The sequence below is a fragment of the Trichoplax adhaerens genome, genomic scaffold (genome assembly GCF_000150275.1).
Source record: "Trichoplax adhaerens TRIADscaffold_2 genomic scaffold, whole genome shotgun sequence".
Classification (NCBI taxonomy): Eukaryota; Metazoa; Placozoa; class Uniplacotomia; order Trichoplacea; family Trichoplacidae; genus Trichoplax; species Trichoplax adhaerens.
The window spans coordinates 7410699-7463552 of NW_002060944.1; the positions used below are offsets into that span (position 1 = coordinate 7410699).

A 52854-nucleotide genomic window follows, 5' to 3' on the forward strand; every position below is an offset into this window, starting at 1 on the left:
AGATTATTTGGTAGTAAATAAAAAAATTGTCATCTTTATAACGTGCAGAGTCGATTTTGCCGTCTTGATCGTTTTTATTATTCTTAACTTGAAAAAGAATATCAGCGGTAGTACCAAGTAACTAATAAATACTGATCTAAGTTGAATTATAAATGGTAATTAGAAAATTGCTGTAACATTTACACGTTTTACCGATCCATCCATCCATGTCTTAAAATATTCTTGAAAAGGGAATTTAAAATATTTATCGTTACTTTTTACTCAAATATCACGTCGTGATGACACGATTTTAAAGTGGTAACATCTATCTCCATCGATTGGCTATATAAGGATAATAGCGGACTCCAATGATTTTAATTATACAGCGCAGCCATAAGGTTAATTTTAATTTAATAGCCAGTAATAAGCAGCGTCTGTAATTCACTTAATTCAATTATAACCACTCCTAAGATTACGTCAACTGTATTCGCCTAAACCTACGATAATACGATAATAATTATAAGAATTTCAAACTGAATTCACTTAAACTAATAATAATTAATTCAGACGGTATTATCGTTAGCAACTGTATCATTTCTATTGGGCTTCATAAAGGCAAAATCGTTCTTAAATCTTTACTCAAAATTCAAGCAGATACCCCAAATTGGATAAAGGGATAGAATATTCCTTATTTTCAAAAGGGAAAAAAAGAATTGAATAGATTTACAACAGTTAGCTTGCCTGCGCCGGTAATATCAATGTAAGATAGGAATCTTATTATTACCACATACGGTAACTTATCACTTTTTTCAGTTCACATCATCAGATGATAGTTTTAGTAACTCTTTCGTATGCTGAGTCAATCAGTATGCAATACGATATAATAAATTAAATTGATAAATGAAATAGAATTCAATTGAAATCTAGCTCAGGTAGTGAATGTTAAAAAATTATATTATCTGATATTGAAACTCTATTACACCAAGAACCTAACTGCTCTATTTTAAATCGACTTAGAATCTCACAAAATAAGTGATAGTTTAAATTTATCGTCATTGTAATGTTACTCTTTACTGTTATGTCCAATTGCTATTAAGAGCTCTTTAGCCAGTGATATAGTTACAGATTTATGCTTAGTTAGTCAACGAACCCCTTATTGGGTTGGCTTTACCTATTTATACAAGCGCAACTGTAGGTACTTCCTTTGCAGAGACTGTATTGAATGTATTCTACTCGGTGCTATATTTATTATATTTATTATTTATGTATCGTGTGCATATCAGTATCATGAATGTGCAAATTCGAGCTACAATACCATGCTATATAGAACACGAACTTACCCTATCAGTATTTCAGTCATCAATATTGTCTAGCGAACATTTTATACTCTTTCGTGATATTTTCGCCATCACGTTGATCCTAAAGACTAGGCATTCATCTAATTGAAATAAGTCTAAGTTCTCTTTTTATCCTAGATCAAATAGACGAATATGACGATTGACATGATAAATCTAGAATACATATATATGTGCTTGTATGTTATATAACATAACTGATTGGATTTTTTAAGTAGCGACAAGGAATTAGAATGCATATTATCGGAAGAGTTACTAGATATTCATATCGAAATATTTATTTCCATTAATACTATTAATATCCGTTGACTCATTTAAATTACAATCTAGCATCACAAATTGGCTCTTTATGTCTAAACATAATCTAAGCAAATATATATGTGTAAGTCTGCTAAACTATCATTTCAATGAAGTTAAAGTAGCTAATATGCGCATATTAGTCAGAAACTATGGCTGTCCCTATAGTAAAATAGACCCATTTTACTCTCTACGTCTATTGCATCGTACGCGATAGTCCGATCGATGTGGTAAAGAAGCTATTAGGAACATAAAATAATTGTAATTGCTCCAATTATGCCAATATCATTGATACAACCTAAAATAGTAATATGCTGTCCATTACAGTATCGTTTTTTGTTATTATGATTAGCTAATATCATCACCTACTAGGCCATAAATGGCAAAACGAAAAGTGATTTTGATATTGTTATCGAATCAACAATTGATTTTAATTCCTTATAATGGATTGATTAATTCAGCTCTAACTGTATAATAAACTTTTAGACTGAATTTTAGTTGAAGAAAAGACGGATTTAACCTCTGGGATTTAGAATTTGATCATGGTAAAATATGATACTCACAAGTATTTTTTAATTTCAGAGTATATCTAACTTGAATATATCTTTAAATTTGTAACGGATAGCTTTGATAAAGTGCAAATCGATTATAAATTAACGATAGATTGATGTCATATCTAGACGTCATTATTTATCGAATTTTACTATACAGGAAAGGTAGTATCATATTAGATCATGAACAGACTCGTAACACTTTCAATTTTGTTATATTTTTTAAAATTAGATAATTATTCGAGATAGTAGTTAAAATTTCAGCAATCTTTCGAAGAGTCTCTACAAGTAACTTATACTAGAAAAATAAATAACTATATAAGATATTTAGCCCGTGTATTAAATGATAGATAAAGCAGATTCTCAAAGCACAAGTAGATCAAGAAGATATCTTTGATATATCAGCTAATGTTAGGCTACATTGTTTTGCCAAAAGACGACCATCTAAATCCCAAATATTTGTAACAGCAGTTCGATTTACTTGACATCTATATATTGTCTCGCATCAGAGATTGATCATTTTTTTGGCTGCTTTATTTTCTATTCAGGTTTATCTATCCTATGTTTCCAATTACTTGACTATAATACTTTGGATAACCGGTAAACTTTTAAATTTACGCCTATACAAATCTGATCCATTTTGTGAATCTATCACGTAATTGACAAAGTTGCATTAGTAACAGCTTATCGAATTAATCGTGATATTATTACCATATATCAACACTAAGATTAAGAAATTTAGTAGGAATAAATAATTTTACTGCAGTAACTATTCTGTGTTGAGGATTTATTTTTTAAGAGGATAATCAACTTAGAAATATTTATTTGAAAGTTAATTTTTCTTCATGCTAGTAATTCAGTCTACCCTGTATTGGCAAACTGTTACTCCTGAAACATCTCTCGTGCTGGAAGAACTTGAATCTGTCGAAGCAACAGGTACATCGGAAATTTCTTCAAGCGGTAAGAAGGTATAGCAAGTTAGCATTTAATTTAATAAACTTATTCGCTAGTTCATGTTGTTCTTCTCTAGAAATAAATCTGCTTTCATACTTTACCCTAATGTATAATTTAATATTCTAATGTGATATATGAGTATACCAAGCCCGTTATCTGATTAAAGATTTGCAGTATATCGTAAATTCATAATATCTCAAAGAGTTACTGTATTGATTATAAACAGACTTATTCTGATATTCAACTGATTTAGCTATTCTTATATCTAAATGCATCCTTACTCATATAAAATTTGCTTTTACTTACGGATACCGTCGAATTTCAATTGAAATGATTAACTAATAACATCCAACCTAATCAACCACACTTAAAATTGTTAAAATAGTAAATGATAGTGTCTTATAAGTATACTGAACTATTCTTACACTTTTTTTAGTACTTTCCCTATTATGTTTAAGCTAAACTAATTTTATCATGAAAATACGGAGTCCTTAGCAGGGGCTAAATTTTCGCTACTACAACTACCGTAAAGCCTTAAACCACTTCAAATTTCATGATATAGAGCAGACATAATACCTATATATCAATTTATAATTCGATACTATTTCTATACTTTTAAACTTTCCTCATTATCACATTAAAGTTAAACTAATTCCTTGTCTAAATACCTTCAGCATACTAGTGTAAATTTTTATATGACTGAGCACAGTGATTAGTTTACGATTAGTAAGATATTCATATAATATCTATCTACCTAATCTATAACTAGGGCTTAAAAGTTGTCATGAACCTAAATTAAAGCAGGAGCTGACTGAGTCTGTATATTACATAACTGAAAATAATTTAGCGTTGTTTGATCTTAAAACTAACTATCATCGTATATTTCATAGCAAATTAGACGTTCACCATTTCTATCCCAATCTGAGTATAGTGATTAGTTCGCAGTTAGGTAATCTATATCTAGCTAATGTACAACTAGGGCTTAAAAGTTGACATAGAGTCTGTGCATTACATGACTGAAAATAATTTGGCCTTGTTTGACCTTAAAAAATTATCATCTTGCACTGTGATTCACAGTAAATTAATTGTTTACCATTTTCTATCTCAATCTATACTGAAATTTCTACTATTAATGCATGCAGTAGATTCTTCTTTGACAAATTAAATAGCAGATCAATTTTTCGATTTACCTTTGTCTTCGTCTGTGGCTGATCTTTTGCAATATTATTGAGTAATAAAATAAAGTTGTACCATAACTTATAAGTAACAAATGTTTATTGACTTTCTTTTTCCAATATCTTTGCATGTGGTTACTAACATTTATATAATTATCTCGACAGATGATACTACCAAGTTTACGTTAATCGAGAGCTTTCAAGCATCCAGAGTACTCATGTCATCTACTTCAGAATTGATAAATGTTCTGATGAAAACCTCTGTATCCACTGATGATCTACTAATAGGTCATTTAAAATTAAATAGTGGCTTATTTTGTTTCGAGTGTAAAAGAGTTACGGGCATTTACCTTTCCATCTGATTATAATAATATTTTAATATATAGGTAATACTCCTGCAACTCAGAGCGCAAGCAAGTTATCAACTATGGTACCTGGCTCTATAATGGCTACTGATTCTTCTCTAGGAACTATGGCACCTAGTTCTCCATTGGCTATTGATTCTTCTTTAGGAACTATGGTATCTGGCTTCACAATGGCTACTAATTCTTCTGTAGGAACTATAGTACCTGGCTCTACAATGGCTACTAATTCTTCTTTAGGTTACTTAATGTTGATATTAAGGTATACTATATTGTAAAGCAGCAGTCGATCTCTAAATTTTTATTTATTATAGTCTTGAACAGCTCACAAGAAACAGTCTTGTCGTCGACAGTGACAAAAATACCAACCCCTGTACAAGCTACAAATCCTCCTTCAGGTTCTCTAATATTCAAGAAATCTTATGGATGTTAGAATATCTATGTATTCTATGTGATGTATTACTGTTAAGATGATTTATCATATTTAAACTGATATAATCACTATACTATGGTATACTATATTGTAAAGCAGCAGTCGATCTCTAAATTTATATTTATTATAGTCTTGACCAGCTCACAAGAAACAGTCTTGTCGTCGACAGTGACAGAAATACCAACCCCTGTACAAGCTACAAATCCTCCTTCAGGTTCTCTAATATTCAAGAAATCTTATGGACGTTAGAAAATCTATGTATTCTATGTTTTGTATTACTGTTTAGATGATTTATCATATTTAAACTAATATAATCACTAATCATTCTAACTACGATAATTCTACTATACTATAGTAACAACTAGTATGCCAATTTCGACCACTACCATGCCTCCTTCAGGTTATTTATGCATTGACTATATAACTATGATGTTCGGATCTTGTTTGGATAAAGTTGAATATATCGGTGTTCGAAAAGTAGAAATAGAGTGGATATCCTTCATTATAGTACATCGAATTACATTTAAAGTGACGCCGTCACTATTAGGAATAGCAACAATAGAGGATACATCGATTAATTATTTTACTATAAAATTAATGGCAATTTAACGTATACTCGTATAACCTAAATGACTTGTTACTAAAATCAATATCTTCCGAAATATTAGGCGATCTTTGCGTTTCCCGAGCTGATTGTAATGATCGAGGGCCATGCATAAATATTACTGACATCAATCATAAAATCTGCAGGTCATTAAGATAAATAGCGAACAAATAGCGTTAGATGCATGAAAATTATAACTGTAAAAGTAACACATATTGAATTAATTCATGACTGTTATGAAATGTATTTTTACAGAAGACTTCTAATGATTAGTCGATAAGAAAATTTCTAGTTTTACCTTTATTAACTGAATGCAATATTAAGTTCATTACTCAGGTAACTAAAAGATTGAACTGTAATGATTCTTTTACTACATTTATAGATGTGAGATTGGTTATTTTGGAAATAACTGTCAATTTCGTGACGAGCTTGCACTTCGAAAGTATTTTGAAGATAATAGTAAGCTATGGAAAGATTCATTTGTCTAATTAATTAGCAAGAAAATACTGTGGTCGATTAAAGTCTTAGAATCACTGCCAATAATGACGCCTATTTTTACTGCTGTTGTTAGACTGGAGGGCAGTGGCCTGCATTTTTATTGCAATTAGTTGCATTCTGGCTGTTATTCTTGCGGGCTTGTTAATTCACAGTTGCAGAGCTAAGCCGTAAGTTTTTGATATAACTGTTGCTCAATAAACTGACGAAATTTTATAAATAGAAATTAAATAATCCTTTATAAAACTTTCGAATAGATAGTTTATATACTGTACATAAGCTTATACCTACAGCACATCGAACTAAAATAGAAGAAAGTTTTAAATTAAAAGATATATCAATATTCTTTCTATATAGCAAAATACTCCGTAAAAAAACACTATTGCAGAAAGAATTTTAGTCGTTATCTGTTGAATGATAAGATGTAACATTTACATAATCATGACTGTCGTATATTTAGGCAATCTGCCTCAGCAGAAATAGAATTATTAACGAAGAAATATAGACGAGAAGCAGGATTAAATGATTCTCACAGTAATACACATTCTCGAGTCCGTCAAAGCGGTACCAGACAACCCAATCTACATGACGAACATGTAAGATTTTCATCGTATTCTGGCAATCACCCATTTTAAATTTACTTACAATCATGAAAATAAATAGTAATTGAAGAAAGTTGACCTCGGGAAGATTTATCGGAATGATTTATTATGTTGTATTATTTTTATTCTCTTGCATCGTCTTTATAAGATACATTCATGATTTACTTGGTATTCTCGTATATTATTAGGATCTCGGCGTTTCCAATCCAACTTATTCCGGGACTGCCGGTCACCATCATGGAAATGGAAATCAACATGCCTAACAGAAAGTGATCAACTTAAGTGAATTATTTTATTGCCAAGCGTGGCGTTGTATCTATAAGATTGATCGAATAATTTATTGAAATAGCGTTACACTAATTTGGATCGAATTATTTTCTCAAATTGCAATCCTATTATGATATGGGCAGTAGATAACGTTGAATCTTTTTATTGGAAGAATATTGTATATCAAGGACATGTCCTTGGGTACATTTCCACATGATTAGCACTAGAGTAATTCTAGTGAAAAGATTAAGTTAAATAGAGTCCACTGCACTGGTATCTTACTTTTTATATTAGCATTGATATTAATGGTCTTCTACTTCAGCTTTATCATATAAAATTACAGTGGAGTATAGTTCAATTAAAGCTAGTTGCATTCGATACGATATCTTGAATTATACTACTACTTTATAATCTTTTACAATAATTATTTTATCTGTATCCTTCATGTGATACCAGAAATTACTCAATATGAATAGAATTATCCCTTTGCTTGGGCAATTTGATCCGTCATAGCTGTTTGACCGTTAGAAATTTGAAGTCTTTAAAGTTTAAACAAGTCCCAGCGACTTATATTATCCATCTGCAATCGGCATTTTTTTATATTGTACTCGCATACTTTATGCGCCACCATAACTCCTGCTAAAAATATTTTTAAACTTAGTAAACTATATGGCAGGATATTTCTGTTTTAATTTTGAGTTTAAAAGCAATCGATTTCATTTTTCAACGTCAGTCATGATAATTTATCTGCTATTGAATAGTATGAAAAGATGATTCTATTTATCAGTCATTACATGCAAGGATAGCGATAATACCAATGTTTAAAAAATGTATTTCACGATATTTACGGATTAACTGTATTTTCAATAGTAGAAATTTCACTATTATAGATTCTTTTGGTATAGCAATTTCCTAGATGCTAATCTTGTTATTTATAGCTGATTGGACAAAATAATAGATGTTTTTGTTCGCCACTACCACATGAATTTATATCTGTCTGCTGTATTAATGTTGGAATAAATCAAATGTTCCTAAACGCCTTAAAAAAATGGAGCACATCCTATATCCTCTATGTATATACGCATATATTCAAATTGGAGTGTCCGCTTTTTGCCTAATACGTCTTCGCGATGGAAGAAATGGTTATGTAGGTTAAAATCCTGCATACACACACACACATACATGCGTATAATCTACCGTATGAAAATTTAAAGTTTTGATTAGTTAAAATAAGAACAATTTCTTCACCATACGTGTTCGCAAAGGGAATAAATACTCAACTGTACATGTCATTGACATTATCCAACCTAGCACAAGTACATTAGCTATGTTGGATAGTATCAATTACACAAAAAGTAAACAGTATTTCTCTCTCTCCTCATTTTCAACAATCAAGCTATTTTAGTTTACATAATACGGGTGAAAGTATCGTCTACCAGTGAATATTTAACCAACAAACTGAGAGATTGTTATTTATAGTTTGCAACGTAGGCACTGATAGGCGGCACAGCACACTTACCACCACTCTAACCTAATAATTCTAACACTTGGTTAGTGAGACCATTATTGCATCCATTTCAAATGCAATCATATAACGAATATTTACATCGATGATACTTACGATTGACTGCCTGTTCTACGTGATATCGACTGATACGAATATCTAGCGAATTATTGTTATAGAGAAGCAGATACTGTAATCCATTTGATTTATGATTTGTAATCACGTGAAGGAGTGATAGATTCTCATGTAAGATATTCCTGTGGAGAAATAGCAATTCCTTGCGAGTAACTTTTGTACATCCTCATAATTGGCAAACAAAATCACATTGGCTAACACGTATGTTAACTACAGCATAGAACTGCTCCAATGTCTACGAGAATGATTGACCATATTTCTAATTTACCAGCATGATAGTAATGATTCGCTATTGCATAGATCCAGTCAGCGGGCATAATACAACTGCAATTACTTTTGCGATGTTATTAGAGTAAGGAAATGTCTAATCTACTTACAATTTAGACGTATCGCCTGTGCAAGTGTGCATGTACTGTAAGTTGGAGGTAAATAATCTTTTGCCTAGATGACAACTTGATTACATCGTCGATAGGAAAGTTCATCCATATATCTGCAATTTTTGGCCTCCTTTTATTATAATACAGTATCTACCTAAGATATTACAATGCTGTCCATTTGGAAAGGTTACCAGTAGCATATCGACCAGATAATAACAAATCATAAAGCTTACGCATATTGACTAAACTCTATCGTATTCCACACACAGTACAGTAGTATAAATCTCTCTCTATCCCTACTGTACATGCGTCCAAAAAGACGAAATATTATTATGTACATCCATGAAGAAAGGTCTACTACGTCTTATAATGCATATCATTACTGCTACCTGTAGTAAATATTTTAACAACCATTCAAAGTAATAAGCAAAAAATAGAATGAAAAGGCATTACTTGCGATCGGTACCATAGCAAAAGTGCTTGGGCAAAGTTAGAGTCATGGTTTGCATGCCCAATTGCCCATGTCTAGTATGCCAAATGTAAACATTCATTTGCTTATGATAGGAACAAGGTCCTTCCTTTACTTCCAAATGTGATACGTTGGCCTTTTTTGGATGCCATCGCACGGACTCTAGCAGGAGACTTGTAACACTATGGTATGCCAGCAGATGCTTCTAGCCTATCGACACGTTGGGATAGCAAAAGCAGTAGATGTTTCATCTTAAATAGATCGGAGCTGATCTTTTCCATGTTGGTATCACTGGCTGTACTGACTGCAGAGACACTATTATCCGTGACATCGGTCTCTTGCTTGGATATAAACTGGCCTAAATGATAAATTTTCAATTTATTGAGTTTGAAAGCATATCTTGATTGAATTGGCGATTTTGACTGAAATGGTGATTGATATTTTCGACCTAAAACAGTGTTGCAATGATAGCAAGCTAAACGTTGATAGGAGCAACCTTTGCGAGAGCCTCTCTTTAATGTCACTAACTTGGTGCCAACATCGACAGCATCGGTGACTGAATCGAGAGTAATAAATTCGATGTCGTCGTTAGAATCGACAGCAGATAGAGTATCACCGACAATATTGAAGCAATTATTGCATTGGAGAACTGCTGGATTATCTTTCAATTCTTCCTCCATAATGTTAATTGACGATCTTGCACGAACCGGTGTAATATTGATTGCATCAACAAATTTGACAACAGGAAGATTGCACAGTCGAATAGAGACTTTTACAGACCGATCATTGCTATTGACGCTATCCTACACCAAAAGTAATAGTATTTCCCTACGATAGCGTGATCATTCTTGCTAATAAGGTGTTGATAAAGCTGAAATAATCAGCCTTTAACCAATTATTTTCTTGATTTAGAAGTTGAAAGTGCTGCTAGCAGTGGTGGAATAGTCGCAGTCAACTGATTTGGGCACCTTATTGTATACTTTAATATCAGTTTTTGACTACTACGGCACTTTGCCGGACGGACAGGATAGACTGAATACGATGCTGTATACTGTACGATACAGTGCATTTTATTATATACTTCTGTAGGCGTAGTCAAAAATGTCCAACGACTAGTAAGTAAAGACTTGATGTCCGCTGATTATTTATTTTTTTCCAGCTATTTATCCACTTGAATTTCTTCTACTACTACTGCAAGTGGATTTTCTTTCCTCTAGTAGTCATTAAGTTGTTGTGTAGTCCTGCTGCATGTAAGAATGATCCCTTCGAGGTCTTACTTGAGCAATGTAGAAGAATAATTGACACTCAAATTGAGTAGTGTTGGTGCATGAGAAGACTGTTGTTAGCCATGACTGCCTTCACCATGGCAGCGTAGTGTTACAAGATGGATAACTTACTTTGCAAGTTGCAACGCGTTAGTAGATGGCATTTTTTAATTACGTTTATAGCCCCTTGTACTATAAAGGCATGCAATACAGCTCCTTTTAGATATTTATAATTTGCTAGAACAATTGCAGCATTCCTATGATGTTGATGGTCTATGTTGCAGAGCTCATCAACGAATATTGCAACGCGCTAGCACAAGAATTGGCGAGAAACATAGAATTTGAACATTTTTTTATTGCGTTTATAGCCCCCTTCTAGTATTCTGACGTGTAATCGAGCTCATGTTTTTTAAACATCCATCATTGGCTACAACAATGTTAGTTAGCATTACTACTGTGTTGATGGACCATTTTGCTGCACAGCATAGCTCATGCAGGCGTTAATGCCTGCTAGCTGTTACAGGAATCCATCATAACACGTAATTTGTGAACTTTTGCGATTGCCTACATGATCCCTTTCTACGATGCAGGTATACAGCACAGTATTGTGGAGCTCATTGAAGATATTTATCCTTCAGTAGGACACAATTCTAGCATTGATATCATGTTGGGCGTCCATTCGCCTGTGCTAGATCTCTTTCTCGTAGTCCTTGCGTTGGTCCATGAGCTAGCATTGCAACGCGTTGATAGTAAAGAATTACACTGGAATAAATATGTAGGCATGGAGATAGCTCATTTTTATATAATTATTTATTATATAATTCATTATAACAATTTAGCCTTTTTTATTGGATTAATGGTCCACTCTTAATGGCTTAAGGCTTGCTCATGCAGCATAACGGATTGGGTTGCTGATAGCTTCTAGCAGATGTGAAGCCCTGTTTGCTGCAAAAGCACTATCGATAACCCTGGCCCCTAAAGTTTTGGACATGTTCAAAGGTTGTAGATGAAAGGTTTATTACCTTTAGGCTACAACTGACAGAGGGTAAATGCCAATCCAATAGCTCAGTACTTGAGTATTAAGGAAGAGTAATTAATCTATCAAAAAGAAGTCCAATGAATAATGTACGAACGGTAAAAGTTCGAAATTTGATGAAGTCATTACCTTCATGTACATCATCATCCTACAAAGTCTACGAAAGCCAATCCAATGATAAAAAGTTTGAATGAGTAAAAGTACTGTCCAAAGTAATACTCAAGATAGTCGCTAGCGCCACTAGTAAAATCCTAAATGACAGTACTGGATTATCAAGATGTCATTTAACTTGGGCTCCATTGGATGGACTACAAGTGTTATTTGTACCACAAAAAAAAACTTTTCGGTATAGGAGCTATCCCGTGGAATTGATGCATTTTGTCATGAGGAAGAATGTCGACTTTTATTACAGTAACGCACATTTTATAGACGAAAGTCACATCATGGCAGGTACCATTTCCACTACATAGAATAATGCACGTATCAATAAAGGCAATGAATGACTAACATTTAAAAAATAGGGGAAAATGATTTCCATTTTATGGAAGAAAATGATATCATGTCATAGCTCCATTTTCCATTGCATAAGATGATATCAATAAGGGTAATAATTACTCAGAATTCCAAAATAATTCAGGCATTGGCCAACTTTGACTATGTCTATAGTTCTACGCTGTAATTTATCGTCAAACTCTCATATTGGCCAGTAGCTGAATTCGACAGTACAGTAGCGATGAATTTTATCCATTTTATTGTAACAACCAATGTCCATTCTCATATTGCCTAGTGCCTGAATTCGATAGGAGTTCAGTAAAGATATAGTTTAGCTGATAGAAAGCGTTGTTTGAGTCATCAAAATTTGGCAGTTTGGCAACCATTCAATGAATTATATCCATTTCATCGTAACAACCAATGTCCGCTCCCATAAGAGCCAGTGCCTGAATTCGATGCTAGTTCAGTAAAGATATAATTGAACTGACAGGAAGCGTTGTTTAAGCCATTAAAGTTTGGCAGTCTAGCAGCCATTCCGTGAATATTATCCATTTCATTATGACAACAAATATTCATATTAACCAGTCATTCAAATTTTTAAAATGAAAGTTACACTCTAGACAGTAGTAACATTTTCCACTGCGTATCTTCTATACTCTGTGAATACAATATCGGCCATCTCAGAAGTTACTAATCCGCCGAAACAGATGTAATCTCGATCCATTTCTTTCAACTAGTCCTTCTTGCTTCATCATGTTCATTCTAACTACACTGTTGTAGCTGAAAGATTGTTCTATCCTTCCCTGTTTAACGTTGCATCTTGAATAACTACGTTGCTATCAAAGAGCAGAGGCAGCTTTCCCAAAACATCGTGGCCTTCTGTGGTTGGTTGGGTCAAATAATGACAGTAATTAATGAACTAATTAATTCATTCAAAAGTCTTTTTTATTTCCGCAAGCTTTTATACCAGCTTATATTGGCTTAACACAATTTCCACTGGTATACTAGATGGTGTATTGTACCCGTAGTCTATAGTAGTTCATATACCATCTTCTCCATATTTAACGGCATAACCAGTTAGCAATTTTTTGACTCTACTGTACACTGGCTCTCTTCAACTTTCACCATTAATTTTTAATCGTATTGTATGAGATGATCAATTACAACAACTAAACAAAAAGTATCCACAACTGTGCAGTATACTACATTGATATCAGAATCGGAAGAGTTTCTCTTTTACCTGCTAATTTTAAATTTGCAACTTTCCATCTTCATTTATCGTCCATAATTCAATCCATTCAAAAAGAAAAGCATGAATGCAATCCATTGGACTGCGTTAATCATCTTCATTTCATATCTGACATTTACTACAGCGTTTGGCCAACTAGAAGGTAACATGCTACGGATGCTTTCTACTGTCAGAGACCGTCAAAATGTTGTATCTATTATAGCTTTCATACGTACTATATCGGACAACATCGCAGGCAAACTGATAATCCTGACTAGTCTAGACCATTCCTTCTCCATACAGATCGTTGTTGCTGCATTTCGGAGAGAACGCATTTTTATAGCTGTGCATCGTTTCCTACAGTTGCTGCATTACTTTCTAGGGGTTCTTGTTTGTCATGAATAAATGCATTAAAGCATCCAACCCTGATCGTTACTGACATCCTATTATGCCTGCTTTCTACTTCGAATTACTTGGCTTACCATCGTTGTAAATCAATCATCTATAGTAACAGCACACCAAGAAAGTTAACTTGTCTAATCTTCAATATCTATTTATCACCTATTAGTAGGGGCTAGTCCATCATCATGATCATTTCATTCTGTACAATAACAAGAAAGTTGAAATATCTTTGCTGTATAAGTAGTATACAACAGTACAAAGAATGGAACTCAACGACTGTATTATTCTCTTTTCTAGGTACAAAATTATATTGTGATGGATGTAAAGCGACGGTTAAAGGTAAATGAATTTAAAAGACTAAATCTAAAAATAAGATCCTGTTACTGTAGCATTAATTACTAAAAAGATTTGAACTTGGTTATCGATCGTAGTACTCGTAGATAATTCAGATCAAATAAATAAGAAATGGTAATCTTTAAAAGACACCACAGATGCCCATCGAATGTACTTGAATAGTATTCAATTACTTTCTTGGATCCAGTACAGCCTATATAGTATACGTACTCATAGGAATGCATACTATACATTTATTTGCGATTCTTGCAACATGAAGGCAAATTTGTTTACCATGTTCTTACGAACACGGCTACCACATCATTTTAAAATAGGATTACATGCTGTCATACTTGTGTAAGTTATGGTTCTCAATACAAAATAGAGTGGCCCAATTTCATTGTTTCTCGTTGTCTGTAGTATTAATGCAGTTAGCTTTTTTCAATGTTGTTATATCGATTCATCGATATTGCATTATTTATTGTTTACTTTTCGTACGATTTAGAAATGATGGCGGTTATCCATAAAAGAAAAATGTCCGAACCACTGGATGTGGCTGTGGTAGAAGCCTTCGAAGTATGTTCATCTGTTGACCTATTTAGGAAATACGAGTATCCACCACCTGATAACTTAAAAGTCTGTAATCACCTTCTCGGTAAGTGGTTAGCATTTCCATTTATCAAATTTAAAGAGTATTAGCGATAGATGATAAAGGATAGGTTACGGATGAGGGAACAGAATGAGAACTGACTCTTACAGTAGGACGTTAGGAACAATACCTTACTTTCAAAAATACAGTAATCCTTTAAAATTTTAGTCATTCTTCTGCACTTCTTATATTCTTGTTTAGTATCATAAACTCAATGTTCTAGCATAGATTGTAGATTGGATTCTCAAAAATTAGTTTAGATCGTAATCTTGATTTTTATTGATAGATACATTATGTACGTACAGTACATGGCTGCTTAAACTTAAAATCCAATAATTAATTTCTATTAATTATTAGTTGGCTAGAAGGATAGGAAAGAATTAAATAACTAATACATGGATTTTTATTGCTGTCACCTTTATATCCTAGACAAATATGAGGAAGAAATCGAAATGCTATTAATGAAGAAAGTTGAGGATCCTGAACAAAAGATTTGCTTCGAACTTTCTAAAGCCTGCGGTGGAAATACTACTGGCAAGGACTCAAAATTAACCAGTGAAAAAAACAATGAAAATAAAGATGAATTATAATTTTCTAGGCCTTAAAACAAATTTTTAAGATATCGATGATTGTACAGCATTACTTTTAGTTTCTTGTCTAATGTTTACGGCCTGTGTTATAACTTATAAGCATAGTTAATCTCCATTTAATTTAATAATATTATCTTGGTTTAAAGCGTTTCCTTTTTCGATCTATTAAAGATAAAGTTATGCTTTACTGTAGTGAGATTATGTAGATGCATATGTGCCTGTGTTTATATCTCGATTCTTTTCTGCGTAGACTATTAGCGAAAATATTGCTATAATAGTACCTTGCTATTAGCAATCTACTTACGAAGAGTATAATGGATCCACTGGTAACAATAGCGACACAAATGCTACAAATTTATCAGATTAGCAAGAGGCTAACGTTCCTTACCTTAGTCTGATCATTAATCTTCTAAATTTATTTCCTAGGTTATCCTATCTATTTCTACTATCCACTACACTATATGAAGAGTTCTTTCAATACTATTTATTATTTAACATCGCATGTATTAATATTGAATAAATACACAACACATAATATTTAAGGTAGTAATTTACAGGATGTCATAAGACAATGTATGTTCTTAAACAATTTAAAGTTGCTAAATGTCATGTTGCTGTCAATAAGACATTAACTCAGTTGTAGTTAAGAAAGTCTTAACAATACTGTGCAACTGTGAGCTTAAATCAATGTTAAAGGGCAGCAAAACTGATAAACACTCCTAACATAGCTTCAACTAATTAACGATCTCATTTCACTTACGAATTAATTTCAAGATAAACCAGATCAATATTACAATGTTAGAAAAGTGCAGATACGGGATTACATGGCTATGCTTTACTAAAATGCGTATAGGAGAAATAGTTGATTCACAATCACAATAGCTAATGTTGTGGAGAGGGGGTACTAATAGTCACATAAAAATACGTACAAGGGCTTTTTGTTGCGTAAAAAGTATATCAGACTGTAAATAAATAATAAACTATAAAGATTAGTGCACTCCCGTAAGTCCAAGGTTTCTACGGTGAGATCGTTATTGAAACTTAAACTTATCCGGCAATGCATTATTAACAATGTCATAAAACTTACCTTATTTGTGCTGAACTGTACATGTAACTTATCACATCAGCCTCGAAACACTAATCTAAGCTAATCATCAATTTTACTCCGATCAATATACGTATCGTCACTGGACGTTTCGAAATCTATCATCTTTGAAGCGTACTAACAAATAAATAAGAGACGTGCCACTATCAGAAACAAGGCTGGTGCATAATTATCCTAACTAAACAACTTTGTACAATTTCAAAATTGATGTTCTTAAAACAACTTCAGTAACTCGGTTAAATCAATTCGAAGTCCAAATAAACAGTATTTTAGATCAAATTTTATTTTGCATCAGGTATTTACTTTTACAATTTCATCTACACTTAAGAAAATACCATAATAGTAAAATGTTCGTGTACATTATGATTCATTTGAAGAAGTCAAAAAAAATTTGTCATTTTTACCTTTTATAATATTAATAAAGGAAATTGATATAATAATAATAAAGAAATTAAACAAGACTATCGACCACATTTACGGTCAAACATCAAAAAAGAAATTGTTTATGCATAATTTTCTTCAATTACTCGAATATCATCGATCTTCAATATCATTCGTACCAGCTGAGTAGCCAAACTAATTTGTTTCTTTTTTGCAAGCAATGTTTCTATAACATGTTGCTTTTTCATATCTATAAAAAGATATATAAGTTATGCTGCATTAGATGGCTGTAACGTTTTTGCAGGATAATCAATTAAAGGAACTAACATACAAGCGGACATGTAGACGTAAAGGGAATAGGTGATAAAGTTACAAGAATAGCTTGTCCGACTTATGAAGAAAAGAAATGCTTTGTACAGTACTATACACCTAACGTACCGTTGGTGCTGTTTCGCATACAATCGATTCCAAGATAAGGATTTTTCTCAGACACCTGCCTCGATTTTACTTCAGCAAGATTCATAATCGGATGTAAACCGGAATTTTCAGCTAAAGCCATCGGAATGGCTTCTAAAGCATCGGCGAAACCTCTCATAGCATACTGTTCTATCGTTGATATCTACAAGTGTGTAACAAAGATAAAGTACAAGTTAAGTCATAATGCACTACCGCAAGAAATCCTTTCTGTAATTTATAATTATTATCACTAAAAGACTCTATAGCGCGAGTATATCTAATTGTAGCTCCTTCTTCAATATTACCTTTTCTGCTTCGTTACTAACGGCAATAGCACAAGATATTTCTGCAGCACCTCCACCATACACAATGTGACTATCTCGAACCAGGTTACGAATAACACATAAAGCATCGTGGATACTTCTTTTAGCTTCTTCAATAATCTAATAAGACATTTAAAAAGGTAGATAAATCTTGATTAGAATAATCAATTTCTTCAGAGAAATGGTTGAAATATTTTCATATACCATTTTATTGCCGCCTCGAATAAATATTGTCACAGCTTTACTGTTAAGACACTCTTCCACCACTAGCATTTTTTCCTTTGTGGTTCCAAACGATAGTTCCTTGATAACGCCTGCTTTTCCTAGTTTACTCTCGCTCAATTCGCTAAATCTTGGTACGATACGACCACCTGTAGCAATTGCAATCAGCTAGACAACAAGATTGAAGTCATTCTTTTAGGATAGCTATTCTTAACGGTATGAAATAGAATAGCGCAGTACGTTAATCAGGTTAGCTATTATCGCTACTATACCTCGATCTCAGGCCCACCAACCCATCTGACCGCAGGTAAATTATTTTGTAACAACAAATGATTAGCTTCATCATCAAATCCCCACTGACAAATAGCTACGTTAGCACCGGCTTTTTTGACATCAGCTATCATTTCTTCAAACTTTTCCATTTCATACTTTCGAAGATCTTTATAATCTTGTACTGAAGTTACATCTAAATGATGTTTTGTTTTCGGTTTTGGAGGCTCAAAAGGACAGGTTAAGATTGCAATCTTGGCGTCTCTTACAATCTATTAATTATAGTGAATTGATGTGAATATGATGCAAATAGGATCACTTGTACGATATACGAGGTTCATAATCATTACAATATTGAAAAGACGCTGGTAGTTATTACAATAGTTTATATTCATATATGACTGCATCAGTGCTGTAATCCGATAAATATTACAGATAGCAATCGTTTTCAGTCATTTATTGATATTGCATGATGTCTGGCCTCGATGATACGACAAAAGTTATCATAAAGGAATCCTGTTTCATGCATCTTTACCCTACTGCTATAACAGTAAACAATTCAATCAACGTATTGACGATTTCCATGCTTACCTTGGGCATTTGTGGATGGCTAAAATCTTTGTCAATTACGACGCCTTTCACAAGTCTACTATCGTCTAATTTACCACCAACTTTTCCGTCGACTTTGATCAATTCGAAATTGACATCTTTTGTTTTAAAATCTGCTACGTTCAGAACGGCATCAACTGCCATTTCAGCAAATTGGCGGAGACAACGATTGACTCTAAATAAAATGATTACAACATTGCCTGTCAGATGCTTTTATAAGCGCATAAGATAAAAATTGACCAACTCGATCGCTTGTAAAATCAATGTATTGTAGTTTGAATACTGATATGTATACGAGCAATACAACACTTGACAGAGCAAGGTATTTGAAAACAAATAATAGGATTCAACTCACATTTTCGATCCTAAAGATGTCATTGCTGTTTCTATTAGACGTTCACGATTATTGGCAGTAATGGGAAAGTCGTCACTGATTGCATCTAGATTCTTGAGTGCAATTTCAGATGCTATTTCAAAGCCATCAGCAACACGAATAGGATGAATTCCCTTCTCTAGTAATATTTCAGCTTGCTCTAACAATGCACCAGCTAAAACTGCAAAATCCGAATACAGAGAAGACAATTTAGGGATAGACTGGATGATACGAGTATTGCTTAGTTAGTAGTACACGTGTATTTCAATGGATCAAGACAAGACAGCGTTACCATGATGAAATAATCGATATCATCCATACCTACTACACCTGTGGTACCATCACCAATCTCTTCATCTTGTGATTTCGATAAATCAACCATTAATTTAGCAATTTGATGCTCTATAGTCATCATGGACAAAATGGTTGCACCATCGTTGGTAACCGTTACGTCACCATCAGGACTAACCATGATCTTGTCCATTCCTACAGATATCATACAACAGACCAAGATATTGACATGTTGAGTGATGATGACTTTAGATGGCATGTAGAAACAATTATAAATGGATCATTTTTACCTTTAGGGCCTAAAGATGATTTCAACGTGTTGGCTATAGTTCGAGCAGCAAGGATATGTGTCTAAAAAGGAACGACATAAATTCCATTAGTAATCCATGATGATTGACGCTTGATTGACCTCGTTGTCAAGGTGCAAAACTTGAGGGTACTTGTAGACTTCTTATTATACAGTAAGAATAAAACGTGAACTATGACATGAATTAAGATGTCAAGATGTTATTCCCTGACTGAAATAAAGCTCATTTTCTACTTGAATAACTCTAATCTGAGTTGATTGCTGGTGATTTACTTTGAATGATGGTACAAAAAGACAGTTTACTGCATTTACCTTTTGAGCAGCTAAACCACTCAATCTCTTACGCCGCTCTTGATCTTTCATAATAATGAAAGGTCGCCCATATTCATCAAATGCCAAGGAAGGCGCTGCCATAGACATGATTGATTAAATAGTGTTAATAATATCAATAGTAAAGTAAAATAGAATGTCGGATGGCTACAGATTGCTTCCGATCTAGATGATGACTTCAAATCGGTTGGAGAAACGCTAAGCCCCTGTCGTGACGATTCAATCTTGCCTGATACTACAGATTGAGGGCGCATCTACTGTACGCATACAGGACGTCAAGGCGTATGTGTAGACTAGTGTTACCCTGGTCGCGAGGACTCTGTCAGTCTGTCCACTGTCCTGGCGGAAGAGGGTTTCGTCCAGTACTCTACAATGTACAGTACGTGAAGTCGTTGCTACAGTACTCGGTACTGTAGTCGCCAGCACGGGAAGCACCGTTTTACTTGGTTTTGCAGTCCGACTGTCTAACTTCTACTGTACTGTACTGTACAGTGTACAGTACAGTACTGTACAGTAGAATAAGATCCGTCCACACGGCGAACTTTTTTCAGGACTACCATAAAGACTTCAGTCAAATCCTGTATTTTTGTCTTCGTCAAGGACACTGGAAGACAAGGGCTAAACGTGACGCCTAAAAGGTTACTACATTACTGTACAGTACTGTACAGTACAGTACTTGAAGCCCCTGCTACAGTACTCAGTACTGTACTCTCCAGCCCGGGAAAGCCATCTAGCCGCGCACCGTTTTACCTGGTTTTGCACTCCGACTTGTCTAAAAGGTGTTCCAATGGAGCATGGGCAAAGTCGGGTCAGCGGCTTACGCCACTATTGCATGAAGTGTATTCATGCAGTATTGCATCAGTAAGAAGCCAGGGACTTTAAAAGAGTTTCCTCTTTCTTTGAAAAGTCCATGCCCTGGCCCTGACTCGTATCAACTCACTTGTACAGTTATGGAAAATCCGCATGTGCGGGCAGTCAGGCTTTGAAAATAGCGTCCAGTAGCATGCAACTGTGAGAGTCTGTACTGTACAGACAGTACTGTAGAGTCGGGTACAGTACATTGTACTGTACCATGGACCCTAGTACAGTACTACAGTACAGTACAGTGCAGCACAGTACAGTACTGTACTGTAATGTCACAGTAGTAAGTACAGTAGACATGTACTGTAGCTCGCTTCTACTGTGTGGACAGTACAGTACAGTAGAGTACCGTATACTGAGTAGAGTACAGTAGAGTACTGTACAGTACAGTATAGTACACCGCTTGTCCTTGGCAGCAGCGCTGTGTCTTGATAGAGCGTTCCAAACATTGCTTCACCTGTCAATGGTTCACTTCCCCACGATCGACACCCATCGTATCATACCAAAGCATCTACTGTGTGCACAGTACAGTGCAGTTCAGTACTATACACTACACTAGTCCTTGGCAGCAGTGCAGTGTCTTGATAGAGCGCTCCAAACATTGCTTCACCTGTCAATGGTTTCACTTCCCCACGATCGACACCCATCGTATCATACCAAAGTGGTCATGCGCAAGAGTAGTGACTACAGCGAGCGACCCTATGGACTGTAACAGCCAACTGCACTGACGAAGGCTCTAACGGGGACGCTCGACAGAAAAGAAAAATGTCTACCCAACCTGAAAGGTAAGTTGACTATTGCCATCTGACGCTTATCGATAGTCATCGTATTGAATTTTATCCTCCTTGTGGATTGAATGCATTGATGGTGCTTTTGCACTTTCTTATGTCATCATTTTTTAAAGTCAACTTGCCATGACACTATCATAAATGCTATTATTATTTGTCAATTCTAGCGAAGACAAGGATTCCAAGAAGAAAGCTGACAAGGCAAAGAATTCGTCCAAAAGTAAACGTCGCAGTCATTCCACAGACAGTAGCAGCAGCAGTGGTAGCAGTAGCAGTGGTTCATACAGTACATCTGGCAGGTAACATCCTACTTTTACTACTTTTCCCTTCTTATTTTACCTCATTTTTTTGCCTAATTGGACGTGCTTGATCTTCATCTTGGTGCAGTTATTCATCTTCGTCTAGTCGTAGCAATTCCGCTAGCAGTAGCAGCTCCAGCTACTCAAGTAGTAGCGCCAGTCGGTCAAGCTATCGTCGGCGAAGAAATCGCTCTCCGGCTGATCGATACCGTGATCAGAAAGAGAAATCTCCCAAACGTCGTAGTCGGTCACCAAGGAAACGTAGTCCATCTCCACAACCTGAACAATGCAAAATTCACCTCGGTAGATTAACACGAAATGCAACCAAAGATCATGTACAAGAAATCTTTTCCAATTACGGTAAAGTTAAAAACGTCGACGTACCCACGGATCGCGCCAATGGGTTACCAAGAGGTTTTGCTTATATAGAATTTGAAAATGGTAAATCTGCAGAAAATGCTATAAAGTACATGAATGGTGGACAAATTGATGGACAGGCTGTCACTGTTGCTCTGGTATTACCAATGACTGTTAAAGAGCGAAAACCACGACGTTCTCCACCTCAACGTTTCCGCCCAGCAAGAAGGAATCACTCTCCACGTTATCGTAGAAGATCTAGGTCATATTCTCCTCGTCGGAGAGGATCACCTCGTCGATCTAGGTCCCGCTCTCCTCGGCGTCGAGCATCACCTCGTAAATCCAGATCGCATTCACCTCGTAGGAGAAGTCCAGTTGGCCGATCTCGGCGTTCTCGTAGTCGTAGTCCGCGGTATCGTAGACGCAACCGTGATCGCTCTAGAAGTCGTTAATTTGTTCTACAAGATTGTTTAACTTATCTGCCGAGAAATCTACCTATGTACAGTATTGCCTCCGGCGCGATCATGCGATTCATGTCTATGATAGCTTTATGAAAACATGAAAATGGAATGCTTTTTACTAGCTTTAGTATCACAACACTGTAGTCATCCCTGTCATCTGCTTCTTCATGTTTTGATGCAGAATTGATGGCAAAAGTAACAATATTTCTGTTATGAATTCCACAATTCCAAATAGTACAGTGATGCGAGATACATTTGTACTTCTTGTTTGTATTGTCAAATTTTCAAGCAGTCGTTTTATGACTGTGCCACTGTAAAGTTGCGTTCTTCCTGATGTATTAAAGTTGCCCTTCATTTGATTCTACACAATTTTTGTAGTCGTTTGATTGATTCTTATTAGCCTTGTCTGCTACAGTACAAAGTTACCTTTACTACTTTCATCCGCAAGATTTTAACTTTCAGCCAAACATGCCATATTATATGTGGTATGGCCAATTGAAAGCCACAGAAACTACATATATGCATTAAGATGAGATATTGCGGAGTCAATCGAAATTTCTACATACTGTCCAAAGTAACGGAAACTACTCGTTTTCTACACTTTTTGTATCGATTTGTTTGAAACTCAACGCATTACAGCCACAATTTTCAAAAAAGATACACTGTAATAGCCTTACAGTATCTTGCTTTTTATTATGACAACGAATGAAATAGCTACAATCATTCATTACAGGAAATGGCACCAAGCCACGACACCATCATATGCAAATTTAGAAGTGATCATTCATTCATTAATTGTACAACCCAACAATATTAGATCAGGCTATCACTTCAATCTTGTTGACCGTCTAGGTATAGCTATAGGAAGAGTGAATTATTATCTTAATGGCTTAGTAATGTATTTGTATCCTCCTAAAAATGCTACAGTATCTCTCTTTGCATTTTTGCTATTCGTAACACAGACCACAGAAGTAAACCATTTTCGCCAAAAACAGATCAAATGGTGTGTATCAAAGTACCAAATAAAAAGTGAGAAAAGTTGATTTTTTTAATTTATAATACACCGCGTTGCGGATAGCCCTTCAATCCAAACGTACCAAAGGTGAATACAGTACAGTGATTCGCATTAGTCGAGCACAGCATCATTACGTAAGATAATGTTTTAATTACCGTAGTCAAATTGATCACGCTGGGAAAAAAATTTACTGCAAAGTATAGAGCACTACAAGTATTACTGCACTGTCAACTCGAGCGAAAGGAACTAGAAATAGATTTCCAATCATAAAATACAATTTTCTAATAACTAGAGTATTTTCTAACACTTTTAACATAGGTCTAGCTAGTTTGCTAAAAGTAGGATGGTTTTAATCACATTTTCGCAATAAGAAACATCGGATAAATACTAGTAGTTATTACAACAGAAGAAGCTTAATTTTTTAGTCCACTTCCATTTGTTCCTGCATTGTAATAAGATCAAGGAAAACAATCAATTGAGGAAATCGCATTTTAAAATAAATAAATATCGTATCACTTACTCCTGATTTATATGCATCCAATTGCGCATCCAGATCCGTCGCTGAGACAGGCTTTTGTCTGCTTCCTCCTCTTCCTCTACCGCGGCCTCGGCCTCCACCTCGACCACGTCTAAAGACGCCACCGCGTCCTCGTCGGCCGGCATTACCTCCTCTACTATTAATTATAGAGCATCGAGTTGGATTGATGATCAATATGTTTCAGTTGATACACATTAAAACAACTTGGACTAGTGTGGAGCACTATATTGTAACTGTCATTAAAAGCCATACGAACTACGAACTGAAAGTGTTATCTGCAAGTGCGTAACACTATCATGATGGAATCACTCAAAAGGCACAATAGTATTTGGAAAGGTTTTTAGCTGAACAGATAAATTTACCTGTTAAAGTTGTTACTTCTGTTATTTCCCACGCGTCCAGTAGTTCCTCTAGTTGACACAGCCTCATTAACTAATTGAATTTTCATTGGCCTTCCTACATTGTTTTTCAATTGAAGCCCAGTTAGACGATATACGATACTTGATTCAAAGTATTTTCTACGAAACAAGTTATGACCGACCGTCCAATGGTATGTTGTTGTATTTTTTTAAGGCAGCAACAGCCCCTTCTTTCCGATCAAAAATGACCTCAGCAGTTCCTAGTGATCTCCCCGAGCGGTCGTAGTGAACGGAACCTTTTTTCAAGTTACCAAATTCACTAAAGAGTTCCTAATAATGAAGTAGAAATATTGAATTATACACCTAAGACCAGGGAAGAGCCGAACCATCCCTTCTAACGGCGAGCGGCGATAATGAGTAATCAGCCAGTGATTTGGCCAAAATATGATAAACGACTTTGTGCCATCAGCTAGTTATTCCTCTAGATATGCCTTTGTCTTAAGGCTTAATTTAGTACAACATTGTACAGTAGTAGCGTACATACGTAGTAAGAAGCACACGTTTATGCTTTTGAGTACTTCTACCGGCGTGAAGTAGAGCATGATTGTAAAAAAAACAACCTGCCATTCAGAGCGAATGCTCGAATATCTACTACGGAAATGCCGTATACAACATCATGTTTTGGTATACGGCAGACAGTGACGACGCTAGTTTTTTTTGTTAAGTACGCATTGCACGAGTATCATGATTGCCTATTAAGAAATTGAGTTAGGAAACGCCACTATCGTCCTGTCTCATCCTAACCTTAATATCATTATCAGAAACACCGTAATCCAAATTTGAAATCAATAACTTGCTGCTTGTGCTGATTCGATTTGGGCCAAGTCCACCGCCTTTATACATATCGTGGTCCCATTTATCGGGTAAAGTTCTTGACTACAGAGAATAACAGTTGTAGAAGAATTGCTTGCTCAGCGAAAAAAAGAAAAAAATGCTGCAAATTTGGTGTATGCGTTGTAAAAGCAAGTGGTGCTATAGAATGATTTTCATCGTGTCTAGTTGCATATGGATTGCCCGTCAATCATACAATTTGGGGCATATTTTAGTTAGATTAGTTTTAATTTGAAAGATTAATATCTTCAGCAATGATGTACTGAAGTAGTACGAAGATGTCTTTCTTTCCAATACGTACACGAGAGAACGGCGTCATTCGTTGTCGATTTCGCCCCGTCATGTTGCCACCACGTCCACGTCCTGACATGGTGCCTCGGCCTCTTCCGCCTCTGCCTCCTCTGCCTCTGCCTCGGCCACGTCCGCGACCACGGCCACCAGACTTCTTAATAATATCGTCTAAAGACATATCAATCTTCTCTGTTGCCATATTGAAATGATTTAATTTACTTTCGATGCGGTAATAAACGTTCAAGACAAGAAAGGGAGTCAAGGAAAAAAAAGGTGCAAATGCGAAAAAATGGCGGTCAAAGCAATGTTTTTAACCGTCTGAACTTGACGACCCAATTGTATATACACTTATTACTGAACTGCGGTAGTGGTACGGTACTGGTATGGCAGTTGAGCGGTCAAAAAAGGGCAAAAAAAAGCCAAAACACTTTTCTATTTCAAACCACTCAAACATGAGTTTACTTTATATACTGTGCCCTATAGAGATGCCGTCATTCTTGTTATAGTACTAGACAGTACCACAAGGACAACCAGCCGCGTCAATGTGGACTACAGTACAGACTGCTGTAAATTACGGTACTATACTGTAGGCAGGACTAAAACATTGCACTGCACTGTACAGTACTGTATACTGCACAGTACTGTATGGTAGTTTTTCTCTATTACAAGTATGTACTGTACACTACTGTACTGTACAGTGTACAGTACTCTACAGTACACTGACTGTACACTGTACACTGTACGGTCGATGAACGTTTAATTAACGTCATACCGTCTGCTCGACGTTTACTGTTGTTACTCATTGTCACCAGGGACCAACTTCGGAGACTAACAATACTGTACTAAGGCTTCGTCTTACAAGTCTTTAAAACAGTACTGTACTGTACTAAGGCTTCGTCTTACAAGTCTTTAAAATGGTACTGTACTACGGCTTCGTCTAACAAGTCTTTAAATCAGTACTGTGCTACGCCTTCGTCTTACAAGTCTTTAAAACAGTAATGTACTATGGCTTCGTCTTACAAGTCTTTAAAATAGTACTGTACTACGGCTTCGTCTAAGAAGACTTTAACTGAAGTAAAGACTGGATTGTGTATTTCTGCAGAATGCAGACTCTTTCTTCAGGAATGGGCTTCCCAAAATTAATATTAGCGTGCTAATGCAGTCTCGAAGGTAGAATGTAGTTATCAGATACATCACTGTACCCTTAAGAGCAAAGCTCATTCTACCCAGCATGGACCTTGAATTCTACTGTAGAAAGAAATGACTATATTAATAGCTAGCGGTTGTTTCAGTATTTCAAGGAATAAGGATAATTGAATTCTAGTGTAGAAAGAAATGACTACAGTATAGCTAGCCGTTGTTTCAGTATTTCAAAGAAGGGAAAATTATTAAAATAGAAGATCAAATTTTATCAATTGTTAAGATAAAAGACAAAATTAGCCCAAATTTATTAAAATAGAAGATTCGCACACGTGGTCCATCTACGCAGTCTCAGCCAGACTTTCCTCTATAATTTAGATAATTGAATTCTACTGTAGAAAGAAATGACTATATTAATAGCTAGCGGTTGTTTCAGTATTTCAAAGAATAAGGATAATTTCTTATGGGGAATCCCTGCAGCAGCGAGGGGAAAATGAATAGGCTACACCGAACCCCAAACTTCATAGGAGATGCATGAAAATATTCAATTCTACAAAGATATTACCATAGTAATAGCTAGGGATTATTTCTGTAATACTGTAATGATTTTATATACTCTACTAGAAGGGAAAGGAGAATGTTTTTCTTATTGGCGACCACTGCACGAGCTAGGGGAAATTAGTATTGAGGATACCGGATACCTGCAAGAGGTAGGAGAAGTTAAAAGGCCTACGCTATTATAGCCGAGCCCAGAACTTTCAATGAGATACATGGACCCATTATTTCTATAAAGATATTACTATATTAATAGCTAGTTGCTGTTTCAATAATAATTATGCTGTATATTGTAAGGGAAAGGAGAATTTCTTATTAGGGATCTCTACCGGAGCTAGGAAAATAAAAGGCTATGCTAGTAGAAACGGAAGAAAAATTTCAAAAATGAACATCATGTGCAAAGAGATCTCATTCTACAATATAGCCGAGCCCGGAACTTGAAGTGTGATACATCGACTCCTTGTAAAAATAAATTATCATCGTAATAAAGGAAAGGATGATTTCTTACTTGGGGTTACTGCGGGAACCAGGCAAAATTAAAAGACTGCGCTATTAGAAACGCAATGAAATTTCCAAGAATTAGTATCTACCATGTGGAAAGAATCTTTATTGTTTCATAAAGTACATAGCCAAAAGAAGGCTATGCAGTTCATTTACAGTATTTTGAACAACAGATTTAATTCTATAATAGGATACTCATTGAAGACTATAGCTATGTTAGCGATCGATATGTCATGACAGATACACAGCATAGTCACAAAGAAAAGTAATAACTTGATCAATTCTAAATTTAGACGGCGAAAGTTGCGGTCTAGGATACTTGAATCATAAACGTTGGTACGTTAGCGTCAGGCAACTAGGAATAGCTTTTGAATTGACATCATTTAAAACAAGCATCAAGCAATAATTTGCCTTGAGAGTAATAAATAAATCATCTGAAGTTTATAGAAGTATGAGTCAGAACATTCGATGAAATAGGTATGTGCCATGAACAATCGCCATAATAATAACTACAAATATTTGACTTAATCATCTTAAACAAATTTTAGGAATAAACTCTTCATATAGCGAGCTTCGAAAGCTACGGTCCTCGTACCAGGTTGGATTACCGTACTTTGTAGTGGTTGTTCAATGATACTTGGTATAGTTTTACCATAGGCTAGAACAACGAATAATATAAGCAAATTATATATCCATTCTGTCACTGAATAATTAGAAATACATTAGAGCTGGTAACTAGAAATACGAAAATCCCCTAACGTAGAAGACAGTGCAGCTTAATTATCAGATCATACAGTATAGGTACACTCTATCACTCAAAAATTACTAAATTAATTGGTACTGATAACTAGAAATAACAAAATTTCTGAATTCATTAAATTAAAGCTGATAACTAGAAATGACGAGATTTCTTAATTTAATACGTACTGTAGTACGACTTGATTCATTATTAGTCAATATACTACAGTAAAGAATGATTCTAGAATTAAATTTGAAAAAGAGAATCTTTTCCATGAATTTTTGTCACAAGTACCTTCACAATGTTCAAAAAACTGAATAATTTCTTGCAAGACACTATCTCTGACGAGGATCATATGTTTCGCCTTTCAGAAGAATCAAAATTAGTGCAAAGTACAGTACACGTAGAGTATAATTAAGTATGCTTGAGTACTCACCATATTTTCTAATAAAGAGCAAAAGCAACGTTTAGCATAAAACCAAGTGTCGGTACCGAGCTACAAAAAGAATTCTATGTTAATATAAATTGTCCGAAGCTGCTATTGAACGTGTCCTACTGTAGTATAGTATACGCTGCTTCTTAACACTTTGCACTACTTCCATGCAATGATGATAATAGCCTACCTTTTTATTATATGGCTCCAAGCTTTTCATAACGCGAGATATTCCAAATTCGTAATTCCCTTTTGCGCAGTATAATGTTCTAATGATCAATATATACACATGTACGTATTTAGTTAATAAGCCATAGCTAAAGTTGATTCAAGCTAGACATGGTGAAATAAGCTAGGAAGTAGCATTGCTACAAATTCTGATTGGTATTCAATTAGATTTACCCAATAACTAAATTAACAATACATAAGTGGAATATCTTCTTTTCTGGATCGGTGTAAGAAACTTGTTCCTATCATTTTGAACGATAATCATACAGTACGGACTGATTACATCGAAGCGAAATACTTGTTGTAAGTTAAAATAAGAAACACTAAAGGAATCTAAAGTATACCTCCTCTTTTTCAATTTTTCGCATTAATTCTTCAGCCTAAGAAATGCGAAGGAATGCTCAATACATAAATTGAATCAAATAGTATGCTATTGATCTATATTGCTGCTCAAAATACCTCTTCATTTTGACTGGTCATAATGTAAGACACACAAAGATTTGCCAGAACTATGGCACTTATATTCAATATCTAGTATAAAAAGATAATACATGAAATTAACATACAATCATAAGTATCATCAGTACACTTCAAGTAGCTTATTATACGTTGTATATATGATTTTATTACGAATAATGTCTAAATTTTTACAATATTCCCTCGTTTACTACTTACGTGTTGATAATTTTTCTTCACTATGGGTTCATAAAAACTGATGCCTTCTTTGTATTTGCTTTCCTAAATTTTAACAAAATAATTTTAAAGAGTTTCTATAAGTTCTCGATTAAGGCTATAATAAAGATGACCATGGTTCTGATAAATAGATTATTTTGGCAATAGTATCCCACATAATAACTATACTTTCACTGCTAATACCTTATCCTTAACAAATCTTATTGGCACAACACTAACAGCTATTTATAACGGTTTCATGGTTTTGCTAACAACTACGATGGACAACTACATATATGAATAAATTCGATCTAAGAAATAGATCTATATTATCAACCTGCATGAATAAAACATGGGCAACATTTAACTTCCAAGTATCATGTTCATTGCAAAATTCCACTGATTTTCGAAATATCTTTTCAACTTGAGCATAATTTTCTCTGTCCCAGTATATTTTGGCTTGCGCCATAAGCACTGGGATATACCTGTAAATCGAGAAGCAGATTATAACATGACTAAAATTGCTCAGTTATAGAACGATACTTTATTACAACTTCGTTCATTAAAGACTTAAGGAAAAACAATTAATTATTTATCAAACCTCTCTAATGCTTCATCATATTCATTAACAGCTCTTTTAACAGCTTCATCATCGTGATTTTGTCTGGACTCCTGTACCTATGGTATTTATAAAGCGGCAATAAGCGTAAATGTATACGTCTAAAGTATTTATACTTTATACTTTTTTCATTACCTGTTTTGTAAGCTTCCTTAACGCATCAGTATGCTTAGATGCTATATCATCAAATTTACGATATGCCTGCAATGATCAATATTTTGTCAATTAAAGATAACAGAAAGTTTATATTATAACTACTGCAATAGATAACCTCTTCAGGAGATGTCTGTTGTGTAATAAGAGCATCCAGAAATCCATAGAGGTACTGTAGATTCGAAGAAATATTTAAAAGAAATCAGAGGTGGAATTAAAGAGATAGAAAATATAATAGAAGGAAAAACTATAAAAAGAACCTTCATGCTATATTTCACAGTAATAAAGGAGAATTTACTAACTTGTGAAAGATATTTAAAGGTTAGGTGGGCATTTTCAGCAAGCACATCAGCAGCTAAATCAAAGTACTATAACATGAAAAATTGGTAGATTAAAAACTCCTATTAATACGCTATAACAACTTATAGTACCTTAGTATCATGATAACAAAAGTGAACTTTTGTCAAAATGTTTAATCTGTGATATCAATTTACCTCATATTTGCAATATAGTAGTAGTAGGTTTCCAAATGTCTCTGTTATTAATCAAGTATAATAGTAAATTTATTTGATAAAAAAGAATAATAGTAATAACAAGATAATGAATATTACCAGGTGGAAACGGATTTTGCTGGAGTAAAAATTGCAGTTTTTCGAATCCCTAATAACAGTTGATCAAGATTTATTAAATCATAAACAAGCAAGAAGATGAGGAATCTGTGTCAGTTAAATATATCATTAGATTACGGTACACGCTAGCGTATAATTCGATCAATGCATAACTTAAGGTTTCTTTATCCTTTTACCGATGTTGGATTGGCATCAAAATTAATTAAGGCTTGATTATGTAAAGTTACAGGATCTAATTCCTAATAAAAGATTCGAATGGGATCGTAAATTTTTACTCACTTTCCACAACAAAATTGGATGTACTGCTCATGTTATAGAAAGCTTAAAACGTACCTCTTCAGATCTTGGAGGCATATCAGTTAAGGCATCCATAGCAGCATCATCTTACGTACAATAGACAGCATCAATTACGTAATTATCACCTATCTAACATACACAAAGTAAAGTTATTATATACTTACAGTTCTTTAGTTGATGTTCAATTGCAGCCTTAAGATTAAAAGCTTCGATTAAAGCAGTTTCATGTAATACCTGGATATTAGAAATGCAACGTTATCGCTTTAAATTTTTTCAATTTCAGGGTCATATATCAGATAATTTATAAGAATGATCTTACCAGAGTATTTCCTACACTTCGTACTTCGATTCCTTCAGTTGTCATACCAACACTAAGTTCTGTAAAATTTTCACATACACGTATGTAAGTACATTTACCCTTAAAGCAATACTTCGAATAGCAAATACTTGATGATTCTAATCTAACCTGGATGTTCTCTAATACCACGTTCAATAATATCGGCAATGTTCTTAAGAGATGGGGCAAATTGTTTCATGTGGTAATAGCACAAAGCGATATTGTACGATAATCCTAAAGTTAATACCAATAATATTAATAATTTTCTAAGAAAAATGTTTTGCAGACATGTCATTTAAAAATTTACAAGATATAATAAGCTAAGACAAGACTATTAATCTATTTAATACTACATTACTATACGTTCTAACACATTTGTGACTTAAGCTACCTGCTTGGAAGCCAATCATTTGCTGCGCCGTTAGAAATCGCCGACAAGCTTCTTCGTAGCGGTCCTCCTAGTAAGTTAAAGAATATCAAGTAGTCTTGGTTAAGTTACTTTCGTATATTAGGCATATGTCATTTAGAAATCGCAAAACATACCATGAAAAGAAGACATCCATTGTTAATTTCAACGTCTACATCATCGCTCGTACACTGATCTATTAATGCCTGCATATAATATAAACTATCATGTAAGCTACCGTACTAGTTTAAAAGACGATATTCAAAAATATGTTTATGATCTCACTTTTGAACCAGAATAGTCTTGTTCACCGAATTTGATTGCAGATTGTAATTTCAAAATCTGTAGAAGCAATAAATACAACAAAAAATATATTATGATACACTAATTGCATGCTTTTATTGATTCATGTAAAATGATATCACATACAGTATGACAAAGTGAAGAAATGACTACAGCTCTGTGTACTTATATCTCATACCTTTGATTGGGTTTCAGTATTCGTAGGAATACTAAAAGTTGCCTTTGTTGCTTCAGCAAACATATTGGCTTTATATAATGACTATGGTGATAATGTTATTACTCAGCATTACTTTAAGTGTATCAATTTTATATGCTAAATGCAAGTGAATATATTTTACTCTAACCTGTGCATAATTTACTCTGTACTCCACGTTATCGGGTTGTATTTGCACCAATTGTTTATAACTATTATAATTAGACATGAATTAAACGAGAAATATTAGTGTTTATGGCTAGCGGAGTCTTGCATGAATCATTTGATTAGCCGATTAGATGATATTTTATTTGCAATTCTTACCAATCTGCTGCAGCAGCAAAATCTTGTAGGTAATAATGGCAGTATGCTAGAATTGAAAGTGCAGCACGAGATTTAGGATGATTTTCTAATTCACTTGATAGAATTTCGATCGCTTCATGATATTTTTGATCTCGTATCTAAGTTAGATATGATTTTTAATTGATATCATAAGTACAAAATAATTTTAGAATTACTTAATTCACTTAGCGTCTTTAGACGCAATTTAATCCATGAATGTAACAATAACTTTAAAGATTTCGTAATATATTATCATTAACCCTTATTTGTATTATGTTGGCGATATCGTTATAATTTCCTACAGAAATACATGCGAATAACAATCTGATATTTTATATGTTGACAGTAACGGTATCATTTTCATTTTAAGAGTTGGTTTCATCGCTCTTCATCTATGTATTTCATTAAATCTGCTTAATATTATAAGTCTATTGAATTATAGATAGTCGATAGGAAGGATAAGGTTTTTACTAAATTCTTTCCGTTAGGATCTAACAGTGGGCTGATTCAATTTGAAACATGAAAGTAAGTACTTCTCTTGTAAGGGCCTAATTGAGATACGCTTAATAAGGCATGGTTCATATAATAAATTATATCGAAAGGCGTAAGTTTCTATATCGTAGTTTAAGATTATTTGTACTATCAAAAAATTCCGAGTGGAAATCCCTTCTATCATGGGTAAGTAAAGGATAAGATTGACATCTCTAGAATTTATTCATTCAAAATTAAACCCTTTTTAGGGAAAATTTTTTATTAACTGAACTTTTGAATCGCTGATAAATTGGTAAATCACAATTACGGTCGTTAGTTCAAGAAATAACTTCTCATTAGCGTATATCTAATATGATTAATATATGATATACTTACCAAGCTATAGATTTTAACCGTGTATTCGCCTTCTTTAATTTGCGTTGGAGGATTCATATTTTCTAGATACCAGCTGAAGTGGATGACTCAATCGTGTGTAAGCGTGTATTATATATTACAAAGTATAATATGGTGTAGCAAATAACCAACTAATAATAAGCGACAAAGTACTCTACCAACTATTTTTGGAAGACTGCCAATTCCAAAATTTATGTTATATCACTCGCCTTATTAAACTAGAGTAAAACAAGTATACAGTCAGTCGTAAATCTGCCAATATATAGTACTTGATTTGAGACACGAATTAATATGCACACGTTATGGCGCTATACTGTTATCTCATCAAGATCTTCGTTTAATTCCTGGCTATAACGATCAATCTTAGCTACTCATAGTAATGCCTATTACCAGAAATATTAAGAAACAAGAATGTGCATTCGGTTTCCAGGAGTAACGAAGGCAAGACTGCGCCGGCCCATCACGCATGCGCAACCCGTCTTCGAGTTCAAATTCTATCCTTATTTACAATTTAGCTCTGACTTAAATATGATCGATTTCCAACTAGTCTATTAGGACTTATATTATTCTAATAAATTTTCCAATGTAAAAATTGATATTGCAACCTATCTGGCTATAGCTGTCTAGATAAACCATTTTATCGTTACTGATCGCTTTTCGACTAGTCGATTTGGACTTGTTTCACTTCAGTTTTTACGTATAAAAATTGGCTTTGCAACCTATTTGACTGTAGCTGCCTAGATGAATTATTTTGTCGCTATTGATTGTTTTTCGACTAGTAGATTTTGACTTATTTTAATTTCCGTTATAAAAATTGACATTGTAACCTATCTAGCTATAGCTGCCTACATAAATTATTTTATCGCTATTGATCGCTTTTCGACTAGTCCATTTTGACTTGCGTCATTTTAATTTTCCATTATGAAAGTTGACATTGCAACCTATCTGGCTATAGCTGTCTAAATAAATCATGCTGCCGTTATTGATCGCTTTTCCACTACTAATTTTGGACTTATTTTAATTTTCGGGTATGAAAATTGACATTACAACCTATTTGGCTATAACTGTCTAAATGAATCATTTTATCCTTCTTGATCGCTGTTCGACTAGTAGATTTTGATTGGCATCAACATTTTAATTTTCCAGTACGAAAATTGACATTGTAACCTACAGTATTTGGCTACAGGGGTCTAGATAAATCATTATGTCGTTATTGTACCACTACAGTATACTGTAGTACTATGGTTGCATTTGAATTTACGAAATAATGGAGATCGATAGAATTCATTAGCCACTCTATGTAGCGTCTAAATTTGATCATCGATTTGTACAGTATTTATGAAGATGAAATGGGTAAGTAGCACCATATGCTAAAATGAGCACAGTACAGTATTTGTACACTGTTCGATATGGAGTTTATTCTAGTACACGATTTAAATCATTTCATTCAATATAGATGTAATGAATAGTATAGAACAGTAGTCGGAAGTCTAGGTATGGCCGTGGGACCTTACAGAAAATGATCACAGAAAATTTTAATAAAGCCATTGTTAAAAACCCTTCCTCAATTTTATGCGGACGAAGATCGATCGATACCGAATAAAATCAAAACGATTTTCGTTGAATCAAAGCTGTCGAGAGTCATTTCTTGATTGAACGTGTAGTGTACGGGTTATTAGCCCTAAAAACTACTGCAATTAGCTGAAATCACTACAGAATGATTTTTTATCTCTCTTTAATTTAAAGAGTTAAGTTAAGAGGCCTAACGCCTAGGGGCTTCTATATACAGCATGCGCACATTTTACTCATTAAGTCATCTGGATAGATACACGAGTATAAGAAATCAATTCAATATTTGACCATATTTATTTTCATATCCGATTGCTACTAGACTATAAAAGATCTTTTATCTTTGTTTCAATGTAATTATTTATTATTTTTCATTGAAACTCTACCCAAGATATTTTTATAATCACGTACAGTACTGCACGTAGGCAAGGAGTAAATTTCCGATGCTTGTTGTATTTTCTAAGTTAAATCTATATAATAGAAATTCAAGATAGAAACATTTTGACTGCAGTAGACTGTAATGTGTTAAAATGTCTTTATGTGTCATCTATTGAGCTGTAGAAAAATTAACGTACAAAATAAAGTTAGGGGTTAAACGATGGCCAGTGAAAACTAAGTTCACAGAGACTTACAAATTCTATTCCTAATCAATTTCAAGCATATCGTATACGTACGCTTCCAATCATACCATACAACTCATTATGCGCTGCCATGAGAAGGTTTATATTTATTATTTTTTATTCTTTTGGGGGAATTAAATAAGTAAATTAATCAGTTCTGTTGTATTCCGTTATTCAGTTCAAGTTTTATATTGGAAACCTATACTGGGCAGGCAAAACTAGCGATGCACCCATACGAATATCAAAACAGTGGACAATAATAATTATTATAATTAAGGAGATTTTTACTTGTTGGCCCTACCTACGCAATATAGGTCGCTATTACGTCACATAGCGAGGTAGAAGATTCGATTCCACTCTAGAATTTTCAAAGTTTTATATCCAGTCTAACCAATCCTAGTTGCAAGCATCAACCAGCACGTAGGCCATTGTCCGCCATGATGGAAAGGACAATACTGCAAAAGAGGAGCGTGCCCTTCTATCCAATCTATAACCTACAATCTAATTGTCTGATAGATCAGTACACGCCCCAAAAATCATACAATCAACGCTAAATAAAAACATGCAAATCTGTCAATTGCTAGTTAATACATTAATACGCTCTGACCCCTGGAATATAAATATAAAACAACACTGGTCAGATGTTTACTCATTCTAATTACATTCATCGCACCGATCAGACAGTAGAATGTTCTAAGTTGTCATCATCACTCGAAACGATCAAATCAGATATTCCAATTTTCTCCATCGACCTTAAGCTAAGCAGCGTTCTAACTGTCGATGAGCGAAAGGTAATTGCCACCTGCGAACAACTCGATCATCAATATTATTTTATCATCATCATCTTTTAGCGATCGTAAAAGAAAAGAAGAAAAATCAAAATTAACTGTAAAATGGGTGAAATAGACAAAAGTATCGAAATGCTACAACGGGAATACTTTTCCATGATTCCACTACGATTTGTTTTTGGATCGATCAAGGTAGGAGACACATGATAGATTCTACTAAGACAGTATGACTGGATAACCTCTAAATTTGCCCTTGATTGGCACAATCAAGAATGCCTTAGTATCTATTTGATCTTGCTATGTATCAACGAGCATTCTGACATCCTTCCATTGTAACGGTTGAGATTGAATCTTTTGAGTTGTGAATTACTTTTTTCATGACTTTCTTACCATTTTTAGCTCTGTCAAGGTAGTCATGGAGGCCAAATGATAGATTGTACGATAATGTAGTATGATTGGATACCGGAATTTACAGTTGATCGGCGCAATCGAAAAATTGTATAATATCTATTTGTTCTTGGCCTGTATCTTTGAGCATCTTCACATCCCTCTGAAGGTCAAGATTGAATCAATCTTTGAGTAGTGAACAGCTTTTTCTACTTTCTTACTGCTATTTGATGTCTTGCTGATGGGATTGTGTATACATAGACGCCGTAAAATGCAATGAGGATATCCAAAGTTCGAAGTTGATCGCATATCGATCGATACGATTCATTCAGGGTCTATTTTGTTCTACGTAGGCATGGATTATCCTTTCGTACTCATGCCCTTCGGTCATCACGGTAGAGATTGAATCAGCATCATAGAAAGAATCTTTGAATTGCAAATAATTCTTTCAATACGGTAGACATTAAACCCACGTCACAGAAAATTCTTGTATTTGCCAACAGTTCTCGACTGTTATCTGACCATCATTTATATGTTCCAGAGAAATTGATGTATGTAGAAATAACGTAAAAAGAAACTAGATAGCGCTTGAACTTAGCATTTTGAACGAGATCAACGGTCATTTTTGACTATTACCCTATACACTTATACAGTAGTATGGTTATTAACGTAAATACATACGGATTGTCTCATATAGACGATAATGATATACAGTACAATATACCACTTGAAAAATGGTGACACAAGTGAATGGTCGCCGTTTTATTTCCTCAATTAATTATCCAACGTAGTATCAATCGTCTTTCTAACTTAATCATAGTTCAATGTTCTATCATATACCTTACAATCTTTGAACATGTTTATTTATTAGCCGATATGACCTGTGAGATGGCAATATTTACAAGTGCAGACATACAGTACTTTGACCCAATGACCTATTGCGAGCCTGCTCATTCTAACGCATGTGTAGGAGGGAGCATAGACTAAAATGGCAGCAATTTTTTTTCAAATTTTAATGATTATATGATATAATCACACAATGCTGACAGCAGTCAAAATAGTAGTTGTAGAGCATTGCGATCGATAAACATAGTTAAAACCCTAAAACCAACTTGTACTGTGTGTTGGTAGTTACATGGAGTACAAAATCACTACGATTGTCAACTAATCTGCAACGAGTTTATTTTACTCTGAACGGATTGTTGATCAAAGTGAATTACCAATAAATATCAATGTCAGCATACAAATACATAGAAAAAACCTACGGACAGTTAAGTTACGACTGAAATAACAACATCTTCCAATATAGCTACAGACATTGCAAAATCTATGTTGTTGAAACGATCAAATCGAATAAGAGTAATCTTCAATCTCTGCTGTGATCGTTGATATCCGATTTTCACATGATGCTACAAATTGATTGATATAATGTTAAATTATACAATATCTGACTACTATATTTCGACACTGCCAAATTAAATTGCCGTAATCAATTTACGCACAAGGTAATGATAATGTAAATTAATTACGTGAATAATTTTTATTACATAATCAAGTTGAGTGATTTATTCCATTCCGTATCCTATATTTTGTACAGATGACTAATCACAGTTCAAAACGAGGTGAAAATACTTTGTTTGATTTAACTCGATATTTTTATTTCCCTTACCATTTCTATTCTTTAGGACATAACTCTGGATGTTGATATCCAAACAAAAATTCTATACAAGGTTAGTTTATCAATCAATTTGAATACAGTAGAACAATCCTAACCGATTGCATTGAGAATGACCGATAAATATACTTTAACACATGAGTATTATCCATAATGTTGATGTAAATGCCATCACATCCATTTATATATATGTATGTATCCATTTTAACAGACTATCAAATTCAAGCTTCACGACAATTATCCTGTTTCTAAGCGCTATACAATAGCATTTCTAAACGAGTTTATCAGTAAGGTAGGTCCTTTTTCTTCAGTAAGATTTTCATAAATTATTAGACAAAAAATATTGAGTGATAATATTTACTTTATACTCTGCAGCGGTAGATTCCTTGCTGTTTAGAACAAGATAACTTATAACTTTTTAATGAATTTCTACCGTAATCTTTCTTTAAATTTGTTGATCAAAATTACAACGCTATACGTACGCTATCAGCGATATAGCGCAATTGATAAATGATGATTTCCCTTAACGTAAACGATTACTTTGTTCTGATCATGCACTAATTGACGCTGATTGATTGGCACTAGTGTGAGAAGGCAGGATGTGAAATAATTGACGAATTATACGAAATCTATACTGGATACATCAGCGTGAAATTAAAACCAGAACAATACTTTTATAAGTCCTATCTACTGGTAAATAATGAGTTAAGCAAGAACTCAATATTAGTGTAATGTCAGATTGATGCACATATATCAATAGAACAACTAAATAGCCTATTACAATCTGCCAATTCTAATTTTTTTTTACCTCCAATAACTACAACTAACTTTCCTAAAAGCCGTCTGGAAAAACGATATCAATTTCTACCGCTCCGCAATTCGTTGCCCATGGTACGACTGGTCTTAACATTTGGCCCGTGAGTATAGCATCTACTTGAAGTCATAGTCAATTTTTTAAACAAATTTACCAGTAAATTAATAGGTAATATTTTATTATTATCACATTAACGACAACTTAAAGTGATATTACTGTAATTTGCTAATATAGGCCTCATTTGCTCTCAACGAATGGATTTATCAAAACAAGAGCATTTTCGATAATCGGTAATGTTAATTGAAAATGAAGAACCACTGAATAAGTTTATACGATAATTAAGGATGGATAATTAAACGCATCATTTAGTAATTTATGATTAAAGAGTTTAGTGCGAAAATCATGAAAATCTTAGCTATATAAAGCAATATCATGTTTTTTGTAATGATTGATAGAAATCGCACAACTGATTATCTTGATTAACTATTAATCTTTTAGATCAGTTTTAGAACTTGGATCTGGTGTTGGCTTAACCGGTATCTTTACTTGCTTAGAATGTAAACCTCGTCGTTATACTCTCTCCGATTGCCATTGCATGGTTTTACAACGCTTGGAAAAAAATCTTACCATCAATTTGAAGGATTTGGATAACTATAACCTTGATATCAAGTATTCCTCTGATGATATTATCCAAAATGGCATACATAAAACAGCTAAAAGCACCGTTGAATTGATCGGTTTGAACTGCGAAACTGCAAGCGAACACGATCTTTCTAAGCTTCAATCCGACATTATTTTAGCATCTGGTTAGATTCATTTATTAATCTAGCATAGTGAGATAGAAAGTACTATTTTTTTATATTACCAGCATTGTCAATTTTTAATTTCGTAAATTTACAGATTTAATCTTCGACATGAGGCTAATTAGCTCATTGGTAAGAACTTTGCAGTGCTTGCTAAGGTATGATTCATATGAAATTTCATTAAAAAAGATTGTATAGTTAATACGCCTACTGCACCGCGTATCATCAGATCTTGAAACACTTCAGCATTACTAATGATAGACAAACTGCCAAATTATAATTTCCCTTAAAGAGTTACCTATTTTAAGTAAAGACGTATTAAGAGAAAATACATTAAATATCTTCATCAAATATATGCATACCCCTATATATTGCGTTCTCTAGATCTGTAATTATTGAAAATTATTTTGGATGCGCAAGTAGAATAAAGTAACCGATCAATAAATGATTAATTAATAACCTTCTTGTCTTATACCAATTGTATATTTGTAGAAATACAGATACAAATAAATCGGAGACGAAGCCAGTTGCCTATATATGTTCCACCGTTAGGAGCGAAAATACATACAATTTCTTTATGTCAGAGCTGGGTATGTTACACATCATGTAAACGAAAGTAAAACTTAGTATTAGAAGTTTACTTTCCACTTGTGCTACTGCAACATTGCTATATAGTCTTGCCGAATTTTGAAGTCTTCATTCCACATCTGTTTCTCATTAAATTACAGCAAAACACGAATTACATAACTGACTGTAGACTAATTTTTTATATTTTTTTATAGATGCTGCGGGTATTCATTATGAACACATAGATTTCAATCCTAAGAATGTATGTTTTATCAACTTAGAATCTGAAAGAACGAAACTACTCAAGCTATGGTCGTCATAGTTTCTATATAGCGAAAAATTTTTGTACTCCATTTTCTTCTATTTTATATATCCATTGTGATAACTGTTATACGTATTGTATACGTAAGATGTTCTTAACTATTCTGGAACGCAGTTTGAATGTAAATATGAAGCAGATGATGAATCGAATAATTTTATGCCAGCTTGACTGGTTTACAGTGTATAAGAGATCTCAGTGTAGCAACATAGCTCAAAGTATATGCTACGAACAGCGAAACTTCTTAAGATAGCATTAAAATCTATAAAAAAATTGCTATAATTAAGTTTATATATCGGTGTTCATAGTTATTTGCAACCGTATCAAATGGGGACTTTATGACAGTTATGATTCAATTATTTAATTAAATTTTTACGGATAAATTATATTTGACGATAGATACTAAGCAAGTATCTGTTGATGCAACAAAAACAATTTAGTGAAAACTAATAAATTTTTCTTTGAAGCGATCTTAGATAGCATTTCGAAGTGGCTATAGCAGATATTGAAATAGCATCCAGTCGTTACTAGAGTTTTATATTTACTTTTATATCAATTATTAAGAAAAGGCAAAGAGGACTTTTAAAAAATTTTTTCCTTCAATATGATACATTTAATGTTTACGATATTTCATTGTACCTTAGCCCACATCACAAAGAATGTAAAAGATGATCTTTTTAGTATCAGTTAAGCCTAACTTACGGCATAAAGAGATAGAAGGAAACTGTGCAAACTATTTGCCTTACTACATATGCAAGATAATGACAACATCTGCAGTAGTAGATGAAAAATAATTTGGTTTTATTATCGCGCTTAAAATGAACTGAATATGGTATTAGTTAAACAGTACCCGTGTAAGTAAGACCCATGCAGTACAGTAATAACTCAATCCGATTTGTTTTAGTTTAACAATGATCATGTAAAATCTGTCATTAGCTTCAAGATTCTGCCACCCATACAGCCAGCATTCGTAGAAAAGAGTATATACGAAATTACAGATTGTAGATTGCAAATTCCATCAAAACAGACGGTATCTATTAGCACTAAACAAAGGAAATATTTTCATCACAAATTATCAAAATTTACTGTATTTGAAACTTTGAACACAGCAAGGATACCGAAATCTTATTGAAAATAGAAGATTTACAGCATCTGTAAAATTTACCTGAGAGCTGAAAGCCAATTAATTACAAAGTGAGTTAAACGTTTAAGTGACAGCATTTTTGTAGCTGTAGGAATATCACCAATATAAACAATAGCATGAGTACATGCATGTCTCCGATTTTATTAAAATTAAACGATCTGCTCTGCATATGAGTGGACATTCTCAACGTAATTTGATGCTGAGTAGAAGGATACGATAAAAAATGGTAGTCGGTATCACAAAATTTATACAGGTTTTGTAAATAGTAAAAACGAGAATGACTACATACACAATGCTAAGCTGATATTACAGTCTTTACAAGGTGCATACGGCAAGATCAATCTTCAGTAATAACAGAAAGCCGCAGCATTATACGTACCGTATAAAATTAGTGCATGATAGCATAATCGAATTAGTATCAATTTATCTACTCTATATTTAGGCTATTTATTAAAACCTTACTCCTAGCAAATCCTATGCCTGAGCTTCCATATTAGTCGATTACTTATTTTGTTACAAATAAGCAAATTGTTTTATTACTTGAGTACGACACCGTTTTATCGTACATCATCACATATGCTAATTAGAAAATATCATTAAACTATGATAATCCAGAGATCGTTATAATAAATAAAATATAGCAATTTTCATTTTCGTGGTTGAGATCGTAATGACAGATTAATATTTATAAGTATAATATTTCGCACAGAGTGGGTATCATAAAAAATTAAATTTACATAACTGTATACACAAATTTAGTTCAAGAAAACTTGTGCTACCTTCCGTAATACTGCTTGAAGGTACTTTCATTGGATAAAATCGACATCGTAGCAAAACAATGAATCAGCAAGCGTGGAAATTTAGATGTAAAATACTGTACAAAACTATCAGGTAGATCGCCAAGTTCTTCACGTAAAGGTATTGATAATTCGTAATAGTGATGTTTCTACATAATAAAGTTTAGAACTTAGTTAAGCATTATTTTTACGTTACGCCGTCTATCCGCAGTAAGTGAATAAATTTTTACTTCAAAGTCGAAGCAGTCTTTCTTTAATAAAATAAAACGCTAGCGCTACGGTATTACCTTGTTTCTTAAAGCTCGCAGAAGATCTTTAACGGAATCACCTTTGTAACTCCTGAATTTTCTAAGATCTATCATTATGATTTTTTTATGATCGATCATGAAATGGTATTAGTAGTCTGTAATGCTTAAAGTAGTTAAGTTAATATATCTTATTCTATTGTAATATGTGATGATACAAACCTTCTTCAAGGACGTTGCCTATGTATTTCTTCCAGTCACCACGAGTGACTGTTATGCTCTTTGACTCTAATAGTTCTACTAACTTACTATTCGATGGTTCCTTCTCAATACGGTCACTAATATCCTATCATGATCGAAGTTTAAGTCAGTAATTGTTCGTATAAATCAAAAACAGTCACATATACGGTAGTAGCAATGACTAACTGTTATTCAGAGTACTCGCGTACAAACGATATTTTTACTAACCAAAAAGAAGGATAACTGCTTGCCATTACTCCAATACACAGGGTGTTGCATAGCAACTAATGCTGTTGGTCTTCAAAGAAATATTTGTCATTATTTTAGTTGAAATCCTACGATTGATAAGGTTATAGTACACAATGCTAACATTACCTTTGTTTTGGATTGGCAGTAATCATTTTTTTGATTAAATCTATTTCCGTATATGACCCTAAAGATAACATTTAAGAGGAATAAACGATTTTGTCAATGAAATGAAAAACGACGCTAAAATTTAAATTATCAAAATATAGCATAATAAATGAGGGAGTTGTAAAGGTATATCTGATAATGCACCTTCAAGTTCGTCATCAAACTTTATAGAATAGCCCATCCTGATATTGGATTGTCGATATGCAGCTTGACCAAATGGATGCTTTCCTTTCGAAAATGTATAATATATGACACAACCAGCAGAAAATATGTCTGCTGAAAAAGCCTATAAAAAGTACACGAAAAGGTAATCAGAATTTTTGTCAAAATTGGTGTGCTAAATTGCTTTGTTTTGGTAGAATTTTGAACTATGATCTTTAAACGAAATAAAGCACCATACGAGTATGTCCATGAAAATGATGAAGTATACTCACATATTTAGCATCATCTTGGAATAATTCTGGAGCCATCCATCCTTCGGTACCAACTACCAAGCCAGTAGACTTACTGGCATAGTAACCATATGATCCTTGAAGTGTTATTTGCTTACATAATCCAAAATCTGATAATATCACCTTTCCGCGTTTTGATGAATTTAGCATTTTTACTAATATATTCTGAGGTTTAACATCTCGATGGACTAAATAACGTTATAGTAAAAAAATAAATTAAGAGTAATATATATTTAACGGTGATAATTGGTTTGCAAAAATGTACTTATTTCTAAGGAATGCAAGTGCGACAATCCATCCAAGAATTGATATAACGCTTCAACTGGCTGAAGATTGTACTCGGAGAATCGATCCTCTTTGATACACTAATAATTGCAAAAGTTCTTGTTATGTTGCAATATAAAAGACAAGGAAACACTAGTACCAGATGATAAATTTACCTCAGATAACGTTGTAGAACATAATTCCAAAGCAATATATTGAAATTGATCATCGTTTTCCTGATAGTATAAGAAAGTTCTGTCACTCTCCGGCATTCATTTTAAGCAATATTTATTAACTTACCGTGCAATAATATCTAATAACATGATCGTGTTGATCCGATTTCCTTAATAGCGCCACCTATATATTCAAAATCTCCACCTTTCAGATGTACCGTCAAATATAATACTATAATAATTTTTTATATATGCAGATATGATAAGAACCTCTCGCTCAGCAAACCGTTGATAATCTAGCAGAACACGCTTTACAGCTACATCACGATTGTCAAATCTTCCCCTATTATGACAAGGACGTATTTAAACATGCTGCAATTAATAAGTAGTAAGGCATTTTCATAGTTTTACCTGTATACCGAAGTACCGAAGGATCCTTTGCCAATAACACTCGCTAGGTCAATAGTGATTTTGCCAATAGTGAATAGCTTCGAATCTAGTACATTAAATTGATTATAGTAAACGTTAATCCAACAAGAAAAAATCAGTAAAAGACTTTAAATCTTTAAACCTGTCGAAGTAGACGAGGAATTGAGAATGCTGTTGCTTAAACCAGAATTACTAGTAGAACTTTCAGATGAATCTTGGACAGAGTCTGTTACACTTGTTATCTTATTCTACGAAATTAATATCAGTATATTCAATTTAGAAACATCATATCCAAATTTGAATATACATTTACAAAACATGCAATATGGTGCATAATATAATCGCAAAGACATAAAGCTGACCTTGCTTCGATTACGGTTATAAAAATACACTGCTACAGCAGTAACAATTCCAATTGAAATCGCGATCAAAACTTTTAATGTCATATCTAACGTGCGGGCTAATGCCAGAATGTCTAATATATATTATTAAAGAGAAATTTATAAGCAACACAATAATATCCTCTCGTACCTAATACGCGAGCTAATGTCAGGACGTCTACACATTAATTATCAAAGAAACTAATTATAACATATCAGTATCCGTTCTAATGTCAAAGTAATATAATTTCTATTATGTTATCGCTAGCATAATCCGGTAAAGAAAACTTATATCAAGCTACGAGTATTATTTCATGACCCTTACCATCTCTAGAATAATCAAAGTTTTCTGATAAAATTCCAGAAGTGTCATTTTGCTTAGTAATCTCGTTGTGTAATGCATGAGGTCTCTTTGTCGGAGTATTTGGTAATCGATCTGGTTCTTCATGATATCCAATCATATTAGTAATGATGTCATTACTGAAATCATAATTAGGATAGGGTGATAATTCATGACTATCACTTTTAGAGGCCGAAGGTGAATAGGACTGGACAGGATTCGGCATTAATCTATTTGGCTGAGAATGAAATACAGTGAACTGAGTTAATCATTACGATCATAATAACAAGCAATGACTTTCATAGCTAAAGTGTTACCCTGAGAATCATAGAACCTTCTTCAACGAACGAAGGCATAGCGTATAATCCGTCGTCATTTTTTCCAATATAGAGAGTCCGGCTACGTCAATTAGCGTTGATAATATTCGTGCGCAATAACAACGATCACAACATAAATATAATTTAAATATACATCAATAAACTTAATACTCAAAGTATTAAAATTACCGTAGCCTTAATTCATTTAATCGATAGTTGGCCTTTTTATTTTCTCCTTTCATGATTTTTATTACAGTTTCCTCAGCAACAGAAATTACAGGTAATTTTCTTACTACACCTTTAATAGGTAAATAGACAGCAACTATTGGTGATCCAAAGTCCCTTTCGAAAACTACGTTGCCTGTAATTTGTTTTAGAAAATTATTTTCAGGAATTATTTCATATCGTTGAACACAATGTCTCGAAACATCACCAATACAGCGAAGATAGCTTTAACGTTTATCGAAAAATACTGTGTAAAAATCTTACCAGTGCTATCTAACGCTACCGTTAGTCCATTAGTAGTTGACGATATAAAATTAAGATCTATGAGTAAAAAAAAAATAGCATGATATAATTATTATGAGTATACGGAATATACCTGTATGTATTTAATAAATTTATTATGACTTTAATTAATTATCAAAGTAAGACAAACGATAGCACTATATTGGCAAACAGTAATCCAATGAATAGATATTTGTGCATTATCATGTACCGTAATTGCCCAAGTAATTTCCGAAGGGGACATATTCATAGAAAGTAACGTTCCACCTGTAAAGTATTACGCATTTTAAAGAGTATGCTACATGATTAGAGGTACTAATAAAAAGTTACCATTAATGCTAACTTACTTTAAGATTCTTGATACCGTGTCATACATAGTCGCTAAGTATTCTTTATGATAAGATTATAAGTAACGTTTTAGTAAAGAAAAATACAACACGGTGACTTAATTATAGTAGCCTATAGTATATGCAACGTACTCGATACTCCAATATAAACAGGTTTCGCATATTTATCAATCACTGGACATATTGGTTGATATAGGGATAGCTCTTGTATCAATTTTCCCGTATTCTTATCAATGACATACCATAAATCAACTTTTTTTCCTTTATTCATTAATTATAAAATAACGCATGATAATTTCAGTATATCATACGAAAAATATAATAGGAAAGTACTGTATACTAACTGGTGTACTGTCTTACCAGTATATAAAATGCCGTCTTTACTTTGGCTTGGAGATACCTGTACTAACTCTGGTATAGTAAATGGCATTTTCTAAAGAATGTTTTTACAAAAACGTCAATTATTAACACATAGCATAGACTTGGAAGTCGATAAGAAAATCAACACAGAATAAAAATTATAGCATCATATTAAATTTATTTACAAGTCATTATTACCTTTATCTCTTCTTCAATACTATTAGAGATACGATACAAGCTGCCATCCTTCGGGTCCGGGATAAACGTTGGTCTGAGGCGTACAGTATTTCATGACAATAAAGGCACAAAAATTTTAATTTAGTAACCAGTATATTACTACGACATCAAGGTTATCATCTATCTGTTAGTACAGTATATAAGATATTCAATAAAGTATTAGTGATAATATTTTTCATTTATTTCCCATTAGAGATAAGCAATTATCATAGATATTTTGTATATAAAATGCTGCAGTACCCTTTGAAAGTATCGGATGGAACCTTGACGATATGATCTGAAGAAAAAGATCGTTTTAAGAGTACACTTTAGCATATCTACATAGTACAACATCTATAATACAGTGGAGCCTTACATATCACAACATCAATAGCTACAGCACACTTTCGTTATCACAAATAATAACTGATCGATTAATAACGCTGATGCAATCATCCCTCAAACTGTCCTGGTTCTGTTAAAGTTCTACATCATACTGTTTATAGTACCGCAGAGCATAAATGTTACTACATCTCTGAGCTAAGGCAAGTAGAGAAAATTTTTCAATCTTTATTGTATAGCATAAAGGACCTTAATTAAAATGAAGTTAATTCTCGCTATCCATATGAGAACACTTGACTAAAATTGCTGTTTACATGAGGTATCTCAGAAATGTCCTAACTTGTTTCAATTAATTCTTCAAGTAGCAGAATTGCTCAATTGATTGGATACAAGAGGCTTACCAATATCGTGATGGGAATTTAAACTGAACCAAGAAATCGCTGTTTACGTAACGTATCTCAGAAATGTCCTAACTTATTTCAATTTCTAAAGTAGCAGAATTGCTCAATTGATTGGATACAAGAGGCTTACCAATATCGTGATGGGAATTTAAACTGAACCAAGAAATTACTGTTTACATAACGTATCTCAGAAATGTCCTAACCTATTTTAATTCCTAAAGTAGTAGAATTGCTCAATTGATTGGATACAAGAGGCTTACCAATATTGTGATGGGAATTTAAACTAAACCAAGTGTTATGAATATGTACAGTAAGTTACGAACATAGGGCTTATTAAAATGTCGTTAAACTACCAGAAAATAAAAATATTCTTCCGTTTTACTAAATTTAATAAAGTGGAAAATGTAAGAATTTTCTACTATAATTGCTGTATGCTAATACTGGGATAATGCTACTAATTTTAACATAGTATCATTTTCGTAATGCGGCTTAGTAACAATAGTTAATTAGCTACTATATTGTATTTGCCTATCCTGAAGATTAATAACAGAATGCAACACAAAAATGTGGCAAAACTGACTATTTATAACTTCACCGTTTCTGTACTATTCTGTTATTCACTGTAAATTAATATAATATCAGCAATAAAACGTTACAAATTTGAAACATTCTTCATCATTCGATATGTCATACCATGAATATAGCATATATATATATAGTATATAAAATAGATATGGATAAGAATGTAAAATATAGCACTATCTTACGTAGTGTATTACGAAAGGAATATGAATGGAAAATTAGCCCTATGGGTTCTGATGTGGCAGCAACGTAGTGCGTGTAGATTATATTAACTTAACCGAATATTGTGTATTTTGATATTCTATTCTGAGTAATACTTGAGTAAAAAAGATGTGATTTTTAAAATTAGACAAGTAGTACAGTGCCAACAGTACCGTAGTATATAACAGAACTACATCATGTTGTGCATTTTATCATTTTGGGCTGTTTAATATAGTTTAAACAAGACTTTGAAAATACTGGTCGATGAAATCGTACCTTGTTTACGCGTCCAAATTCGTTTTCCAGTCCTCCGAACTCCATGCAATGTACCATCCATGGATAGAAATATCAGTACAGTGTCATCTTCTATTTGTGTATGCAGTATATCGGCCTATGAAGAGCGAAGCATGTTATACAGAATTAAGAAGAGAAAAGACAATCTTTCAAATGCTGAATATAGAATGTAGTTAAGCTTGAGTAGTAATGAATTTTGACAAGGCCAACATTAACGATGGTGGAAAGAATGGAAGTTATTGGTATATCCATTATTCATTGATTGGGTTAGTGTAATGATGGCTAATACTAAGACTTGTAGCATTTTACTGTTTTAAGATATAAAAAGAGAATAAAAACAAAGCAATCGTTGCAAGACAGCACCGATAATGGAAAGGGACTAAAGTAATTTGGTGAGTGTAACAACGGCTGTTACTACTACGACTAAAAGCAAGGCTTGAAAGGTAAAAAAGGTTCAAAAAATCTTTCAAATACTGTACTGTACAGTAATGAATTGGGGGGAAGAGAAGGCATTCTTGCCAATGGCTGAAGGAATTGAAGTTTGAATCTTGCATTTGCCAAGTGTAATCATGATTATCACTGTTGTACTTTGCATTAAGCTTTCAACGTAGTTCTAGCAATAAGTCAAGATTTTGGCATCAACTCTTCTTGAAGACCTATCTTTAACTCGTGGTCAAGAGTGTTTGAGGATACAGTAATGAGAAGATTTTACTTGTGTGTTGAAAATGATTGCTAACAACAATAATGACTGATATACCGTAATGAGCTAGTTAAATAAAGAGGATGGTAATTACAGTTTTCTATCATAATAACATTTGTATCAAGACTTGGAGTAAGAGAATCGTTGTACAACTATGATCCGTTAGCCAATACCCGAATAACCATCATCCAATGAGCGCTACAACATGTATTTATGATATGGAGAATTAGAGAGAGAGAAGTAAACTGGACTGATTATTCTACTATTGCTAGTTGTTGAATGAATAATGAAGCTATAGCAGGCAGAATTGAGACTGCAATTGCTGACTGAGTTGGTTGCTCTTCTACGCCGATGTTGGCCATGGCGATTGGAAAACAGCCTAATTACCTTGTTTGCATGGCAGTTTTGGTAAAAGGTTAACACTAACACAAGCCAAACCAAGCACTTGAGCATTTTGGACAGAGAAAGTTCAAGAAAATGAGGGTAGAAAAATGAAAAAAAATTGTTCAGCAATTGCTTGTCAACATCGTTGGCCAATCGGTTGGATAGAGAAAGTAGCTTGACATAGAGCGTCAAGAAGTTAATTGAATCGCACTTGTGCCGTCGCTTCAGATACGTTGTAGTGGATTACCAAGGTTAAATTTGTTTCCTCTTTTCCTTTTCGACATGCACAATGGAGTCGATTAAGAAGACATGAGTGGAAAGGAATAATCTTGAAGAAGTTGTTGTTGTTGTCACAGCCACTGCAAGGGGTAGTTATAATGGCAGTCTCCGTGTCGCTGATTTTATCCAAAGTGGTGATGGAGAGCAAGCAGGATCAGCTACCATTGAGGTAACACGTCAACACACACCGTACAGTACTGCAGCGCAAGACTGTAAACAGTATATGTATACCGTAGTGTTGTACAGTACAGTAGTGGGCACAGTAGTTGAGATTGTTCTTTTCCAGTGACTGCACCGTAGGGCTTGCAAGGCCAGAGATGTTGATGACGAAGGCAATAAAACCTGTATGGATGTATCCACAGTGAGATATCAAAAGAAGCACCGCAATGGCTAAAAATACGACCGTCTAGTAGATGGCATCATAAACAGCCATCGGACAAAAATATATTTCTTTGTTGGTGATTTGACAGCAACTGATCCATATACAGCGCTGTATGGCATACGGTAGAGTTCAGTGTGTACTATATCAACCTTGTCAAGTACTGCCCAGTACTTTGTATGGTATACTGTACAGTACATTGTATTGTGCCTTGTACTGTCTGGACACATTTTTTTATACAAAGCCAAATAAAATGCGTCCAGAGTAGCTCTTTTTAAGAGTGCCTGATGACTGATCCACAGCAGGCGGAAAGCTTTGGATCAGCCTAGTGTACTTTTGATTGAGGTTTTGCTCTCCCATTCTCAGTGAAGAATATCTCGAAAAAGCTGTATAACATATAGTACAGTACGCTGTAGAGGACTGTTGTACAGTACAGTGGAAGGTCCTTCTCTATCTGTATTCGGTGTTGCTTTCGTAGCGAACAACATTAGCCAAAAACGGCCTACTGTACAGTACTGTACAGTGATGGTACTGTTATTATAGATGGTCCTTGTACATGCGCATACTTTCCAAAAAGGTATCACAGACTGAAGTGCAGTACAGTAAAATGGA

At 33.9% G+C, this 52854-nt stretch overlaps 9 protein-coding genes across 9 annotated transcripts; 4 read left to right on the forward strand and 5 right to left on the reverse strand.

Moving 5' to 3' along the window:
* Nucleotides 1-3027: 3027 nt before the first annotated feature.
* Nucleotides 3028-7070, forward strand: TRIADDRAFT_53737 (uncharacterized protein; the record flags this gene model as incomplete). Its single annotated transcript, XM_002109538.1, has 11 exons — nucleotides 3028-3142; nucleotides 3906-4085; nucleotides 4698-4913; nucleotides 4988-5071; nucleotides 5237-5320; nucleotides 5462-5506; nucleotides 5775-5856; nucleotides 6093-6169; nucleotides 6282-6375; nucleotides 6666-6801; nucleotides 6996-7070. 11 exons carry the CDS (start codon nucleotides 3028-3030, stop codon nucleotides 7068-7070), a joined length of 1188 nt encoding a protein of 395 aa, XP_002109574.1.
* Nucleotides 7071-9741: 2671 nt separating this feature from the next.
* On the reverse strand, nucleotides 9742-10988 carry TRIADDRAFT_53738 (uncharacterized protein; the record flags this gene model as incomplete). The annotated part of the gene is made up of 3 exons (XM_002110071.1): nucleotides 9742-10362; nucleotides 10837-10915; nucleotides 10957-10988. 3 exons carry the CDS (start codon nucleotides 10986-10988, stop codon nucleotides 9742-9744), a joined length of 732 nt encoding a protein of 243 aa, XP_002110107.1.
* A 3837-nt stretch (nucleotides 10989-14825) lies between these two features.
* TRIADDRAFT_53739 (uncharacterized protein) lies at nucleotides 14826-15554 on the forward strand (the record flags this gene model as incomplete). The annotated part of the gene is made up of 2 exons (XM_002109539.1): nucleotides 14826-14970; nucleotides 15394-15554. 2 exons carry the CDS (start codon nucleotides 14826-14828, stop codon nucleotides 15552-15554), a joined length of 306 nt encoding a protein of 101 aa, XP_002109575.1.
* Nucleotides 15555-17162: 1608 nt separating this feature from the next.
* Nucleotides 17163-20328, reverse strand: TRIADDRAFT_37252 (uncharacterized protein; the record flags this gene model as incomplete). Its single annotated transcript, XM_002110072.1, has 10 exons — nucleotides 20204-20328; nucleotides 19875-19935; nucleotides 19615-19779; nucleotides 19276-19474; nucleotides 18903-19095; nucleotides 18314-18583; nucleotides 18024-18209; nucleotides 17802-17939; nucleotides 17479-17659; nucleotides 17163-17290 (listed from the first exon to the last, which is right to left on the reverse strand). Exons 1-10 carry the CDS (start codon nucleotides 20309-20311, stop codon nucleotides 17163-17165), a joined length of 1629 nt encoding a protein of 542 aa, XP_002110108.1. The 5' UTR covers nucleotides 20312-20328.
* A 2134-nt stretch (nucleotides 20329-22462) lies between these two features.
* Nucleotides 22463-22684, forward strand: TRIADDRAFT_9217 (uncharacterized protein; the record flags this gene model as incomplete). The annotated part of the gene is made up of 1 exon (XM_002109540.1): nucleotides 22463-22684. A coding segment is annotated over one exon (222 nt), but the record flags the coding sequence as incomplete, so codon positions are not given.
* A 1739-nt stretch (nucleotides 22685-24423) lies between these two features.
* On the reverse strand, nucleotides 24424-26280 carry TRIADDRAFT_53742 (uncharacterized protein; the record flags this gene model as incomplete). Its single annotated transcript, XM_002110073.1, has 6 exons — nucleotides 24424-24444; nucleotides 24523-24676; nucleotides 24903-24996; nucleotides 25082-25229; nucleotides 25704-25835; nucleotides 26092-26280. 6 exons carry the CDS (start codon nucleotides 26278-26280, stop codon nucleotides 24424-24426), a joined length of 738 nt encoding a protein of 245 aa, XP_002110109.1.
* A 2530-nt stretch (nucleotides 26281-28810) lies between these two features.
* On the reverse strand, nucleotides 28811-34552 carry TRIADDRAFT_21433 (uncharacterized protein; the record flags this gene model as incomplete). The annotated part of the gene is made up of 27 exons (XM_002110074.1): nucleotides 28811-28935; nucleotides 29311-29380; nucleotides 29453-29512; nucleotides 29640-29718; nucleotides 29852-29919; nucleotides 30022-30057; nucleotides 30137-30208; nucleotides 30353-30415; nucleotides 30687-30834; nucleotides 30951-31027; nucleotides 31104-31169; nucleotides 31240-31293; nucleotides 31424-31489; nucleotides 31616-31656; nucleotides 31733-31781; nucleotides 31927-31989; nucleotides 32084-32133; nucleotides 32212-32281; nucleotides 32367-32425; nucleotides 32514-32618; nucleotides 32776-32842; nucleotides 32928-32996; nucleotides 33076-33132; nucleotides 33272-33352; nucleotides 33438-33498; nucleotides 33611-33747; nucleotides 34496-34552. 27 exons carry the CDS (start codon nucleotides 34550-34552, stop codon nucleotides 28811-28813), a joined length of 1950 nt encoding a protein of 649 aa, XP_002110110.1.
* Nucleotides 34553-37595: 3043 nt separating this feature from the next.
* On the forward strand, nucleotides 37596-42062 carry TRIADDRAFT_63685 (uncharacterized protein; the record flags this gene model as incomplete). Its single annotated transcript, XM_002109541.1, has 10 exons — nucleotides 37596-37682; nucleotides 39563-39607; nucleotides 39764-39844; nucleotides 40138-40245; nucleotides 40392-40469; nucleotides 40601-40656; nucleotides 40865-41172; nucleotides 41267-41327; nucleotides 41662-41759; nucleotides 41952-42062. The coding sequence occupies 10 exons, from the start codon at nucleotides 37596-37598 to the stop codon at nucleotides 42056-42058; spliced, it is 1029 nt and encodes a 342-aa protein (XP_002109577.1). The 3' UTR covers nucleotides 42059-42062.
* A 1912-nt stretch (nucleotides 42063-43974) lies between these two features.
* On the reverse strand, nucleotides 43975-51653 carry TRIADDRAFT_53745 (uncharacterized protein; the record flags this gene model as incomplete). The annotated part of the gene is made up of 26 exons (XM_002110075.1): nucleotides 43975-44145; nucleotides 44284-44351; nucleotides 44464-44587; nucleotides 44710-44779; nucleotides 44857-44914; nucleotides 45040-45181; nucleotides 45330-45535; nucleotides 45613-45712; nucleotides 45788-45847; nucleotides 45912-45968; nucleotides 46055-46127; nucleotides 46196-46280; nucleotides 46356-46461; nucleotides 46576-46688; nucleotides 46919-47171; nucleotides 47251-47332; nucleotides 47440-47611; nucleotides 47740-47796; nucleotides 47969-48024; nucleotides 48105-48147; nucleotides 48237-48365; nucleotides 48465-48537; nucleotides 48663-48735; nucleotides 48942-48978; nucleotides 50483-50597; nucleotides 51588-51653. The coding sequence occupies 26 exons, from the start codon at nucleotides 51651-51653 to the stop codon at nucleotides 43975-43977; spliced, it is 2589 nt and encodes an 862-aa protein (XP_002110111.1).
* Nucleotides 51654-52854: the final 1201 nt, after the last annotated feature.